Raw genomic sequence first — 72,089 nt, 5'->3', positions numbered from 1 at the left:
CTCAAAATGGCCTACTTAAAATAATTTCTGCCGCTTGACAGAGCAACTTACGTATAAAAACTGAGCCGTATTGGGTTGGACTGTATGTACGGTATCTGTGACTGGACAAACAACCCAACGGAATGGCCAGAGGTGTCGTTTCCCAATGATTTTGCTAACTAATTGAGCAAGAGATCGCTTACTACAAGCCTGTACGAGAACGAGATGACTTTTGAAAGTAAACATTTTGTCATTTTGTTTTGCTTAATTTTATAAAGTGATAAAGACTTGAGTAAAAGCCTGTTGTACTTTCTTATAAACCTTTTTTTAACATTGACAAAACCGGTAACATTAAGGTCCACTGAAGTGCCTTGAAATGTGCAGCGTTATTCTATATTTGTTTGTCTGTTATTGTGAATGTGTTTGTTATTTTTGTTTTTTTTATTCTTTAGTATAGTTTTTTGATATTCTCGTATTAACTAAATTCAGTGCACACAGACTAGCGAACCAGCCTAGTAGAACCAGACTGAGAGACCATTTTGAAGGCTCAGGAAACCTTTTTGAATTGATTAGTTGATTTTTTTATGTTTAATATGGTGACATGCCAATCAGCTAATCAACTCAAAACACCTGCAAAGGTTTCCTGAGCCTTCAAAATGCTCTCTTGAATCTGACATGTTAACAGAGAGTTGAGTGGAAGGAAAAAGTGTGGAAGAAAAAGATGCACAACCAATCGAGAGAACCGCAGCCTTATGAGGATTGTCAAGCAAAATCGATTCAAGAATCTGAGTGAACTTCACAAGGAATGGACTGAGGCTGAGGTCAAGGCATCAAGAGCCACCACACACAGACGTGTCGAGGAATTTGGCTACAGTTGTCATAATCCTCTTGTTAAGCCACTCCTGAACCACAGACAGGATAAGGTTGTTATTATCTTGGCTAAGAAGGAGAAGAACTGAACTGTTGCCCAGTGGTCCAAAGTCCTCTTTTCAGATGAGAGCAGGTTTTGTATTTCATTTGGAAACCAAGGTCCTAGAGTCTGGAGGAAGGGTGGAGAAGCTCATAGCCCAATTTGCTTGAAGTCCAGTGTTAAGTTTCCACAGTCTGTGATGATTTGGGGTATAATGTCATCTGCTGGTGTTGGTCCATTGTGTTTTTTGAAAACCAAAGTCACTGCACCCGTTTACCAAGAAATTTTGGAGCACTTCATGCTTCCTTCTGCTGACCAGCTTTTTGAAGATGCTGATTTCATTTTCCAGCAGGATTTGGCACCTGCCCACACTGCCAAAAGCACCAAACTTTGGTTAAACGACCATGGTGTTGATGTGCTTGACTGGCCAGCAAACTCACCAGACCTGAACCCCAGAGAGAGTCTATGGAGTACTGTCAAGAGGAAGAGGAGAAACAAGAGACCAAACACTGCAGATGAGCTGAAGGCCACTGTCAAAGAAACCTGGGCTTCCAGACCACCTCAGCAGTGCCACACACTGATCACCTCCATGCCACGCCGAACTGAGGCAGTAATTAAAGCAAAAGGAGCCCCTACCAAGTATTGAGTACATGTACAGTAAATGTACTTTCCAGAAGGCCAACAATTCACTAAAAATGTTTTTTACTTATTTATTTATTTACTTTTTTTTTTGGTCTTATGAAGTATTCTAATTTGTTGAGATGAATTGGTGAATTTATTTAATACACAAGTTTCACAATTTGAGTTTTTTCCACGATATTCAAATTTATTGAGAGGCACCTGTAGATCTTCAGATCAGGTTTTTTTTTTTTTTTTTTTTTTTTTTTTGCTTATTAGAGGTACAGAACGCCACGAAGCAACTTTTCGGCACTGCACCAAGCAAAAATCAAACAAAATCATAACAAAAAGTAAAGATCATGCACCTAACAAGGTCTCCATGCATTAATTCAAATGGTTTGTTTTCCCCCACGGCATAAACTATTATGATGTTTTTGTGTGTTCCCACCAATGCCAAACAAGTCTATGTCAAACATAATTTCTTATTATGCTGTGTACTCGATAACTTAAAGGTTTGGTGTTTTTATTGATCCTTAGATCTGTGTTGGACTGTAATGTTGGGAACACCAAGGCCTATGTTATCAGAGGACTTGCTAACATAAAGAAAGCGTCCAGAGGTCTGTAATTATATGTAATTAACGAATTTTAAACTTAATTACTTAATTTAAACTTTAGTCATTTTAACTGATTCTATTAATTTTTAAGATTGCTGTGTGGTAATTATAGTGATGAGCTAGCAATGTTAAAGTTTAAGTGCTAACTCTTAAAGGATTAGTTCACTTCTGAGTTAAAATGTCCTTATTTTTGAGGAAAACATTGCAGGGTTTTTTTTTTTTCTATAGTGGACTTCAGTGGGGTTCAATAGGTGGAAGGTCCAAATTGCAGCTTCAGTGTGGGTTTAATGGGTTGTGATTGATGTGAGGCTTGGAAGGGGGGTCTTATCTAGCGAAACGTTTGGTTATTAAAAAAAATAAATAAATAAAATGTATATACTTTTTAAACTCAAACGCTTGTCTTTTCTAACTCTGTGCATTCCGGTTCATGACAGTTAGGGAATGTGGAAAAACTCTTATTTCATTCTTCAACAATATTAAAGTTGATCAAATAAATGCTGGCTTCATAAGCAAGAGCCATATTTTTATAATTGTTCTTTCTAATGATGTTTTGATATTGTGGATAAGTTTTTTATTTTTATTAATGTTATTATTGTGTTTAAATTTTTTTTATTTTAGATTCATTGCACACCAACTGAAATATTTCAGGTCTTTTATTGTTTTAATACTGATGATTTAGGCATACAGCTCATGAAAACCCAAAATTCCTATCTCAAAAAATTAGCATATCATGAAAAGGTTCTCTAAACAAGCTATTAACCTAATCATCTGAATCAACTAATTAACTCTAAACACCTGCAAAAGATTCCTGAGGTTTTAAAAACTCCCAGCCTGGTTCATTACTCAAAACCGCAATCATGGGTAAGACTGCCGACCTGACTGCTGTCCAGAAGGCCATCATTGAAACACTCAAGCGAGAGGGTAAGACACAGAAAGAAATTTCTGAACGAATAGGCTGTTCCCAGAGTGCTGTATCAAGGCACCTCAGTGGGAAGTCTGTGGGAAGGAAAAAGTGTGGCAAAAAACGCTGCACAACGAGAAGAGGTGACCGGAACCTGAGGAAGATGTGGAGAAGGACCGATTCCAGACCTTGGGGGACCTGCGGAAGCAGTGGACTGAGTCTGGAGTAGTAAACATCCAGAGCCACCCGTGCACAGGCGTGTGTTCTTTTGAACCAGAAACAGCGGCAGAAGCGCCTGACCTGGGCTACAGAGAAGCAGCACTGGACTGTTGCTCAGTGGTCCAAAGTACTTTTTTTTTTCGGATGAAAGCAAATTTTTGCATGTCATTCGGAAATCAAGGTGCCAGAGTCTGGAGGAAGACTGGGGAGAAGGAAATGCCAAAATGCCTGAAGTCCAGTGTCAAGTACCCACAGTCAGTGATGGTCTGGGGGTGCCATGTCAGCTGCTGGTGTTGGTCCACGTGTGTTTTATCAAGGGCAGGGTCAATGCAGCTAGCTATCAGGAGATTTTGGAGCACTTCATGCTTCCATCTGCTGAAAAGCTTATGGAGATGAAGATTTCGTTTTTCAGCACGACCTGGCACCTGCTCACAGTGCCAAAACCACTGGTAAATGGTTTACTGACCATGGTATTACTGTGCTCAATTGGCCTGCCAACTCTCCTGACTGAACCCCATAGAGAATCTGTGGGATATTGTGAAGAGAAAGTTGAGAGATGCAAGACCCAACACTCTGGATGAGCTTAGGCCGCTATCGAAGCATCCTGGGCCTCCATAACACCTCAGCAGTGCCACAGGCTGATTGCCTCCATGCCACGCCGCATTGAAGCGTCATTTCTGCAAAAGGATTCCCGACCAAGTATTGAGTGCATAACTTAACATAATTATTTGAAGGTTGACCTTTTTTGTATTAAAAACACTTTTCTTTTATTGGCCGGATGAAATATGCTAATTTTTTGAGATTTTTGGGTTTTCATGAGCTGTATGCCAAAATCATCAGTATTAAAACAATAAAAGACCTGAAATATTTCAGTTGGTGTGCAATGAATCTAAAATATATGAAAGTTTAATTTTTATCATTACATTATGGAAAATAATGAACTTTTTCACAATATGCTAATTTTTTGAGAAGGACCTGTATCTCAACAAGACCAGGTGAAACTTCAAAATTATCTAAGCTAACAGAGTGTGTTAAAAATGTAAAAGATTGGATGACCAATAATTTTCTCCTATTAAATTCAGATAAGACAGAGATATTACTTATTGGACCAGAAAACATTACACAGAATCTCGTAGATTACAATTTACAATTAGACGGATGTACAGTCGTGGCCAAAAGTTTTGAGAATTACATAAATATTGGAAATTGGAAAACTTGCTGCTTAAGTTTTTATAATAGCAATTTGCATATACTCCAGAATGTTATGAAGAGTGATCAGATGAATTGCATAGTCCTTCTTTGCCATGAAAATTAACTTAATCCCAAAAAAACCTTTCCACTGCATTTCATTGCTGTCATTAAAGGACCTGCTGAGATCATCTTGTTAACTCAGGTGAGAATGTTGATGAGCACAAGGCTGGAGATCATTATGTCAGGCTGATTGGGTTTAGAATGGCAGACTTGACATGTTTAAAAGGAGGGTGATACTTGAAATCATTGTTCTTCCATTGTTAACCATGGTGACCTGCAAAGAAACGCGTGCAGCCATCATTGCGTTGCATAAAAATGGCTTCACAGGCAAGGATATTGTGGCTACTAAGATTGCACCTAAATCAACAATTTATAGGTTCATCAAGAACTTCAAGGAAAGAGGTTCAATTCTTGTAAAGAAGGCTTCAGGGCGTCCAAGAAAGTCCAGCAAGCGCCAGGATCGTCTCCTAAGAGGATTCAGCTGCGGGATCGGAGTGCCACCAGTGCAGAGCTTGCTCAGGAATGGCAGCAGGCAGGTGTGAGCGCATCTGCACGCACAGTGAGGCCAAGACTTTTGGAAGATGGCCTGGTGTCAAGAAGGGCAGCAAATAAGCCACTTCTCTCCAAAAAAAACATCAGGGACAGATTGATCTTCTGCAGAAAGTATAGTGAATGGACTGCTGAGGACTGGGGCAAAGTCATATTCTCCGATGAAGCCCCTTTCCGATTGTTTGGGGCATCTGGAAAAAGGCTTGTCTGGAGAAGAAAAGGTGAGCGCTACCATCAGTCCTGTGTCATGCCAACAGTAAAGCATCCTGACACCATTCATGTGTGGGGGTTGCTTCTCATCCAAGGGAGTGGGCTCACTCACAATTCTGCCCAAAAACACAGCCATGAATAAAGAATGGTACCAAAACACCCTCCAACAGCAACTTCTTCCAACAACCCAACAACAGTTTGGTGAAGAACATTTGCATTTGCCCAGCACGATGGAGCACCGTGCCATAAGGCAAAAGTGATAACTAAGTGGCTCGGGGACCAGAATGTTGAAATTTTAGGTCCATGGCCTGGAAACTCCCCAGATCTTTATCCCATTGAGAACTTGTGGTCAATCCTCAAGAGGCGGGTGGACAAACAAAAACCCACTAATTCTGACAAACTCCAAGAAGTTATTATGAAAGAATGGGTTGCTATCAGTCAGGATTTGGCCCAGAAGTTGATTGAGAGCATGCCCAGTCTGATACCCGTCGAATTGCAGAGGTCCTGGAAAAAGAAGGGCCAACTGCAAATACTGACTCTTTGCATAAATGTCATGTAATTGTCGATAAAAGCCTTTGAAACGTATGAAGTGCTTGTAATTATATTTCACTACATCACAGAAACAACTGAAACAAGGATCTAAAAGCAGTTTAGCAGCAAACTTTTTGAAAACTAATATTTATGTAATTCTCAAAACTTTTGGCCACGACTGTACTGTTACTGTTGTACTGTACTGTCTGGGTGTTATATTAGAAAGTAACTTGTCTTTTGAAAATCATATTTCCCATGTTACAAAAACAGCATTCTTCCATCTTAGAAACATTGCCAAGCTACAAAACATGTTACCTGTTCCTGATGCAGAAAAAGCTAGTTTCATGCATCTCATGACCTCTAGACTGGACCTATTGTAATCTCCTGCTGGACTACATATATTGAAGGCGCTGCTTAGCTGGTTGTCCTGCATCTTCAATAAACAAGCTACAGGTAGTCCAAAATGCAGCGGCTAGAGTCCTTACCAGGTCAAGAAAATATGATCATATTACCCCAATACTACATTCTGCACTGGCTTCCTATTAAGTTCCGTATCAGTTACAAAATATTATTACTTACTTATAAGGCCCTTAATGGCTTAGCTCCTGCGTACCTAACTAGTCTTCTACCACGCTAGAACCCAACCCCCCCCCCAAGGTCACAAAACGCTGGACTTTTGATAGTACCTAGGATAGCAAAGTCCACTAAAGGAGGTAGATAGTCTTCTACCACGCTATTGTCCTCCCAAACTCTGGAATAGCCTTCCTGATAATGTTCGGGGTTCAGACACACACGACTCCCTCTGTTTAAATCTAGATTAAAAACACACCTCTTTGGCCAAGCATTCAAATAATGCATCTCATAATTTTGGACTGCAGTTATATCTGATCAAATGCACATTATTATTCTTTAGCTTGGGTTAAACTAATTAATTTTACTTGGCTGGAACAGCAGCTACGCTAATTATATTTCCCCTCTCTCTATTTGTTTCTCTGTTTCTGCTGGATTTACATCCCGTGATAACTAGGATTTACACAAGCTTCAGCCTGGATCCAGAACACCTGAGAAGAGATGATGCCAGCCCCTCTGAGGACCTCAGATGATGCTAACCCAGAGACAACATACAGAACTACCAAATTTTTGCTATAAGTTTGATTGCATAATTGTGGTAATAGTGTTAATCGTCTGTTTGTTTACGTCTTTTATTGATTTTTCTGAACATTTCTGCCATATGCACATGAACTGACAGTCACCACTGATGAGCTACTACTAAATATTGTAGAAACTTAATTTTCTGTAAAGTTGCTTTGCAATGATTTGTATCGTAAAAAGCGCTATACAAATAAACTTGAATTGAAAATTTAATATTATGTACAGGAAGCACTAGAAGTAGAGACTTGTACAACTTGGGGTAGTGGTTTAAATTAATTTTAATTTGGCTTTTTTGTGCAAAAATTATCAAAAGGAAATAAAAGATGCATAGTGGCACATCTTTTGCATTGTTTTTGTAGTAATTCAATTGTTTTAATAGAGTGTTCAGTACAATAATTGTCTATACATCTATATCAGTAATTTAAACTTTTTGTCTAAGAGCTTTGTATAACAACTTAAAAAAAAATCAGTGCCATAAGACAGTAAAATATTTAATTATCTACTATGTAAGATGCTTGTAATGATTGTTTTAATGGTATTAATAATTTCTGCTTAAATACAGTCATAATCTACAAACCCGATTCCAAAGAAGTTGGGACACTGTACACATTGTGAGTTAAAAAAAGGAATGGAATAATTTACAAATCTCATAAACTTATATTTTATTCACAATAGAATATAGAACATATCAAATGTTGAAAGTGAGACATTTTGAAATGTCATGCCAAATATTGGCTCATTTTGGATTTCATGAGAGCTAAACATTCCAAGAAAGTTGGGACAGGTAGCAATAAGAGGCCGGAAAAGTTAAATATACATATAAGGAACAGCTGGAGGACCAATTTGCAACTTATTAGGTCAACTGGCAACATGATTGGGTATAAAAAGAGCCTCTCAGAGTGGCAGTGTCTCTCAGAAGTCAAGATGGGCAGAGGATCACCAATTCCCCCAATGCTGCGACGAAAAATAGTGGAGCAACATCAAAATCTGGAACAATCTCTGTGCGTAAGGGTCAAGGCCGGAAAACCATACTGGATGCCCGTGATCTTCGGGCCCTTAGACGGCACTGCATCACATACAGGAATGCTACTGTAATGGAAATCACAACGTGGGCTCAGGAATACTTCCAGAAAACATTGTCTGTGAACACAATCCACCGTGCCATTCACCGTTGCTGGCTAAAACTCTATAGGTCAAAAAAGAAGCCATATCTAAACATGATCCAGAAGCGCAGGTGTTTTCTGTGGGCCAAGGCTCATTTAAAATGGACTGTGGCAAAGTGGAAACTGTTCTGTGGTCAGACGAATCTAAATTTGAAGTTCTTTTTGGAAGACTGGGATGCCATGTCATCCGGACTAAAGAGGACAAGGACAACCCAAGTTGTTATCAGCGCTCAGTTCAGAAGCCTGCATCTCTGATGGTATGGGGTTGCATGAGTGCGTGTGGCATGGGCAGCTTACACATCTGGAAAGGCACCATCAATGCTGAAAGGTATTATCCAACATGACAATGCCAGACCACATACTGCATCAATTACAACATCATGGCTGCGTAGAAGAAGGATCCGGGTACTGAAATGACCAGCCTGCAGTCCAGATCTTTCATCATAGAAAACATTTGGCGCATCATAAAGAGGAAGATGCGACAAAGAAGACCTAAGACAGTTTAGCAACTAGAAGCCTGTATTAGACAAGAATGTGGGACAACATTCCTATTCCTAAACTTGAACAACTTGTCTCCTCAGTCCCCAGACATTTGCAGACTGTTATAAAAAGAAGAGGGATGCCACACAGTGGTAAACATGGCCTTGTCCCAACTTTTTTGAGATATGTTGATGCCATGTAATTTAAAATCAACCTATTTTTCCCTTAAAATGATACATTTTCTCAGTTTAAACATTTGATATGTCATCTATGTTGTATTCTGAATAGAATATTGAAATTTGAAACTTCCACATCATTGCATTCCGTTTTATTCACAATTTGTACAGTGTCCCAACTTTTTTGGAATCGGGTTTGTACTTATATGATTTGTATTATCTAGGAACTGTACAAATACTGTGGCATATGGACATTACTTTTTTATTTGTAACAAAGAAACATGCATTTTCTGTAAAGCTGTACTGAAATATGTATTGTGAAAAGCACTATACAAATAAACTAATTGTATTTGAATTCTAGATATGTATACAACTTATTTTGTGTGTGTGTGTGTGTGTGTGTGTGTGTAGGCCTATATATATATATATATATACAAAATGAGCTGGGGTCTCATTTATAAACGTTGCGTAAGCACAAAATGGGCATAGAAACAAGCGTAGGCAATTTTTCATGCACATATCGTGATTTATAAAACATAAACTTGGCATAATTATGTACGCACCGTATGGATATTCTTGACCATGTTTACAAACTCTTTTTCATGGAGTGAGAAAAGTAATGAAGTAAACAATGATTTTAAAATCTGTTTTCATGTCGATATACACATTTACATTAAATACTCCACTCGCATTAATGGAGATAAACACTGAAATTACATAATTTTACAAAAAACTAGATTCAGTGGTCGAACGGTCCATTGTCCGGTATAAGACCAATGATAATAGCTTACTGTACAACCACAGATAGAGGTGTTGATGTCATGTGAAGGCATCTCCACAAAAGGCATCTCCACAAAAAATACCACTATATTTGCAGGATATAACTAGGAGAAAACGGTAAGATTTGCACGTTTCCTTTTTAAAATACTTTGTCAGTGACGTGCCAAATCAGACAATTGTATTTACACTGCAATAAATATGGGCCTATCTGTTTCCACTAAAAATAGTGAAATGATGCTCATCAGCAAAACTGCATACATTTAATTTTATTTTAATTGCTTAAAACAATTGAAATATTATTTGGCCAGTGTAAAAAATTAGATTAACTCTATTCTAAAATGTATCTGAGAACAGCTTTAAACCATTTTGTTTTATGGATATTTTCATATATTTATTATAAAACATAACAAGGATACCAGATCTGGCCCATATGATTTTTGCTCTCTGGGTTCTTGACCAGGCTGGAGGTGTTTGTGGTCCAGGACAGGGGAAGATTGTGCGTACGTGCATCTCCACCTCGTCTCCTCCCAGAAATAACCATATATGGAGCTTTCAATGCCTAGTTTTACTATGCATAACCTCATATAGATTTTAAAATCTTGCTTATTACTTATAAAGCCCTGAATGGTTTAGCACCTCAGTATTTGAACAAGCTCTTATTACATATATGGGGAAGTCATGGCCTAATGGTTAGAGAGTCGGGCTTGCAATCCAAGGGTTGTGAGTTCGAGTCTCGGGCCGGCAGGAATTGTAGGTGGGGGGAGTGAATGTACAGCGCTCTCTCCACCCTCAATACCACGACTGAGGTGCCCTTGAGAAAGGCACCGAACCCCCAACTGTTCCCCGGGCGCCGCAGCATAAATGATACCCACTGCTCCGGGTGTGTGTTCACGGTGTGTGTGTGTTCACTGCTGTGTGTGTGAACTTTGGATGGGTTAAAAGCAGAGCACGAATTCCGAGTATGGGTTACCATACTTGGCTGTATGTCACGTCACTTTCACTTTCATAGTCCTCCATTCCCGCTGCGTTCTCAAAACTCAGGCAATTTGATAATACCTAGAATATCAAAATCAACTGCGGGCGGTAGATCCTTCTCCTATTTAGCGCCTAAACTCTGGAATAACCTACCTATTATTGTTCGGGAGGCAGACACACTCTCCTGCAGTTTAAATCTAGATTAAAGACCCATCTCTTTAACCTGGCTTACACATAACACACTAATACGCTTCTAATATCCAAATCCGTTAAAGGATTTTTAAGCTGCATTAATTAGATAAACCGGAACCGGGAACACTTCCGGTAACACCTGATGTACTTGCTACATCGTTAGAAGAATGGCATCTACGCTAATATTAGTCTGTTTCTCTCCCGAAGTCACCGTAGCCACCAGATCCAGTCTGTATCCAAGTCAGTACGTATCCAGACCAGGTGGTGGATCAGCACCTAGAAAGGACCTCTACAGCCCTGAAAGACAGCGGAGACCAGGACAACTAGAGCCCCAGACACAGATCCCCTGTAAAGACCTTGTCTCAGATGACCACTGGGACAAGACCACAGGAACCAGTTGAGTCCTCTGCACAATCTGACTTTGCTGCAGCCTGGAATTGAACTGCTGGTTTCGTCTGGTCAGAGGAGAACTGGCCCCCGACTGAGCTTGGTTTCTCCCAAGGTTTTTTTCTCCATTCTGTCACCGATGGAGTTTTGGTTCCTCTGGCTTGCTTAGTTGGGGACACTTCATTTACAGCGATATCGTTGACTTGATTGCAAATTATTGCACAGATACTATTTAAACTGATCTGAGCTGCATGATAACATCACTGAATTCAATGATGAACTGCCTTTAACTGTCATTTTGCATTGTTGACACACTGTTTTCCTAATTAATGACACAGTCTGTTTTGTTTAAAGCACTATATAAAAATGCTGACTTGACTTGACCTTGACTGCAGTCTTCATCCATCAGAACTTTACTAGCGAGAATGGTTTTTCAGTTGAGAAACCATAGTTTGCGTCTAATCTGGCCATACAGCAGTGGGATGTTGACAATCAGTTCAGTCTGTACTTCACACAATGCAATATGTGAGGGTCGCGCTCTTCAGAGACAATCACAGAATATGACAGAGCTTGTGTTTTAAAGCCAAACACACTGGAATTAATAATTCACTGAAAACACAACGTGAGTCTCTGTTCTCTCTGCAATCTCTGATGTAATCAGCCTGGTTTCCTTTATATTAGCATTGTTTTGGATGGATTGTTTGAATGCATTCCCTTCCTGGATCATTGGACTGAAAACTTTCCGGAGTTTAGCGGCTTAAAATGATCTGATCGCAAACAGAGAAGCAAAATTGGGTTAAATGGTTAGAATAGAAATTGAGCTTCAGTAATTTTGCTTTAATTGCGTTAAATTATTTTAACGCGTTAAGGATTGTAAAATTAATCGCATGCATTAACGCACTAACGTTGACAGCCTTACTTTTAATTGCTGTTTAGTATTGTAAGTTTTAGTATTTCAATTAATTAGACATTTTTTGATTAATAAAAAATAATTTTACCCATTAAAACAAAAAACAGAATCCAGAAAAATTAAAACTGATTTAAAAAAAAAAAAAAAAACAGAATTCGAAAAATAAATAAAATGGATTTTATAGGGCCCTACATCATAACAGACAAAGAAGATGTGGAGAGAAAGCTAAAGGGCTACAAGATAGCTGTCAAGAGTTAATGTCACGGTTGGTAAACCGTGGTCTCGGGTTTGCACTATGTGGGTGGAGTTTGTGTGTCGCTCGTCAGCACTGATTGTTTCATGTGGGCGTCTCGGTTGATTGTTCATCTGCACCAGCTGTTACTCATTACCCGATCCCTACTTATTGCCCTGTCTTTCGTCTTGTGTTTGTCAGAGCGTTGTATGAAGTCTCCCGTTCAGTTGCCTGGTTTCTCGTTCCTGGTTCTCTGCTTTGCTGTTGTCTGACCCTGGAACCCCGTCCACTCTTCACCACCATGGACTGCTCATCTCAGGCCTGTGTCACGCTCTCCTGCTGCCTCATCTCACCGCCACTTCCTGGATCACCGTCTGTCATCGCTGCAACCATCCGTTGTTCCACCTGGACTCATTTGTATATCTGCCTTCAATAAACATTTGTATTTCACTCTTGCACTTGCTTCCTCACCCTTTGTTACCATTACAGTTAAAGGCTCAGCTTGAAAATGAACAGCAAAAACTAAAACAGCTTGTGCTCGAAGTACACAAAAGGTTGATCAAAAGCAAGTTTTGCCTGTTTTACCAGAATTAAATGCATGTAATATTGGTAATGACACAACCTCAGATTCTTAGATGGACATTGATAATTATGAAGGAGCAACAGCCAAGCTTAGACCAGGGGTCACCAAACTGGATCTTGGAAGAGCGGTGTCCTGCAGAGTTTAGCTCCAACCCTAATAAAACACACCTGAAGCAGCTAATCTAGGTCTTGCTTGGTATACTTCAAACTTCTAGCCAGGTGTGTTGAGGCAAGTTGGAGCTAAACTCTGCAGGACACTTTCAGGACCGAGTTTGGTGAGGCCTGGCTTAGACCATTGAGAGTGAACATCAAAAAGGGGAAAAATTAGACTAAGGTTTATCTCCAGAAAACAAATCAAGGGAATGTGATAATGGATCGTGAGGTCAGGGATTCAGATGTTGTGCTGTACAAATGTTTACCCCAAATTCTAAAGAAGTGTATGAGTGGTCAAAGGAGCTGGGAAATGTCAGAAAAGTTCCAAGATCAGCTTTAGCTAGATTGGAAGCTCTGAAAGAGATTTTTTCAGTCAAAGATTGATTTAGCATAGTCTCAGTCAGTGGTTATATAATTACATGCAACCAAATAATTTGTTTGCAATCAAATTGACAGCTCAATCGGACTGAAAAGCCTTCATGTAAACACCTTAAACAATCCGATTGAGATCGATCCGAATGAAATTTCTATTTATTCCTAATTCGATTGAGAGTGCATGTAAACACTTGATCAGATTAAAAATTGAAACTGAAAGGACTGTGCATGTGCATTGATGTAAAAATAGAGTAATGATGTATAACTCACAGAAAGAGCTGTTCTTCCTGGGTAAAAAAAGAAAAGACTGATGACAGAGCTGAGGCAGAAGGATGGAAGAAACTTAAGGCTTGGTGCAGAAAAGCGCAAAAATTAGACTGGATTGAAGTTACAAGATGTAAACAAAAGACAGATGAAAGTGTTGAGGATTACATTTCCGGGCAAAGGAGAGCCTTTCTTATCAATTTGGCTGAATGGGTTAATCCCTGAAATTAGGAAAGGAGTGTGTAACAGGAAAGAGGGTCTAGGCTTAGCTACTGACACCAGTTTGACTGTTCAAGAATTGCTGATAACTGCAGGAGATGTGGCACGAGCAGGAAACTACACTGAACAAAATTATAAATGCAACACTTTTGTTTTTGCTCCCATTTTTCATGAGCTGAACACAAAGATCTAAGACTTTTTCTATGTACACAAAAGGCCTATTTCTCTCAAATATTGTTCATGAATCTGTAAGCACCTCTCCTTTGCCGAGATAATCCATCCACCTCACAGGTGTGGCATAACAAGATGCTGATTAGACAGCATGATTATTGCACAGGTGTGCCTTAGGCTGGCCACAATAAAAGGTCTCTCTAAAATGTGCAGTTTTACTGTATCAGTATCTGGTAGGACCACCATTTGCCTCACGCAGTGCAACACATCTCCTTCACATAGAGTTGATCGTGGCCTGTGGATAAGCTCCCCTCCCCTTTTAGGGAGTGATATCTGTAAGCAGGATCTAGAGAGGTTTACCAACTATGATGACTAACGGACCACAGAAATGAGACAAGGGTCAATTGATTGTTTGCTGAAGAGATTTTGGCAGTGACTTTGGGTGTTTTGAGGACCAGAGGTGCTCAACCCACAAAAATAAACCTAAGACCATTGATTGTTAATAGATGCTCTGAATGTCAGGCTGAAACAGAAGAATATGAACACTGTTAAACAGACAGAAAAACCTCAAAACCACAGATCATTGAGTTTCTCAGGGTTGAGTGATGATGCCCTGTCCTGGTAACTAAAGAGCCATCATTCAGCGCAGCATTACGGTTTAGCCTCTTCATCACTGCAAGACATTCAACAAAAGAGTCTGCAGGACTGAAACCACTGACCACAATTCATCTGTGCTGCTCATACACACTCTGTAGGACAGTTAGGATGACCAAAAAAATGACCAAACAAGGTCAGAAAAGTCAGGTTTTACTATTCTTGCAAAGACATTTAGTCCACAGCATAAGGTTTACCTGAACCACACACACACACACACACACACACACACACACATTCAAAAAAATGACCAAACACTGGTCTTTATGTGTGTCAAACTCTGTCAGCATTTTCATGTAGCCGAAGTGGTAAAATTGATGTCACTGACAGCCTGACCTACAAACACAACCACAATTTAGACAAAGACAGGATTGAACACGTAGCAATTCTGCATGTTGTCCATTGTGAGGAAATTATGAGAGAGACTCGTTTATAGCCAAGCCACACAACTCAAATCTTAAATCCAAGTCATTCATTTCAGTTCATTACCAGTTAATAATAATAAGAACACAGAGGAAGAACGAAAGTAGAGGAATATTGTGAGAGTGACTTCAGGAAGTGGGTATTGAGAATAAAACTGCTGTATCTATGATGAACAACACATACAGTATAACACACAACACACTCTTACATCACAAGACACATGCTCTCATCACTTACGAATCTCCCAGATAATCATGTAGTTTCATTCGGCCAAAAGTGGAATCGGCTTCGAAGTTGGGAAAGATGTCTCCTAACAGCATCCCCGGCATCCTGCAGCATCTGTCTGTCTCTCTGTCTCTGTGTTGCATGCTGGTAAGTATGGTTTGGTGTGTGGGAGGGTGTGAGAGAGTAAGCAAATTCTTCTCTACACGTGTGATTCAAAGAAGGTGAAAAAGCAAGTGGTTGTGGTCTTTTATATCTGAAAATCAAAAGAGGTTTGCGGAGCTGATGGGAGATTGAGAAATTCCAGTTTGATCGTTGGAGGATGTGTGTACTGTGGAAGAACAATTTACATGAATAATTTACATAAAATTTTCATGAAAAATGTCACCTGTTCTTCAAGCACAATGTTAGTGAATAACGGCATCACACTTGTTTGTGATCAGTATCAATGACATCTGACATAACCTGCTCGCTCTGAATATTCAAGCCATTATCTCTGGTTGAAAACATGCACTGACAGTCATTTTTCTGCTGTTGTTTCTTTAGAATCTGCTTGAGATGAACCTGGACTGACTTGTCATCGCTGAGCTCTGGCACTCGTGATGGTGAAGGGCTGAGCAATGGCTGGCATCGTAAGTGGTTTGGAGCTCAGAGACACAGGCAGCAGCAGATTCTTTCTTTTGAATCCATTTTCATTTTGAAAAGAGCTAATGCAATGCAACCTTGATATATTGTACTATGTTTGTGCTTTTAGCAGTGCAGGAAGTTTAAAGTCATGAAATGAAACATATGGGGAACACGTTAATCAGAATGAGCCTTTGTGTAACATACTGCCCTGAACTCTTGCTGCTTTAGCTTAATATTCATACTTGTAAGATGATGCACTTGGCAGATGTGATTTTTAAATAGTCTACTTTATCATTAAAATCCCTTTTCACATTCATCTGGCACTGGTTTAATTATTATATGATTGCCATTTTACTGTAAAAACTGTCAAAATTATGAGTCTTAGTAGTAAAACCTTTAGGTTTCATATAATTTATGATAAACCATAACAGGCATTCCTAGATATCGTCCAGCACTCCAGCTGGATACATACAATTAGCTTCTTCTGGTCGGACTCCTGGAAGGGAGGAGGGCTGAAGGCCTGCAGTACTATCAGTAATAAGTAATAGTCAACAAGAAGGCAGTCTTTATGGTCAGAAGTAGATCTGATGAATTCTCTTGAATCTGCTCGAATGGAGCTTTACAGAAAACCACAACCAAGTCCCAGGGGGGAACATGGGACCGTACTGGAGGCCTCAGCCTCAGCGCACCATGGAGGATACATGTCACTAGGGGGTGTCTACCCACTGACTGGCCACCGAAGGGGACATGGTAGGCCGTAATGGCTGCCACGTAAACTTTTAAGGTGGATTGGGTTACCCCTGCAGAGAACCTTGCTTGTAGAAACTCCAGAACTGTACCAACTGGGCAGTTAACAGGGTCAAGCTGGCAGTCTCTGCACTATGAGGTGAAGAGTTTCCACCTCAGGGCGTACAGTTTCCTTGTTGAGGGAGCTCTGGACTGGGGGATGGTCTCAACAACCTCGGTTGAGAGACCAGATGCTATGAGCTGTGCCCCCTCAGGGTTTCCATAACTCCGGGCAAGGTTGAACTATCGTGCCCTGCGCCTGAGAGAATAGATCTGTCCTGATCAGAATCTCTCATGGAGAGCCGTTGAGGAGAGAGATTAGATCTGCGAACCATACTCTGCCCGGCCAGAATGGGGCTACTAATAGAAGACAGACCCCATCCAGGTGTACTCTTGCAAGAGCTCCCGGGAGCAGAGCGATAGGGGGAAAAGCATACAGACGAAGCCTCGGCCAAGTCTGTACCATAGTGTCCAGTCCCAGAGGAGCTGGATGAACTTGAAAGAACCAGAGGGGACATTGCAATGTCTCTTGAGTCGCAAAGAGGTCCACCTGGGCTTTGCCAAAAACTCTCCATATCTGCTTCACCACCTCGGGGTGAAGCTTCCATTCCCCGGGCCTCGGCCCCTGTCTCGACAGTATGTCTGCGCCTACATTTAGATTTCCAGGAATATATACTGCTCTGAATGAGAGGAGTTTGTCCTGGGTTCACACAAGGATCTGGTGTGCCAGCTTATAGGGGCGTGAACGCAAGGGGCGTGAACGCAGACCTCCCTGGTGGTTGATGTAAGAGACCACCGATGTGTTGTCAGTGAGGCGTCTGTCACTAGCTTTACACAGCGACAAGGAGCTCCCAGCACAGGGCCCTGATTCAAGAACCAAGGTTTCTTCCACATGGAGGCATCGCTGCGTGACCTTGATATTTCGAAGTGGATTCCCCCTCGGTGAAAATCCCTTGGTCTTGAGCCACCACTGTAGGGGTCTCATGTACAGCAGGCCAAAAGGTATCACGTTGGACGCAGTTGCCATCAGACCTAACAATCTCTGACACTGTTTGAGAGTGAGTGGCTGGCCTTCTCTGACTCTCTTGACTGACGTGAGGATCGACTCGAAACGAGCAGGAGACAGACGTGCCTGCATCATGGTCGAATCCCACACTACACCTAGATAAGTGGTCCTCTGTAATGGACAAAGTACACTTTTCTTGGCGTTCAGTCTCAAACCCAGCTCCCCCATGTGGGCAAGAATGACATCTCGATGTTGAAATGCCATCTGCTCTGATTGAGCTAAAAATCAACCAATCGTTAATATAATTTAGTATGCGGATGCCCTGCAGTCGCAGAGGAACCAGAGCCGCATCTACACATTTCGTAAACATGCGGTGTGGGAGTGCAAGGCTGAACGGAAGTACTCGATATTGGTACGCTTCGCCCCTGAAAGCGGATCTCAGAAACCTTATTCGCCCCCAAAAGCGGACCTTCCTGTTGTGGAAAGATGGCGACATGGAAATATGCGTCTTTGAGATTTATCGTGACAAACCAGTCCTCGGACCTGATTTGTGATACAACATGCTTGATAATGAGCATTTTGAACTTCAGCCTCATAACTGAGCGATTTAACTTAAGTAGATCTATGATCGGATGCAACCCCCACATCCTTCTTTGGAACTTGTGAAATACCGGCTGTAAAACCCGGATTCCCTGTCTTGAGGAGGGACCACCTCGATGGCCTCCTTCCTTAATAGGGTATTCACTTCTTGTTCCATAACCAGAGCCTGCTCAGATCCGACCAGCGTCGGGATAACCCCGTTGAATTTTGGCAGTAAGAGCAGAACTGAATGCGATAGCCTTTCTACCATATGCAGGACACATTGAGATACATTTGGCAGTCGTTTCAATGCTGCTAAACAATCTACTAAGGGAATCAGTCTCTCGAGACTGACCTCTGGTGTAACTGTAGTTTCGACACATCTGATTGTTATTAAAAAAAATGCAAAGACCTCGAGGAGTTGATTCAGGTCCATTTAATTAGAGATCAAACTAAATTTTATGGGGAAATTACTACAATTACAATGAATGTGGAACCCGGATAATAAAATGTCTATTTTTATGAAATTGTCTTTTTTTATGACTTTGAATAAATGAATACATGTATTTTGTGTTCATGTCTGGCTGTTTAGTCCAGCCAGTCACTATTAATGTTACCAGTCTAGGCTTATAATATATTATTCTTGCTGCAAGCATAAAGTAAAGATCTGGATGAATTTTGTGAAGAAAAAAGCTTTATTACCACTGAATTGAGACACAATGTTGAAACAATACTGAACATCAGCTGAACTCAAGCACATCTGTCTTCTGTGCTCCTTAAAAGAGCAGCTCTGTACAACATTATGCCTCTAGTTTGAGCTCTGTCACGTTATTTCTTTATCGTCTATTTTTTATTATTGAAATCTAATTTATATACCAGCATTTTCATTTCTATAAACGTGTGAATATATCCTCTATGGTATTCTACAACAAAAACAATCAGAGTGCCTTGTTATCACTAGTTTTATTTTGATTTCCCGAGTCCGCTAGTAGCTTATAGCCCATTAGCATCGCCAGCGTGGTTATCGCTAAACCCACGTGCATTGCTAATACTCTATTCACACACATTAAAATTGCTTTACTCACTGTTACTTGCTTTAATGGCGGATGTTTGTCTACCTTTGAGTGCAGGTGACGACACGAATGCAGCTCGAGCTGGGGGCCGTGGAGAAGCAGATTCGGGTCCCGGAGCAGAGGCAGGCCCAGCTGAGAGAGCGGAGAGCCGCACTGGAAACCTCCCGGGCTGACGCTCACAAGTCTAGGGTAAGTATGCAGTGCGCTACTAACAGTCCCACCACCTCTACCCCATGTGTTTCTCTGCACAGACCTGGTGCACCCAAGACGCGATCTGCCCAGATGTCCTTCACTCCGGTGCGGGGGCACCACGGACCCTGGGTGCATCCGCTGCGGAGGACGCGAGCCAGTCCCCGGGCGACGACCTCTCCCCCTCCGGTCTTCGAGATCTCCACACGGAACCGCTTCGCTCCCCTCCGTGAGACGGAATGCGACGCTGTGATTGTCGGAGACTCCATCGTCTGACACATCCGTGCTACGTTAGCCGAAGGTAAAGTGCACACTCACTGTTTCCCTGGTGCTTGTGTTCTCGATGTTTCTGTGCAGATACCCGCGATCCTGAAGGCCGACGAGAGCCCCAGAGCGGTCGTGCTTCACGCCGGGGTTAACGACACCACGCAGCGGCAGATGGAGACACTGAAGAGGGACTTCAGGAGCCTGATCGAGCCCGCTGCGACGATCATCATGTCAGGACCACTGCCCACGTATCGACGAGGACACAAAAGGTTCAGTAGACTTTTTGCTCTAAATGAATGGTTATTGTCATGGTGTAAAGAACAGAAACTGCTCTTTGTTAATAACTGGACTCTTTTCTGGGAGCGTCCTAGGCTTTTTCGCGCTGATGGCCTGCACCCCAGCAGAGTCAGAGCAGATCTCCTGTCGGACAACATCTCCAGGACTCTACACTCCATTTGACTAGTAAGCCAATTCTCAAATAACTGCTATGATGGCTTTTGTTCTACCCGCTTAAATGTTAGAAGGACAAACCCGATTCCAAAAAAGTTGGGACACTGTACAAATTGTGAATAAAAACAGAATGCAATGATGTGGATGTTATAAATTTCTATATTTTATTCAGAATACAACATAGATGACACATCAAATGTTTAAACTGAGAAAATGTATCATTTAAGGGAAAAATAAGTTGATTTTAAATTTCATGGCATCAACACATCTCAAAAAAGTTGGGACAAGGCCATGTTTACCACTGTGTGGCATCCCCTCTTTTTATAACAGTCTGCAAACGTCTGTGGACTGAGGAGACAAGTTGCTCAAGTTTAGGAGTAAGAATGTTGTCCCATTCTTGTCTAATACAGGCTTCTAGTTGCTCAACTGCCTTAGGTCTTCTTTGTCGCATCTTCCTCTTTACGATCCGCCAAATGTTTTCTGTGGGTGAAAGATCTGGACTGCAGGCTGGCCATTTCAGTACCCGGATCCTTCTTCTACGCAGCCATGATGTTGTAATTGATGCAGTATGTGGTCTGGCATTGTCATGTTGGAAAATGCAAGGTCTTACCTGAAAGAGACGACGTCTGGATGGGAGCATATGTTGTTCTAGAACTTGGATATACCTTTCAGCATTGATGGTGCCTTTCCAGATGTGTAAGCTGCCCATGCCACACGCACTCATGCAACCCCATACCATCAGAGATGCAGGCTTCTGAACTGAGCGCTGATAACAACTTGGGTTGTCCTTGTGCTCTTTAGTCCGGATGACATGGCGTCCCAGTTTTCCAAAACGGCCTGCGCTTCTGGATCATGTTTAGATATGGCTTCTTTATTGACCTATAGAGTTTTAGCCGGCAACGGCGAATGGCACGGTGGATTGTGTTCACCCACAATATTTTCTGGAAGTATTCCTGAGCCCATGTTGTGATTTCCATTACAGTAGCATTCCTGTATGTGATGCAGTGCCGTCTAAGGGTCCGAAGATCACAGGCATCCAGTATGGTTTACCGGCCTTGACCCTTACGCACAGAGATTGTTCCAGATTCTCTGAATCTTTGGATGATATTATGCACTGTAGATGATGATAACTTCAAACTCTTTGCAATTTTTCTCTGAGAAACTCCTTTCTGATATTGCTCCAGTATTTTTCGCCGCAGCATTGGGGGAATTGGTGATCCTCTGCCCATCTTGACTTCTGAGAGACACTGCCATTCTGAGAGGCTCTTTTTATACCCAATCATGTTGCCAATTGACCTAATAAGTTGCAAATTGGTCCTCCATCTGTTCCTTATATGTACATTTAACTTTTCCGGCCTATTATTGCTACCTGTCCCAACTTTTTTTGGAATGTGTAGGTCTCATGAAATCCAAAATGAGACAATATTTGGCATGACATTTCAAAATGTCTCACTTTAAACATTTGATATGTTATCTATATTCTATTGTGAATAAAATATAAGTTTATGAGATTTGTAAATTATTCCATTCCTTTTTTACTCACAATTTGTACAGTGTCCCAACTTTTTTGGAATCGGGTTTGTACTTGCGCTGTCCAATCTATTAAGACTGTGTCTGTTCCCCAAATAGTGAGGTCAAAATATAAATTTAATGCAGGACCAAGAAAAAATCTTATCGTGATTAAACCAGAAAAACATAAAATAAATGATCAAAAACAATTTCTAAAGTTTGGGCTCATAAACATTAGATCACTCACACCCAAAGCAGTTATTGTAAATGAAATGATCACAGATAATAGTTTTGATGTACTCTGCTTGACTGAAACCTGGCTAAAACCAAAAGATTATATTGGTCTAAATGAGTCTACTCCATCAAACTACTGTTATAAGCATGAGCCCCATCAGACTGGTCGTGGGGGAGGTGTTGCAACAATATATAGTGATATTCTCAATGTTACCCAGAAAACAGGATACAGGTTTAAATCATTTGAAATACTTATGCTTAATGTTACATTGTCAGATATGCAAAAGAAATCTATCGTATCTCTTGCTCTGGCTACTGTGTATAGACCACCAGGGCCGTATACAGAATTCCTAAAAGAATTTGGAGATTTCCTCTCAGACCTGTTGGTTACCGCTGATAAAGCGCTAATTTTTGGAGATTTTAACACTCACATTGATAATACAAATGATGCATTAGGACTTGCGTTTACTGACTTATTAAACTGTTTTGGAGTAAAGCAAAATGTCACCGGTCCCACTCATCGTTTTAATAATACGCTAGATTTAATTATATCGCATTATAACCGTTTCCTTGATCTCACAATGGTATTAGTTATAACTCTGTTTTTATAGGGTGGAATCATTAACTATGTTTCAATACGACCTTAACAAGTCTGTAATATAAAAAAATCAATAAATAAATACTTCTCATTCATTTGCATATTGTTTTATCTTTTTAGACCCTTTCATTGACACACACAGAAATCGTACATGTTTTTACCCTCAAAAACCAACAGCATAGAAATATAAGTCTTATCTGTTTTTGGGTGACGTTGATGATGATGACGATGCTGACGCCGACGATAATGACGAAGACAATAATCCTGAAAGTCCATTCACCACACTCTAATCCATGAATGTCCACGAAAGCTCATGTCCCAATCCCAAAACATCCCAAAGTTTCCACGTGCAAACCTTTGTGTTGATATCGAATCACAGTAAACCCAAGTCTTCAAAATCACTAGTGTGGCACAATCCGATTTCAGGATCCACAGCAGTATTTCACATTGCCTCTACATTCACTTCATTGACATGTTTCAGACAAGGTTTCAGACAGGCATGTAAAAGAGAAAGATGTCTCCCACAGAATGTGGAGTCCTTCTACAAAAAGAATCACATTAAATAGTTATATATAACTACATAAATAACAGTCAACATTTAAGTCGATATAAAAGAAACAATGCTTACTTCAGACTGAGCATGAAACTCTAAGTTTCCCAATCAGGACCAATGATTGTTTGGAGCCATAAGCCATGCTTATTCCTCCATTACCAATCTACTACTTCTACTCTCTACACCAGTTTTATACATCAGAGTATTACTCCTTGTTGCCCCCTCATGGTGAGTAGTAGAGGTACAACGAAAAAAAAACATGTTAACAGGTTTGACTGTTACAGCATGGAATCGATCTTACTGATATAGATATCGTACCTCAAAGTGATGATGTTATTGACCATTTCCTTGTATCGTGCATTCTGCGTATTGATGATATTAACTATATGGCTTCGTGTTATCGTCCGGGCAGAACTATTGTTCCCGCCACCAAAGACAGATTCACAAATAACCTGCCTGATTTATCTCAACTGCTCTGTGTACCCATAAATACACATGAACTAGACAAAATGACTGGCAACATGGGCACTATCTTACAGTAATACCCACTCTCTCAAGAAAGAAACTCGTAGTCTTGAGCGCAAATGGAGAAAAACTAACTCGGAAGTTTTTAGAATTGCGTGGAAAAACAGTATGTCCAGCTATAGACAGGCTCTAAAAACTGCCAGGGCCGAGCATATCCACAAACTCATAGAAAACAACCAAAACAATCCAAGGTTTTTATTTAGCACAGTGGCTAGATTAACAAATAACCAGACGCTACCCGATCTAAATATTCCCTCACAGTTAAATAGTAATGACTTTATGAATTTCTTCACTGATAAAATAGATAACATCAGAAATACAATAGCAAACGTAGATTCTACAGCATCTAATACTTTAGTTTTATCCATCGCACCCAAAGATTAACTGCTGTGCTTTGCAACTATAGGACAGGAAGAGCTAAATAAACTTATCACTGCATCTAAACCAACAACATGTTTATTAGATCCTGTACCCACTAAATTCCTGAAAGAGTTGTTACCTGTAGCAGAAAAACCGCTTCTCAATATTATTAACTCATCGTTATCTTTAGGTCACGTCCCAAAACCATTCAAGCTGGCGGTTATTAAGCCTCTTATTAAGAAACCACAACTAGATCCTAGTGAACTGGCAAATTACAGACCCATTTCAAATCTTCCATTTATGTCTAAAATTTTAGAAAAAATTTGTGTCTGCTCAATTGTGCTCCTTACTGCAAATGAAAAATTTATGTATATTTTGAGTTTGGTTTGGGTTTCAGTCATAGTAATGGAACTGAAATTGTTATTATTATTAATGACTTGCTTCTTGCATCAGACCAAGGCTGCATCTCATTGCTAGTTTTACTTGATCTTAGTGCTGCGTTCGACACCATAGATCACCACATACTCATAGATTGATTACAAAACTATACAGGTATCCAAGGGCAGTCTTTAAGATGGCTTAGATGCTACCTGTCCGATCGCTACCACTTTGTTTATTTAAATGGGGATTCATCTCATTTATCACCAGTAAAATATGGAGTGCCACAAGGATCTGTCCTAGGTCCTCTGCTGTTTTCAATATACATGTTGCCCCTTGGTAATATTATTAGAAAATACAGGATTAATTTCCACTGTTATGCTGATGATACTCAACTATATATCTCAACAAGGCCAGATGAAACTTCTAAATTATCTAAACTAACAGTGTGTTAAAAATGATTGAATTGAAAAGATTGGATGACCAATAATTTTCTCCTATTAAATTCAGATAAGACAGAGATATTACTTATTGGACCAAAAAACATTACACAGAATCTCGTGAATTACAATTTGCAATTAGACGGATGTACTGTTACTTCCTCTACAGTCAAAAATCTGGGTGTTATATTAGACAGTAACTTGTCTTTTGAAAATCATATTTCCCGTGTTACAAAAACAGCATTCTTCCATCTTAGAAACATTGCCCAAGCTATGAAACATGTTACCTGTTCCTGATGCAGAAAAGCTAGTTCATGCATTCATGACCTCTAGACTGGACTATTGTAATGCACTGCTAGGTGGTTGTCCTGCATCCTCAATAAACAAGCTACAGGTAGTCCAAAATGCAGCGGCTAGAGTCCTTACCAGGTCAAGAAAATATGATCATATTACCCCAATACTACAGTTTCTGCACTGGCTACCTATTAAGTTCTGTATCAGTTACAAAATATTATTACTTACTTATAAGGCCCTTAATGGTTTAGCTCCTGCATACCTAACTAGTCTTCTACCACGCTACAACCCATCACGCTCCCTAAGGTCACAAAACGCTGGACTTTTGATAGTACCTAGAATAGCACAGTCCACTAAAGGAGGTAGAGCTTTTTTGCATTTGTCTCCCAAACTCTGGAATAGCCTTCCTGATAATGTTCGGGGGTTCAGACACACTTCCTCTGTTTAAATCTAGATTAAAAACACATCTCTTTGGCCAAGCATTGAAATAATGCATCTCATAATTTTGGACTGCAGTTATATCTGTTCAAATGCGCATTATCATTCTTTAGCTTGGGTTAAACTAATTAATTTTGCTTGGCTGGAACAGCAGCTACGCTAATTATGTCTCTATTTGTTTCTCTGTTTCTGCTGGATTTACATCCCGTGGTAACTAGGATTTACACAAGCTCCAGTCTGGATCCAGAACACCTGAGAAGAGATGATGCCAACCCCTCAGAGGACCTCAGATGATGCTAACCCAGAGACAACATACAGAACTTACACATTTTGCTATAAGTTTGATTGCATAATTGCTGTTAATAGTGTTAATCATCTGTTTGTTTACGTCTTTTATTGATTTTTCTGAACATTTCTGGCGTATGCACATAAACTGACAGTCATCACTGATAAGCTACTACTAAATATTGTAGAAACTTAATTTTCTGTAAAGTTGCTTTGCAATGATTTGTATCGTAAAAAGCGCTATACAAATAAACTTGAATTGAATTGAACATTTTGCTCTCATTTATTGACATTTCATAATGTGCAATCCAAGCACAATACAGTGGTCTTAGTTAAAGTTTTAAATAAATAGTATTAATATACTTTATTCAGCAATGAATGAACATGTGGCCAAATAATGCAAAGTACACAGTTTGTGTATTGCAAAGGTCCTTATTTCATTTTTATCAATGCTGTGGTTGATAGGTTTCCAGCACTCTTCTGATCTCTTCACGTTCTCACTGTTCTTTTCAATTCACCACCTCACACAAACTGTGACTGATACAGTTAATTTGTTAACAATGTGCATGGAGAAATAATACACATCATACGTCTGATGAATGCTACTACACACAGTTAACGTAATCTAGAAAGAGCTGTTCAAGAAAATGACTTTGCAAGAAAACATTTGAGTTTCTCTGTTGATTCCTGCTCACTTGATAACTTCGGGAGACAGTTTCGCCTGTGCGACAGCAGAGCGCTGGAGGTGATGAAGCTCCGTCCACACGGGGGACAGTGGTACGGTTTCTCTCCGGTGTGAACTCTCTCGTGTATCTTCAGGTTCCCTGACTGACTGAAACTCTTGTCGCAGTGCGAGCACTTGTAGGGTTTTTCTCCTGTATGGACTTTCTGATGTTCCTTCAGATATTTGGCTCTGGAGAAGCTGTTTCCGCACACCGAGCACACGTGAGCTTTCTCTCCGGTGTGGATCTTCTGGTGCTCCTTCAGGTAACCCAGCTGTGAAAACATCTTTCCACAGAAGGAGCACAGGAAGAGCTTCTGATGGATTTTCTGGTGTATTTTTAGGTGTTTTGCTGAGATGAAGCTCTTTCCGCACAGATCGCAGCCGAAGGGTCGTTCTCCAGAGTGTGAGTGCTGGTGGTTTCTGAGGATCGTAGCCTGTGTGAAGCTCTTCCCGCACTCGTGACACGTGAACGGTCTCTCTCCAGAGTGAATCCGCATGTGGTTCTTAAAGTGACCCTTGCGGATGAAGCTCTTGTCACACAGGAGGCAGGTGAAGGGCTTCTCTCCGGTGTGGATCCGGATGTGGTTCTCCAGGCTCTCCTTGCGTGTGAAGCTCTTGGAGCAGTGCGGGCAGCTGTAGGGCTTCTCTCCGCTGTGAGTCTGTAAGTGTCTCTTCAGATCTGCGTTCTTGAAGAAGCTGCTGCCGCACTGCAGACAGCTGAAGTTTCTCTCTCCACTGTGGATTCTGATGTGGCTGTTGAGGTTTACTTTGAGCGTGAAACACTTTCCACACTGAGAGCAGCTGAACGGAGATTTCTTGGCTCCTGCTCTCTTCTGGGAGAAGTCATCTTCAGTCTGTGATCGTTCTCCGAATATGATCTTCTGATGATCTTCATTCACTTCTTCACTTTCCACCTTCACTTCCAGCAGATCTAGAACCAATTCAGACAATGAGGTCAACGAGGTGCTGAATATCTGGATTACACCTAATCTTATTATACAAACTGAAAAAAATAGCTGGTTTTATCATCTTGTTGTGTGTTTTTGTCCGTTTTAGTTTAATAGTAATAATTAGTTATAGTTCATTTAGTACTTCAAGTTAAATGAAATGAAACTGAGAAATGTTGCGCTTCAAACTAAATCATAAGCATACAGTATAAAGGAGTCTGTCAGATGCGTGCTGTTTAATGCAATTCAGACATATTTTCCTCAGCTCATAACTTACATCTTATAATAATATTTGTACATATACATGATCTCCATTTTTTCTAATATCAAGTGAGTCTCTGTTAGATTGCACAGACTTCACTGAAGGAGCGGCGGTGTGTGCATGAACATCAGACAGACGGAGCACATTAGAATAGGAGAGCTATAATTCTGACTAAAATATATATTGCCAAATATTTTACATTCAAAAGTGGACGCACTTCAGATCTCTTCTCCATTCACACCAGCACTAAACTGCAGTATGAAGAGTGTGTTGCAGCAGTCATTTTTGTTTAAAGACTGAGCCATAGTTTATTCAACAAGCCACTGTTTAATAAAAAAGAAAAAAAATGCATTATTTTATTTATTGTTTCCCCTGCTGTCCTGAAAACATTCTGAACCGTGACTTCAAACCCGATGTACACACAGAACAATCGTTTTTGTGTGCCGTCACTCCCCACCCGAGAACCTGGGGAAATAAACTAATTTATTATTTAACGGCTCATATGATTTTTTCCCCACACACATCAGTCATTAAAGAAGAATCGATAATCATCACCAACCTCTCTGTTCCTCAGTTTCTTCTTCTTTCTCTCTTTGCGTTTCTGCATCACTCACGTCTTCACTCTCCTCTTTAATAAACTCCATCTTTACAGAAGCGTAACTCGAAATGTTCCTTTTTTACACCTGCAAACTGTTACAACTGTTGGAGCAGATACAGAGAAGAAAGTCATTATTAGTATTTAGTGAATGCTGAATTCATCCTATCATCACTCACGAATATGATGTGAGAGGATTTCCAGTTATCCTGCTGTGTGAATGTTAAGCCACTCCGGATCTGAAACACTTTCAGATGACTGAAGAGATTCTGTCTCACCTCTCTCTGTTCTTACTCTATTAAGACATTCAGTAATATTTCTTGCTATTATAAGAACTTTTTCTGCATATTGTAATTTTTTTCTTTTTCAATTCTTGTCAAGTTTTATTCATTGTTGTAGCTGATAATGATTCATAAAGTAAATGTTACATCTATTTTCTATTTAAAAAATCCAAAACATTGACTATCACTGTAAACCTGATATGATGTTTCTCTCTGGGGTTTATTGCTGTCACTGTTACAATCGTGTCTGAATTAATAACTGCGATCAGATCAGAAACGGAAGTTCTGTAGGGATTTTATTACTGAACTCAGTGTTGTTTGCACTGCATTGAAAATGCACGTGTCTATGGACTTTATTCATGCTGAAAAACCGCATGCATGTAATATGTTTCTCGGGTTCTGTCTATTGATTCGCTGCTTTCAGTGGCGACATAAACAGATAATTTATTGGAGAAAGCATGAGAATCAGTCTAGTGCTCACTGCTGTTCGTTGTCCTTATATCCGCTACTATCGAATCGTTTACAGACTGTAAACTACAGGGAAACAGTAATTCGGTTACCGTCACGCCGCCGCTCCTCCGCTCACGGGAACGCGCCCGTTCATTCAATGGCAGCTGCTCCGCTGGCGCGACACCCGGAAGTACACGATCACAGGCGCGAGCACAGGTTGTTTTCAACCAATCAGCCAAACCGCTTCTGTAAAAGGTGCAGGAAGAGATTTCTTTGCCAATGAAAAAGATGTTTTCACATTAAAGAGTGAAATGCACAAGAAACTGTCACAAGAGTGCAACAACTGGTTCCAGAACTAATGCAATTAATTTTCTCCAGAGGGAAATGGAGTTTTATTGATAACATTTAAACCCGCAGACAGACTGGTTGTTAATTGATGGTAAATGCTCTTGTTGAAGACTTCTGTTTTAAAGGTGCCATAGAATGCATTGACACAAAATTTTAATTTGTTCTCTGATATCTACATAAAAGGTATGTGGCTTAGTCAAGTCAAGTCAAGTCAAGTCAAGTCATCTTTATTTATATAGTGCTTTAAACAAAAAAGATTGCGTCAAAGCAACTGAACAACATTAATTAGGAAAACAGTGTGTCAATAATGCAAAATGACAGTTAAAGGCAGTTCATCATTGAATTCAGTGATGTCATCATGCAGCTCAGTTCAGTTTAAATAGTATCTGTGCAATAATTTGCAATCAAGTCAACGATATCGCTGTAAATGAAGTGTCCCCAACTAAGCAAGCCAGAGGTGACAGCGGCAAGGAACCAAAAACTCCATCAGTGACAGAATGGAGAAAAAACCTTGGGAGAAACCAGAAATCCACCATCTGGGCTGGATACAGACTGGATCCGGGTGACTGCAGTGACCCTCTGACTTGGATACAGACTGGATCTGGTGGCTACGGTGACCTCGGAATAAGAGAGAAACAGACTAATATGAGCGTAGATGCCATTCTTCTAATGATGTAGCAAGTACATCGGGTGTTATGTGAAGTGTTCCCGGTTCCGGTTTACCTAATTAATGCAGCCTAAAAATCCTTTAACGCATTTGGATATTAGAAGTGTATTAGTATGTTATGTGTAAGCCAGGTTAAAGAGATAGGTCTTTAATCTAGATTTAAACTGCAAGAGTGTGTCTGCCTCCTCAACAATGTTAGGAAGGTTATTCCAGAGTTTGGGCGCTAAATAGGAGAAGGATCTGCCGCCCGCAGTTGACTTTGATATTCTAGGTATTATCAAATTGCCAGAGTTTTGAGAACTGAGCGGACGTGGAGGATTATAATGTAACAAGAGCTCAAGAGCTTAGGTAAGGGCAAAAAATCTCCAGTTTACATGTCCATTTACAACCCTATGTACTATCAAGCCTCTACAACTGATCCAGAATGCAGCAGCGAGGGTTGTCTTCAATGAGTCAAAAACAGCTCATGTTACTCCTCTCCTCATCAGGTTACACTGGCTACCAGTAGCCGCTCGCATCAAATTCAAGGTACTGATGCTTGCCTACAAAACGAACACTGGCACGGCACCAACATACCTAAGCTCATTAGTTCAAACTTATACGCCCTCCAGAAGCTTGCGCTCTGCAAGTGAACGACGTCTTGTGGTGCCATCCCAAAGAGGTTCAAAATCACTCTCACAGACCTTTTCCTGGACTGCGCCCAGCTGGTGGAATGACCTCCTGATCTCAATTCGAACAGCTGAGTCTTTACTCATTTTCAAAAAACATCTAAAGGCTTATCTTTTTCACCAGCACTTGACCAACTAATACTAGCACTTACCTTTTCTTGTCTATCCTATTCTTGGGAGAAAAAACAACAACAACCTTGCTACGTGTTCTGTACTAGACTAACTGAGACTTGTCATGGTACTTGTATACCGTTGTTGTTCTCTCGTTGGTCTGATTGCTTCTATTGTTCTCATTTGTAAGTCGCTTTGCATAAAAGCGTCTGCTAAATGATTAAATGTAAATGTAAACCCTAGGATTTGTCCCTAGAATGAAAAGGTCTGTTTTTACCTTATTTTGAAGAGTCATGAATAATAATGTTAAGCTCTGCTCTGATTGGCTGTTTCACAGAGCCGCTATTAATATGCGCGGATATGCGAATGTACGATCGCTTTTTTCTTTCACGTTGGAGATGTGCGATCGCACGTGCTCTGTGTAAACTACAGTGGCAGCACTTACTACAGACTGTACAAGATCAGATGCTTGTCAGTGGTGCTCAGGATCTGTCAATCATTCTCCATCATCCTTGGTCATCTCTCCCTACTCTGTTTATGTGCTAAGTGAAATCTTATGTACTATAATGTACATATAAACAGGCTACCGCTAGCCAACAGCTAACCATGTCCCTTTAGTGGCTTACGTTATTTTATTAGAACGTACGTTTATTGTTTTTCATTCAAAGAGTTTTCATTTCATTTTCTTCTTCACTTTCCTCTTCAGCTTCACTCAGTTCTTCACATTCCTCATCCATCAAGTATGAAAAGAAAACAAATTAAATGGTTAAAAATGTTTGTCATATTTTACATGCTTTAAATGGTAACAATCACGTTTCATGTTATTTTAGGTTAAAAAAAATGATTTAAATCATATATTTATACTATAGTAATACTGTGATGCTAAAAAACTACATATAAACAAACAAACTGTCGTAACTGAAGACAACATGTTAGAAAAATAAAATAATTCAGTTATCCAGTCATTTCAACTTAACATGATTAGACTTAAAGTGATCACTTGGCCAAAAATGAAAATTATCATTAGCTGGCATTTTATGGCAATCCTGAATGACTTTCCTTTCTTCTGTTGTGTAAATGAATTTTGAGTGAAATTTTTTTGAAGAAGATTAGTCACCAATCAGTTTCAGTTCCCATTGACTTCCTCTGGATTTGTTTCCATACAATGTAAGTCAATGGGAACCAAAACTGTTTGGTTACCAACATTCTTCAGAACATCTTATGTTCATGTTCCACAGAAGAAAGTCATTTAGGAAGGACATTAGTAAATGAGGACACAATGAGCATTGCCCCTTTAAAAGAGTCTTTAGGGAACTAATGGTTAGAGAGTCAGACTCGTAACCCAAAAGTTGTGGGTTCGAGTCTCGGGCTGGCAGGGACTGTAGGTGGGGGGAATGAATGTACAGGCTCTCAATACCACGACTGAAGTGCCCTTGAGCAAGGCACCGAACCCCCAACTGCTCCCCGGGCGCCACAGCATAAATGATGCACACTGCTCCGGGTATGTGTTCACGGTGTGTGTGTGTGTGTGTGTGTGTGTGTGCACTTTGGATGGGATAAATGCACTAATTCTGAATATGGGTCACCGTACTTGGCTATATGTCACGTCATGTCACTTTATCCTGTGGCTTCCACTCCTGGACAACATCAGTATTACAAATTAATCATAATATTTACTGTTAGTGGAAATCATGAAAATAATCATGTTTGCTCCGAATTACTTCTCCATATGAACTAATATATTAGATTATACCTGCAAAATGATTTAATGGATCAAAATTCTTTTGATAACTTTTTGCCACTTTTTTTTATAGCATATGATATACTGCAACTGATAATTCACGTGTTTTTAACTCCAGATTTTAAAATCCAGATCACCTGCTTCAATCTCGAAGACATATTAGACAAACCACTGCTATTTGAGAGTTTCAGTATCACTCATACTGCAATAAATTGGAGGATTTAATTGCCACCAACTGCTGCAGCACCAGGGCCGGGAAATCTCACATTCATCTAGGCCACACAGGAAAATGGAGCCAAAATTTTACCTTTTGGGGTACAACAGCTTGGCACCGTAGTACATCGTACATATTAGTATTAGTATAAATATTACCCCAAACGGTCCAGTTTTGGCCCCTTATTTCCTATATATAGCCTATACATCCACAACAATTTCTTAAACCAGACAATCCTATTATTTGTATGACCACCACAAAAAAGGTCTAAATCCTTAGTTTGGGGTCGTGGAAAATAATTAAAGGTTCACTCTTGCACCTTCACTTCCCTTTTCCTTTTCTTAATTTTCCCCAATATCTCTGCACCCCCAACCACACCATCTTTTTTACCTGTCACTTCCTCACCAGCAGGTCTACTATTATCTTAAAATGACTTAAACCCTAGATTTAAAATATATATATATTTCATACAAATATACACTACCAGTCAAAAGTTTTTGAACAGTAAGATTTATGTTTTTTTTTTTTAAAGAAGTCTCTTCTGCTCACCAAGCCTGTATTTATTTGATACAAAGTACAGCAAGAGCAGTAATATTGTGAAATATTTTTACTATTTAAAAGAACTTCTTTCAATTGGAATATATATTAAAATGTAATTTATTCCTGTGATCAAAAAGCTGAATTATCAGCATCATTACTCCAATCTTCAGTGTCACATGATCTTCAGAAATCATTCTCATATGCTGATTTACTGCTCAAGAAACATATTTGTTTTTGTTGTTATTATGGAAGCAATAATCTTCATTTTTTAAATTTATCTTTAGAGCAGCTCTAGAGACCACAGTAGCCTGGTTTCAATTAAAGGGCCAGTTTCCATTAAATTTCTTATACTTATTCCGTTTCTTTCAATTTCTTATTAAGCATTTTAAAAACAACACACAAAAAAAAAACACATTGATCTGGAAGAAGGGGGCCAGTCTTGCATACCTCCCTTGAATATCTTCATTGTGCCCCTGTTCTAGGTTAACAGTGAAAGCTAACACCATGTTTCTTGATGATATCTCCCAGGGTGAAAAGCAATGGTCCTAGTATTGAGCCTTGTGGTACTCCATACTGAACTTGTCATTGATATCATACCTTTAAGGTGTAGAAATAAGAGACAGACCTAGTTTTTGAATGGTACAAATGTCTTGGTTTTGAAGTAATTTTATTCATTTGAAATTTTAAACCATCCATTCACAGCCAAAGACATGTTTTAATTATTTGTTTAAGAGACTTTATTAAGATGGCAAGAACTTCACTGCAGTAAATGTGTTTTAGTGAATGACACATTCTCTCCTGAGGAGCCACTTAGGAGCATGAATTTCTCTAGCGGCCTGTATTTATTATGTATGAATGACTTTAAATGTCTTTTAAGAGCAGTCATTTGTGTGAAACTCCTCCCGCATGGAGCGCAGTGATATGGCTTTACTTTCTTCACTTCGTTGTGAACGCTCTCATGTGCTTTCAGGTTTCCCGCCACACTAAAACCTTTCCCACACTGAGGACAGATGTATGGCTTCACATCAGAGTGAGTTTTTAAGTGAGTCTTCAAATTTCCGTTGTGTGCAAATGTTTTCCCACACTGCTGGCATGTAAAAGGCTTCTCTTCAGTGTGAACTTTCATGTGACCTGTAAGGCTTCCTTTTTGTCGAAAACTACTCTCACACTGATTGCATTTGAACGGCTTCTCTCCAGTGTGGATTCTTATGTGTTCTGTAAGGCTTGCTCTTTGTTTAAAGCCCTGTCCACAGTACTTGCATGTGAAAGGTCTCTCTCCAGTGTGAATTCTCATGTGATCCTTCAGGCTTCCTTTACATGTGAAACTCCTTCCACACTGACGGCAGGTGCACGACTTTCTAGCTCCAGTTCTTTGTCTTCTTTTTTGTGACACATTCTTTTTAGAAGATTTTTTATTCAGTTTTCAATTTTTTTTTTAGTTTTCTCTTTGTTGTTAAGTTTCCTCTTCCATTTCCATCAGGTCTGAAAGGAACAAATTAACTTTACTTTTGACAGTGAAATTGACAGGAAACTTGAAATAAGAAATAAAAGTGACCCCCATTTAACAACACAACACCACCAAGCTCAAGCATCTATTTTATATCATCATGTATATGCTAAAGGTTCATTTTAAAATGTTAAACTTAAATCCTATTAGATCCTAGAAGCATGAGTTATTAAGAAAATCCAGTTAAACATTAACCAATATTTCCTGTTTTTTTTCTCTACAACATGAAAATAATACAAAATACTGTATAAATTAATAATAATAATGGTTAATAGTGGCTTTGGTACAGAAATGGTACAGAAATGGTAATGCTCTGCTACACGATGTGTGTCCAAGATAAATGTTCTGTGATTACACAATATGTGGGCACCATTATAAGGAATTATGCAATTACCACTAACTTGAACTTGTTTGGATGGAAATGTTAATGTTCCAGGTTAAGACGGGTGAAGAATGTTGGTAATCAAACAGTTGCTGATAGCCATTGACTGCCATAGTTTGGAAAAAAAATTAAAAATACTATGGAGGTCAGTGGGGACCAGAAATTGTTTGATTACCAACATTCTTCAAAACATCATCTTTTATGTTCAACAGAAGAAAGAAACTCGATTTGGAACGACATGAAGGTGAGTAAATAACGGATTTATTTTCTGAGTGAACTATCCTTTTAAGAACAATGTGCATTTACTTTTAAATTGTATTAAGATGTGAGTTTAACATGTGCAGGATGATGATGCATCAGTCAATGTCTTATTATAGGAAATAAAGAGAAACATTTGCTAATTTAGATGTAAAATTATAACTCTCTTAAGACAATCATTGACACCCTTCACAAGGAGCCACAAACATTCATTGCCAAAGAAGCTGGCTGTTCACAGAGTGCTGTATCCAAGCATGTTAACAGATAGTTGAGTAGAAGGAAAAAGCGTGGCACAACCAACCAAAGAAAAAGATGCACAACCAACTTCCAAGGAAGAACCGCAGCCGTTATTTGGAGTTGGATTGTTACAGACACTCCTGAACCAAAATCAGAGGCATCTTTGGACAAGAACTTTGCCCAGTCCAAGTCCTCTTTTCAGATGAGGAGGTTTTGATTTCATTTGGGAAACCAAGGTCATGGAGGAAGGGTGGAGAAGCTCCAGCCCAAGCTGCTTGTCAAGTCAACAAGTCATTGTCAATTTCTTCCAACGTACAGTACATACATACAGAGAATCGAATTTGCGTTACTCTCAGACCCCCCGGTGCATACAGATAACACAGAGCCTAAAAATTGATCGTAAAAATATCCGTCATAATAGAACAAAATAAAATAAAAATGTTAAATAAAAGCAGCGCGCAAGGCACATGGTAGATAGAGTGCAAACCAGTGAACAAACAGTGCAGATAAAAAGATTTTTAGTGCATAAAAAAATAAGCTTATTCAGTCTGATTAAAAGTGACAAAGTGACAAAGGGCTCAGAGCAGTTATTTTATTAAACTGTCTGATGAGGAGGTAGAAGAATCCATGGTGAATGACTGTGAGCAGACCACTGCTGCACAGTGATGACATTCAGTTCAGTGGTGCCTGAGGCAGAAGAGGGACGGGGGGGTAAGTTCGGGAGCGAGTTAAGCTTCCTGACAGCTGATGGATGAAGCTGTCAGTCTGCTGGTCCTGGCCTCGCAGTCTCCTCCCTTGGCAGCAGACTGAGAGCAAGTTTTGTAGGGCTTTTCGAGTGAGACGGGTTCCATTGGAGAACACCAATGATCTTCTCAGAGCTCTCACTCTGGAGTCTTCCGGAACGCGTTGCAGGCGCAGTGATAGCCCAAGCGATGGTGCCTCTTAGAAGTACATGGGGGGGTGGGGCTCTGGCTCTCCTCAGTTTGCGGAGGAAGTAGAGACGCTGCTGAGGATTTGGGGATTAATGAAGTCCATTCCACAGCTGTGATGATTTGGGGTATAATGTCATCTGCTGGTGTTGGTCCATTGTGTTTTTTGAAAACCAAACTCACTGCACCCGTTTACCAAGAAATTTTGGAGCACTTCATGCTTCCTTCTGCTGACCAGCTTTTTGAAGATGCTGATTTCATTTTCCAGCAGGATTTGGCACCTGCCCACACTGCCAAAAGCACCAAAAGTTGGTTAAATGAGCATGGTGTTGGTGTGCTTGACTGGCCAGCAAAACTCACCAGACCTGAACCCCAGAGAGAATCTATGGAGTATTGTCAAGAGGAAAATGAGAAACAAGAGACCAAACACTGCAGATGAGCTGAAGGCCACTGTCAAAGAAACCTAGGCTTCCATACCACCTCAGCAGTGCCACAAACTGATCACCTCCATGCCACGCCGAATTGAGGCAGTTATTAAAGCAAAAGGAGCCCCTAGCAAGTATTGAGTTCATGTACAGTAAATGAACATACTTTCCAGAAGGCCAACAATTTACTAAATTTTTTTTTTTTATTGGTCTTATGAAGTATTCTAATTTGTTGAGATGTGAATTGGTGGGTTTTTGTTAAATGTGAGCCAAAATCATCACAATTAAAAGAACCAAAGACTTAAACTACTTCAGTCTGTGTGCACTGAATTTATTTAATACTGAATTATTTATTTAATAATGAATTACTGAAATAAATGAAGTTTTCCACAACATTCTAATTTATTGAGATGCACCTGTATAACAGTTATTTGTAGAAATTATAAAACACCATGACAAGGTAATGTTTAATTTATTATATATTTATTTATTACATTATATTATCATCTCACACATGGATCGGCATTTTCTATAATGTCTAAATTCTAAATCTAAATACATATCGGATATGACTTAATATATAATTAGCATTAAACAAACTATATAATTCATATTCTCAGGGATTAAAGAGTAAACCAAAAAAAATTATTGCACAACCATCAATTAGGTGGCGATATGCACTAAGCATGTAAAGGAGCATAGAACAAAAGAAGAAGAAAGAAACAGCATGGCACGCTTTCTCTTAGCGTCTGTTTCCACAGTGACTAAACGATTCGATACTCTGAGTTGAATGAACCACATACCTCGATTAAGCAAGGTTTGGGGTTAATCAACCGAAAGTTCAGGGTTTAGCTGACGGTAAGTTAACCCTGCTTTCTGGAATACACCCCTTAACATGATGAACTCAAATCAGACACCATGACAACAAACTAAAGAGGGAACAGTGAAAACACACAAGGTGCGTCCCAAATCGTATACTTATGCACTATTCTATGACGTTTTGTAGTATAAATAGTGTGAGTAGTGCGTTGTGGAATGTTGGACACTTCATGCACTCAACCTTCGCAGCTTTAATTGCGTAACGAAGGGAGAGAAGCTATCAGACTCCAATTATGAATGACAAAATAATCTTATATAATACATACACTACATGGTTGAGTACATAAGTATGAGTGCACAGTGTATAGTGCATCATTTGGGACGCAGCTAAAGAGTCCATATGATTGTGACACATATGAATATTTACATATCTTATTACCTATATTTTTATTTGAAGATATATCATAATAGCAACACTATGAATGCAAATTGAATTATTCCTTTCAGCCTATAAAAGCGAAGATGTCTGAAATCTAATTCATGGAAATCCTGAATAACCCCATTGATTACAAAAAATATTACATTTAGTATTACTGTATTACATGGCACTCAGATTCTTCAGTGCCAATTCTGGTGTCCCATCTTACCCCAAGGTTCTGTTTATTATTTTATTATTTATTTATTTGCACATATAAAACAAATACGTGATGTTATTCGCAGTAAGTTGCATGTGCGTAAATCATCCTCGAATATCTGTACAGTGGTCTTGCAATAATAACAATGTATTAACATCATCCTTTGTGTGTCCATTGTCTCCAAAATCTGTGAGAGCAAACGGAAGAGGTCATACAGTGAAGTTTTACGCGTTTTTAGATAAAGACACGCGCTACTTTACGCGCGACTACTGTTCCTGCAAACACAGCGATTCAAAGATAAGCTGATGATGGACATCACTCCACTGTTCGAAATAAGTCACTAGTTAATGAAGAGTCAAGAATCACCGACCTCTCTGCTCGGCAGTCTCTTCCTTTTTCTCTCTGTGTGTTTCTGCGTCACTCGCGTCCTCTTTCTCCTCTTTAATGAACTCCAGCGCTCGTTTCAGGCGTTGATTCGCGGCTGATAAGAGCGCGTTCTTCAGCTGAGTGACCCGGATGTCTGTGTTCACTGACTCTGTGGGAGTGGCTTCTGAAGATCTGGACCTTTGTGAAGATGATAGTATGATTGTGTTTCTACAATATATACTCACCTCTACTCAGACTGACTGATTGATTGATTGATTGGTTATTTATTTATTTAGATATTTAGTAAGTTAATCTGATATGTATTATTTATGTTTACATTTCTTACACTCTTTTCTCTACACTTTTTGGCCAATCTTGTGATGTCAACAGAATAAGCCACTGAATAGACAAATGAAATACCAATTTATTTATTTTTTTCCTTAGAAAAATTTCGCTAAATAAATTAGAATCCAGTAACGTTCAGAGAGGAGATTCGGTCTCGTGGGTCAACAGCGGCCTCTACTGGTCATGAAGAGAGAAGGCCTACAAATCAATCTCGGCCTCTCATCTCGACCCAGTACATCATGCCAGCAGATACAAATATTCATCAGTTAATGGTGTTTTATTCACAGTTTATTCGTCTTTGCGCGGTGCAATAGATGTACGGTTTATTTTCTTAGACTAATGCTGATTTACAGGTACACGGTTTGTAGAGTAATAAAGCAGTGAAAATCCCTTTGTAGATGACAAAAATATGAATATTCAGCATGTAACGGGACGTTCATCCTGAAGTCCTGACCGATTGGCTGACAAGCAAGACATTCGTTAGTGATCGCCAGTCAGCTGACCAATCAGCAGATTCTCCTGCAGCGAAGACTTGGCTTATTAATATTAATTAGATATCGTGACTGCAAGCTCTGGCAGACTCGTCATGCAACTGCAGCCTGGTTCATTAATATTCATGAGCGAAGGGTATTCTGCACAGTGCGATTGGTGCAGCGCCGGTGGAGCTCCGTCTCTGATTGCTCGCGTCCTGCGCCAATTGCTCGACAGTGTTGTATCGTAATTAGCGCGGCTGCGTTGCAGGGCGAATAATTTGTCATCGGAGAGAAAGACAGTAGCATGAAATAGCGTGATACATACAGATGTGTCCGTTCCGATCAGTCGAGAATAAATAACACGACTGTCTCGCCGGGGATCTGTTCTTCAGTAACTGGATTAGGTTTTGCGGCTGAAGGCGCTCAGGTGCAGCGGGATAACGGTGAGTCTGCGTGAATTATGTCAGTTTATATGGAGCCGATGATGGCGTATTACACGATTTACATCGCTTACAAATACATCTGCATGCTTATATCTTCCATATAAACACAGCTCTTATTTATGCATCTACAGCCTTCATATCATTCTCCGCATAAATGCACCCGCATCTCTCTTGTCATCCGTTTAAATACATTAGGCCTAACTTACATCTCTTATGATGAACGTTTAAACACACACACACACACACACACACACACACACACACATAGTAGCATAATGACGATGGAATATGTAACGCTGAGGAGCTGATGTTGTCAGTCAGTGTTTGCGGATATAAAAGCAATTGCGCAATGTTTGTGTGTCTGTAGCTGATGCGCGTCTAGATGCGCCCTCCTCCTCCTCCTCCTTCTCTTCTTCCTCCTCCTCCTCCTCCTCTCTAGTCCACGCACTGCCGCATCACCTCCATCACCTCCATCATGGGGAACAGGGGCATGGAGGATCTGATCCCGCTGGTCAACCGGCTGCAGGACGCCTTCAGCTCGATCGGTCAGAGCTGTAACCTGGACCTGCCGCAGATCGCGGTGGTGGGCGGCCAGAGCGCCGGGAAGAGCTCGGTGCTGGAGAACTTCGTGGGGAGGTGAGTGACGGACACAACATGCTCTCAGAGCATAGGACACAGTGTAACAAGAGGCTGCTACAGTTCTGATTTCTGAACTATTAATCAGAGAAAGAGAGCAGTAAATGATACAACAATAAAGCAATAGAAACCCTCATAGAATGTGTCATTTTTTTAATGGTTATAATGGGAATTGTGTTAGCTTTAATGGAAACTGTACTGGTTTTAATGGTTGGCAGCTGATGGTTTGTAATGGTATTTGTTCTGTGGTGGCTAAATATCAGTAAATAAAATAGTAATAAAAATACCAAACAAACAAAGCAGAGATGAACTGGCAAAGCTTTGTGTAACAGAGTGCAAATATGCCTTTAACAGTCTGGAGAGAATGAACTGATGAAATTTCAGGCAGATGTTGAGTTGACTGAAGGATCCTTCACCCACGGATGATGGTCTAAACATGGGTTTGGTTAGGGTGTGCATTCAATACAAATGGATTCATTCTGTTAAAAATGCATTGCACTCTCAGAAAAAAGGTACAAAGCTGTCACTCGGGCAGATAAAGATGCAAATATTTAGGTACTGATCTGTATCTTTAAGGTATTTATATGCAGAGCTGGTAGATTACTTACAAATTGTAATCCGTTATGTTACAAATTTTAGGTAATATAATCTGACTACTTTTAGATTACTTTTGACCCAACTCCTTTATCACATTGATTTAAATAGGATAAACGTGTACCATATCAATATAAAAATGGAAAGAAAAAGGAAATATATATTCCATTTGTTGTTATTGACAACCTGAAGTGCATTATGTCAAGGTTTTCCAAATGGGTTTGTGAAGGAACTGCAGGGGGTTCCTGAGTTTAATGAAAAGCTTATAATTAATTCAGTCATAAAACATGTAAAATTAAAGTAAATCATTTTAAAATAAAATAAATCAAAATAAAACCCTTCCTAAAAAAATGCATCTCATGTGACTATTAACCAACATCAGAGAACTGTGAACATGTAAATGTGTATTTATTTTTAAATCTGGGAGACTGAAGCTGATATTCAGGACAGATATTAAGTTCAGGAGTATATTCATTGGAAGACCAGTTAAAGGGGTACTCTAACCCAAAATGAATATTTTGTCATTAATCACTTACCCCCATGTCGTTCCAAACCCGTAAAAGCTTAGTTCGTCTTTGGAACACAATTTAAGATATTTTGGATGAAAACCAGGAGCCTTGAGACTGTCCCATAGACTGCCAAATAAATAACAGTGTCAAGGTCCAGGAAAGACATCGTCAGACTCCATCTGCCATCAGTGAATCAACCAATTCTGAGCTGTATGCAGATGGCGTATGGTCTTCTGTGTCAGCTGCGCTGCGCCGATGCGCTATTTGCTTTCAAACCAAAGTGTAAATACACATAAAAAACTGTATCCTTGTGGTGCGGCTGAAGAGCATACACCACCTGCATACAGCTCAGAATTGCCAAAATGGCGCTACGCTGATTTGGGGAGAGACAGAGGAGAAGAATTGTTGAATAAAGTCGTTATTTTTGTTTTCTTTGTGTACAAAAAGTATTCTCGTCTCTTCATAACGTTACGGTTGAATCACTGATGGCAGATGGACTATTCTGATGATGTCTTTCATACTTTCCTGGACCTTGACACTGTTATTTATTTGGCAGTCTATGGGACAGTCACAAGCCTCCTGATTTCCATCCAGCCTCTGTAGAAATTTTGCGTGTTCGGCATCTAGTGTGACAACAGCTTTAGAAGGAAATTACAGTCATCCAGGTGGCAGGTTATGAATGTATAAATAGTTGTTTTGCATCTTTAAAGTTATGGGAGGTATGAACACAAGGAGTTGAAAGAAAGAGGATATTACAAGCTGGTTTATGTGGGAAATCAAGAATGAGGAGTCAAATATAACACCTAACCAAATTACTGTCCATATCTGAGCAGGGATCTGAATGAGACGATATTAGAGATTTGGGCTGAACTAGCATGATTTCAGAGTTTAATTTCAGAAAATTAAAAGTCTTCATAAAGTTAGGAGTAGAAGCGGTCTGAGAAATGAACCCTGAGGTACACCTGTGGAAACTGAGGCAGAATGTGATTGTGTTAGATAATACAGACAGACTAATGCAGTCACTGATATCAGACGACAGCCGGTGGAGCGCCGAGACTGTGGTGAGCCAGGGGTATACAGTATATTTATATTGCATTTCACAATAAATATTGTCTGCGAGCAACTGAGAGAAAATATCCCTTCATGCCCTGAGTGAGCGACACCGTGACGACTGTGGCAAGGAGTAAAACTCCATGAGGCTCAGATGGAGAAAAACCTTGAGATGGAGCAGATTGTGTTAACGCACAAATGACAGACAGAATTGTAATGTATTACTATTAGTCCAGTGTTCACTGAATGAGTTAAATGATGTAATATGGAAGACAGTGTTTAATGCTTTACGTGATAGAATGCATAATGTTCATATTAGCATCAACAAATGTGATGTCATATCCAGCTAGGGTTAAGGTTAGGGTTAACCCTAACCCTAACCCTAACCCTTGATATCATGCATGACATAATAGAGTCTACTGATAGAAACTTGCATCACTGAAATTATACAAATATCAAAAAATTCACTCTAAAATACTGGAAATATTGGACTTTGATTCATTATTTTTTGACATGGCCATTAGTAGATTTTGTATTAACTGGCCATTCATATGCAGCGGTTGATTATGTGTACGTGTGTTTAATATAATGATATTATGATATAAAAATGCAGGTTGATATATCAGTTTATCACTAGAGGAGACAAAACTCAAAACTCAGAAAACAGTAAATGTTCACGATCTTTGGACAGGAATAGCAGTGGATTTAGAGACGGTTTTGACAGCTGTAATGTAGTCTGGTGTTTCAGTGTAATAGAGTAATGTAAGTGTAAAGATGTGGCTCTGTGTGTTTTCCAGGGATTTTCTGCCCCGTGGATCCGGAATCGTCACACGCAGACCACTTGTTCTGCAGCTGATCAACGCAAACGCAGGTGAGCTCCTGTCTCAGATCGATTACTCAGTGTTTCAGGTTAAGTGTAATTAACATGCAGCCGGACAAGAAAAATCAATCGCTGATGTTCTGCTAATTTCATCTTAGAGTTTATCAACTCAGTACTTCAAATGTTCTACGTTTTGCTTATTATGGTTTACAGTCTGTCTCTCTAACATCTGCGTGGTCTTGAATCTGCAGAGTGGGCCGAGTTCCTGCACTGCAAAGGGAAGAAATTCACAGATTTCGAAGAAGTGCGTCAAGAGATCGAGGCAGAGACCGACCGCGTCACCGGGGCCAATAAGGGCATTTCTCCCGTTCCCATCAACCTGAGGGTTTATTCCCCGAACGGTACTGAAACCACAGCTGAAGTTACTCACATCAGCTGCTCTGTCTGTAGTAGATGGAGAAATCCTAGCATGTGTTCGACAAAATCTCCCTGCGCATGGTGTCGCATGTTAGACGGCTTCTGAAAAAGCCTTTTGGATACAAGATTGTGAATGTGCACATAGTCCTGAACCACATTTGTGAGAAGCATTTTTGGATTTAACAGCACACAGGGTCTCAAATTTCAGAATGGACGATGCAGCATAGCTTATATGTATGGGAGAGTCTACAGGGGTGATGAGGTCATGGCACGAATCTGCGGTTCTAGCATTATTAAGTCAGTCTCTATTCTGTTTTATTTGCCTTCATGAATGTCTTCATTGCTGATTGCTGGCCTCTGGACTCTGTGCAGTGCTGAATCTGACCCTCATCGACCTGCCGGGCATCACTAAAGTGCCGGTGGGAGATCAGCCGGCCGACATCGAGCATCAGATCCGAGACATGATCATGCAGTTCATCTGCCGCGAGAGCTGCCTGATCCTGGCCGTCACTCCGGCCAACACTGACCTGGCCAACTCTGACGCACTCAAACTGGCCAAAGACGTGGACCCTCAGGGTGAGTGACCTGCTGACCTTCTGACCAGACCCGCTGTATCTTACTCTAGTCCTGCTCTTAATCCTTTAAAACAATTACAAAATGAATTTCTTATGACAGTAAGGTGAAGGCTTATTGTGTGGCTTTTGGTGCTGTGGTTTAGTGGTGAGGAAGGTTCGAGTACGGTCAGTGTCTCTGTATCTGACCCGCAGGTGTTTTGTGTAAAGTGTAATCTCACTGTTGGTAAAGTTGAATGCTGGAAGACATTTCTGTTCTCCTGAATCCTCTGATTACAGGCCAGAGGACCATCGGTGTGATCACCAAACTCGATCTGATGGATGAAGGTACAGATGCACGAGACGTTCTGGAGAACAAGCTCCTTCCTCTGCGCCGCGGTAAGAAACCATCGCTCCTGACTAACGTCCATCACATCACACTTCTTCCAGTTCAAGTTCTCATGTCAGAGATTTTTAATTAAGGATGTCAAGTAATTAATTTTTTAATCTAATCAATTGCATGATGTACTGATTAATTAATCACACTTCAATTTTGGCTGAGAAATTATCTGCCAAAAGATCCTGTACTGTCTTTATTTTGATAAATGAGAAAAGCAGTGAATAAACTGTACAAAAGAATAATAGCTTTAGAAAAAATATTTAGATTCAACATTGCATAAAGTTTTATGATAAATGGGTATTAATTTTTAAATAAATATTGAAATTTTAAATGATTTTAAAAAGTGTACTGAAACTCTAAAAACAGCAGTAGGTGTGAGCGAGTCATTGAATCATTCGTTCAAATTGCTGATTCATGTTTGACTCCCTCAATCCATTCAAAACCCTGGACTGATTCAGCAATTAATCACACGCTCATCAGCACTCTTGCTGGTGTGATATTGCTAAACGATATCATATAAAATGTTTGCCTCATTTTTGTCTCGTGTCACTGCGTTCTAAGAGACTCCATCACGCAGTCGTCCTGCATCATGTTCATCAGACGCTGCATCAGTGTGAGATGAAAGATACAGTGTTCTCCAAGTATTGGAACATTAAAGACAAAATTGCTTTCTCTGCTGTGGAGTCAAGACATTTGAAAATATGATTAAAAGATGAATATGCGACAAAACGACAGAATTTCACATTTTATTATTAGGTCTTTCGACACATACGTGTTTTACCAAATAAAAAGGACAGCACTTTTAGAGTTCATCCCAATATTTGATATGAGCATAAGTGTTGGAACAGTTGAATTTAAGGCAGATGTAAAAGATTAAAAGATAATATTTAGTTGCAGATCCCTTGCATGCAATCAGAGCAGTGAGTCTGCGACCCATAGACATCGCCAGACTCTTGGTCTTATGCTTTGAAATGCTTTTTCCCAGTCTTTAATGCAGCCAATTCCAACTGTTGCTTGTTTTGGGGAGTTTCTGTCTTTAGTCTCCTCTTCAGCTGGTGAAATTAACATTCAATCGGATTTAAATCTGGAGATTGATTTTTGGCAATCTAAAACTTTACATTTCTTTGCCCTGATAAAGTCCTTGACTGAACTGGCAGGGTGTTTGGGTCATTGTCCTGATCCAATATGAAGTGCTTTCTAATGAGTTTGGTGGCATTTTCTTGAATATTGTTAGCCAAGATGATTTTGTACCCTTCCAAATTCATTCTGCTACTGCCATCATACATTAAGTCATCATTAAAATGAAGAGGTCCTGTTCTAGAGACAGCCATGCGTGCCCATGCCATGACACCACCTCCACCAAGCTTTACAGATGAGGCTGTATGCTTAGGATCATTTACAGTTCCCTATTTCTCCACACTTTTGTTTTCCAATCACTTATAAAAAGGTTAATCTTTGTCTCATCGGTCCATCAACTCAGTTCCAAAACTCTACTGGCTCACATTTGTGAAGAATCTTGCCTTTCTATGTTTGGTGCTGATCAGAGGTTTGCATCTTGATGTGTATCTTCTGTAATTCTGTGTCAAATTCTCCTGCGGACTGTAGATTGTCAGAGCATCACCCCAGCTTTCTGGAGGTTGTTGGTGATTTTACAGACGTGTATTTTAGGGTTCATTTTTACAGCTTTTATGATTTGTCTGTCATCTACTACTGTTGTTTTTCTCAGCCGATCAGGTCGTCGTTTGGTTGCTGATGTCGCTGGTAGTTTCCAAACTCTTGATTTCTCCATGCCCTTTGTTTTTCCTATATTTCTAATTGACTTCCTCTTTTCTTTTAGCATCCAAATTGCTTGCTTTACTTTCAGAGTCGGCTTCCTCATCTTCATCCTGGTTTGTGCGTGTCATCCTCAAATGCAAGGCTTAGAATGCAGAAGCGATGGATATAACTGATAAGACACATTCCCTGCTTTTAATATCTGAAGAATTAATGCAACAGGACACAGCTGAACACTTAGAAAGAGCTGTGAGGCAACTGTTCCAGTACTTATGCTCACATCAGACAGGGAGATGAAACTCTAAAAGTGCTGATCTTCTTAGCTGGTAAACATCTTTGTGTTGAATCACCCAATAATAAAACGTGACATTCTGTAGTTTTGTCTCATATTCATATTTTAATCATATGTACAGATCAAACAGAACAATCTTGTCTTTACTGTTCCAATACTTATGGAGGGCACTGTAGGTCTGCGTTAAATGCCTTAATCATTTTAATGTGTTATAATTAATCTCACCAAATAAATGCATTAAAATGGCAGCCTTAGTTTTAATATTGCAAAATACTGAAAGCCTGAAACTGTCTGTGGACTCAATCCTCCACCAAACCAAACGCGTGCATCTTATTCACGGTCCAGTTTAGTCTGGGTTTTTCTAGATAATCACTGTTAATCAGTCGCTGAGTAAGTGCTGCGTCCATCGCATGATGATCAGATGAACGCATAGATTTAGTGAGGTGTGCTCGAGCTCACCGTCAGCTCCACAGTAAAGTAAGTCAGATGATGGCAGTCTGCCGGATCAGCACAGCTTCTGAAGTGTTCAGTGAATCTGCTCTGTGTCACACAGGGTACATCGGCGTGGTCAACCGCAGTCAGAAAGACATCGACGGGAAGAAGGACATCAAAGCCGCTCTGGCAGCAGAGAGGAAGTTCTTTCTGACTCATCCGGCCTACAGACACATAGCAGACAGCATGGGCACCCCACACCTGCAGAAGGTCCTCAATCAGGTACTGTGACACTGAAGAACCGCACTGAAGTTGATGATGCTCATGACTTCTTATGGATTTAATAAGGAGCATTCTTGTTTCCATAGCAACTGACCAACCACATCCGGGACACGCTGCCGGCCTTCCGCAGTAAACTACAGTCGCAGCTGCTGTCTCTGGACCGGGAGGCGGAGGAGTACCGGCACTACCGGCCCGACGACCCGTCACGCAAGACCAAAGCCCTGCTGCAGTCAGTCCACGCTCACACACCAAACCAGATCAGTCCTGTAGAAGCTTCCATCAACATGTGCTCGCTGTCCTTTCGGATGACATCACTATGAGCTCGTTAATGATATGCAGCAGTATTCATGTGTGTTTGCTCCGTGTCGTGGTTGAAGCCGTCGTGCTCAAACATTGCTAGTGATCACACAGCAATGACAAGACAGCGATCAGATGATATATTTAAAGGAATTTGTTTGGTTTTTGTACTTAAATCTCTATTGTGAGTAGGATTATTTCTTCTGCATCTCATCCAAAGCCTCTTTTGCTGGTTCCAAAACGTCATTTTAAAGCTGGTAACAGAGGCTTGAGCCGTTGATAACTGTAATGCGGTCAGGAGAGCTGCCTGGAACTACGTTCGCCGTGCGTTTCCCAGAAAATAATTACACACCTCAGAACATTCATCAGCCAATCAGATTCAAGCATTCAACCGCCCCGTAGTATAGATATTTTTAAATCAGTTTAACTGTTATACAGCATGACGAAAATGTGACAGAGCTTTCATTGACTAAAACTAAGACTAAACAAAAACAATGCTAAATATGATAATAACTAAAAAGTACATTTAAAAGACTAAGACTAAATTAAAAATGGCTGAAAAATATTAACACTATATAATACAAGTCAAAAATAAGAGTTAAGATCACTGAATCAAACAAAGTAGAAAAAAGGATGAGCCGATGATCATCAGGTGTGTGATCGACTAACAACACAGACACTAAACGAGAAATGCTTTATTTGTGTGTTAAATAATGGCACAGATCCCCGTAACTGACGAGTGCAGAGCTCAGTAATTCAGCTTTAAATCCTCTCCTCACATTAACGAAGCGCTGTCATTCTCAACAACTGAATCTCATGACAGATGGCCTTTCCTTTCTTTATTGTGAAGCTTTGCTTTGCTCAAAATATCACTTTGGTTGAATTCAGCTGTCTCATAAATGGGCCGTTTTTTTTCTTTCAATTAGCTTTACTTAACAGTATCGAAAATTCTGTTTTATTCATAATTTAAATTAAAGTTGGAGTCTGTCCGGCAGGAGTCTCTTCAGACAAATCACACACACACACACTCACACACACACACTCACACACACACACACACACACACACACACACACACACACACACACACACACACACACACACACACACACACACACACACACACACACACACACACACACACACTCATACACTCACAAACTCACACACACACTCACTCACAAACACAAACACACACACTCACACAAACACTCACACACACACACACACACACACACACACACACACACACTCACACACACACACACACACACACACACACACACACACACACTCACACACACACACACACACACACACACACCACACACACACACACACACACACACACACCTCACACACACACCTCACTCACACACACACACACACACACACACACACACACACACACACACTCACACACTCACAGATACAGACAAACACACACACACACACAAACACACACACACTCACACACACACACACACACACACACACACACACACACACACACACACACACACACGTACAGTATATGTGAAGAAATTCATCAGAACAGCAGGTTTACATGTTCACAAAAAAAAAAAAGTAAAGTATATGTGAAGATCAGTTTTCATCATAGCACACACACTTTCTGTCGCTGAGATCAGTTTTCATCATAAGCAAACCTTTCTGTCGCTGTTCAGATAAACTACAGTTAATCAAAAGTGAACTGTTTTTTGCCATTTAACGACGTGTCTGCAGACATGAGCAGACTGAGTGTGAGATCCTCAGTGAAGTGTGAGCAGAGCTGCAGGTGTGTGTGTGCGTCTGCAGGATGGTGCAGCAGTTCTCGGTGGACTTCGAGAAGCGCATCGAAGGTTCTGGAGATCAGGTGGACACCGTGGAGCTGTCCGGAGGAGCCAAGATCAACCGCATCTTCCACGAGCGCTTCCCCTTCGAGCTGGTCAAGGCGAGTCAGCTGGACACTGTGATGGTGCATCTGTTCTCGCCTCTTCATGCTAACTGTCCTGTTTTGTGTGACAGATGGAGTGTGATGAGAAAGAGATGCGTCGGGAAATCAGCTACGCCATCAAGAACATCCACGGCATCAGGTGAGGGTCTGTTCTCAGCCGTTTAGATGACGACTGACCGCTCTGTCTCTTTTGGTCCTGGGGGGTCAGATCTGTGGGTTTTCTGGTCAGGTGTGTGTTGATGGCTGTGTGTCTTCTGCAGGACGGGTCTGTTCACTCCAGACATGGCCTTCGAGGCGATCGTGAAGAAGCAGGTGGTGAAGATCAAGGAGCCGTGTATTAAGTGTATTGATCTGGTGGTTCAGGAGCTGATCAACACGGTCCGTCAGTGCTCTAATAAGGTGACGACTGCGTGTTGTGCAGAATTCAGCACTAGCGCCTTATTTCATAAGTCAGAGAGATTATAGAAATATTAAGGACAACTTTATTTTTAGAACTCAGCGTGAACTCGTAACAGTTTTTTGTGATCCTGCATAATTTGACATTTAATCATGAATGACAAGCCCGATGTTAAAAGTTATTAAGCACAATAAAAACTGAATGATCAAATAGACATAAAATGATGTCAGATGGCATTCTAGGTGAGTATTCACGTAAACACAGTCAATTATGACTTGAGAAAAACTTAAACATGAAAGAGAATCAGATGTGTATTGAATCCGTGCACCGGTTCTTAAAGTGACAGCAGCCTAATAAACCTGCAGCAGTATTTTTGTACTGTGAGTGGAATCAGTCGTAAATATATCGCCGTCATAATTAGAGTGGATTTCTGCACACATGCAGATTAAATAAGGATCAGTATATTTAATTCATACAGTGAAGACTGTGCAGTGTTTCATTGTATATTTGTTTCAGAATCTTAGTATTTTGTACCTGAATACTAAATATACCTAAAAAATACTTATTTTAAAACTGTATTTAAATTGTTTCTTTGTCCTGTTGTTTGTAATTTACTTCTCTGTTCTTATTGTAGTCACAAATAAATTGTTTAACCTCTTAACTGCCAACCCCCCCCCCCCCCCGCCTTTTTTGAACAGACGTGAAATTACACTATTCAGACTTAAAAGATGTCAGAATTTTCTGTCATGTATGACTGTTGTACATCTACAGAATATGATAAATATGACATCCTAATTTTAAAAAAGCATTGCAAATATTCTACAAAAAATATAAAAGTTTTCAAGTCCAAAAAAGCAGCCGGGATAAATAGCTGATAAATGTTCAAATGCTGAATGAGCCTCTTTTATCCATCATTCTTGATTGTTGCTCAGCGGCAGAGTTTTAGCAGAAGAGCCACACGTGTAGTTCAGCACATCAGGAATAGTTCACCCAAAGCACTGTCTTTAATTTGATCTGTGTGTGCCTGTGAGCCGAAGCGGTGAGCATTAACACCCATCTAGACCTTTCTAGGTCGACTCTCAGACACAAATCCATTAGATGATTAAAACAGTATCCTGCTCTGAGTGCATCAGCAGCATCATTACAGCAGTCTGTAACGGAACATGCGCTATATTTCCAGTCATTCACCGGAGGAGGGTTTGTCTAGCGCTCGATCAGTAACGCTTAGTGCGCCGTCCTGCTGTCCTAAAACTGTGGGTCAGGTTTTAATGCTGTGTTTAATGTTCTACATGCTCAGCTGGATTCGTTCCCTCACCTGCGGGAGGAGACGGAGAGGATCGTCACGTCTCATATCCGTGACCGAGAGAGCCAGGCCAAAGAGCAGGTAGGACACACCTGGATATGTGTGTGTGCAGGCGGATAACGAGATTACGGCTCTGCAGCGTCTGTGTTTGTGTCTCTGCAGGTGCTGCTGCTCATCGACGTTCAGCTCGCGTACATCAACACCAACCACGAGGATTTCATCGGCTTTGCCAAGTATGTGCAGATCTTTGCCTGAGCACAAGGGCTGTCAAGCAATTAACATTTTTAATCTAATTAATCGCCATATCATGTAATTAATTAATTTAATTAATAATAGCACATCGATTTGGATGAGAAATACCTCCAAAATATAAGCTATTATTGTGTTAAATGAGAAAAGCATTGAGTAGACAGAAATAAATATTTTGGTTTAACATTGAATAAAGAATGATAAAAGTATATAAATGTTTTTTTTTTTATTGAATACTGAAATATGAAAATACTCTCAATATAAAGCTAAAAGCTCCAGTAGGTGGCGGCGAGTTGAATCATTGAATCATTCATTCAACGATTCAATCAAATGGCTGATTCATTCAGAAACGAAGCAAGTGACTCTTTATGTATGAGTCATTGAATCATTGACTCACTTGATTCATTCAAAAACATGGCTTCATTCAGTGGCGAATCACTGCTGTGTTGATCAGAGACACACTTTGACTGGAACTATTAAACCTGAGCAAAAACAGAAAATATTGTGTCTAAACCAAACTATTCACTTCTTGTTTATTGAACTGTTGTATAAATCAATATACAGCACTTAAGCTGGTGTGATATTGCTAAACTATATTATGTGATATAAATATAAGAGGGTCATTGTTTTGTGCCTATATTTCAAATTTTAGTCTCATATCACTGCATTCTAATAGACTCACATTGCTAAACTATATTATGTGATATAAATCCCTCTGCTCTCTCTCTCTCTCTCATCTCTCTCTCTCTCCTCTCTCTCACACACACACACTCGCACTCACTCTCTCTCTCTCTCTCTCACTCTCTCTCTCTCTCTCACTCTCTCTCTCACACACACACTCTCTCTCTCTACTCTCTCTCACACATCCCACACACACTCTCTCTCTTCTCTCTCACACACTCTCACACACTCGCTCTCTCTCTCTCTCTCTCTACACACAACACTCACCACCTCTCTCTATCTCACTCTCTCTCTCTCAGCTCTCTCTCTCTCTCTCACACACACAACACACAACACACAACACAGCACACACTCTCTCTCTCTCTCTCACACACCCACGCCTCGCCTCTCTCTCTCTCACTCACACATCTCTCTCTCTCTCACACTCTCACACACACACACTCTCACTCTCGCTCTCTCTCTCTCTCACTCTCTCTCTCTCTCTCTCTCTGTCTCTCTCTCTCTCTCTGTCTCTCTCTCTCTCTACACACACACACTCTCTCTCTCTCTCTCTCTCTCACTCTCTCCTCTCTCTCTCACGCTCTCCTCTCTCTCTCTCTCACACACACACACACACACACACACACACACCCTCTCTCTCTGTCTCTGTCTCTCAGCGCTCAGCAGAGGAGTAGCCAGGCGAATAAGAAGAGTTCTGCTGGGAATCAGGTCGGTGTGTCCTGTATGTGTGTTGGTGTTTGTGAAGGCCATCTATGTTTATGGCACTCCAGACATCAATGCTGTTTATTTATTTTTTTCATTTTACATGGCTTTGACTTACTTTCTGCTCTGCTTTTACTGGCCTCACTTTATTACTCAGTAGTTCTTGTGTTTGTCAGGATGTCCATGTGTTTATGGACATGTTGAGTTGTGTTTCTGTTCTCAAACACGCGTGTCATGTTCTCTTCACTATCCTCCCGTGTGCGCGAGCGGCTCCTGCATGATGTGCTGTTGTGTTTGGCTCAGGAGCTCCAGGTAAGAGCCTCTCATATCCGCGTCCCTGTCTCTCTCCAGTCTTCCTGTCTCATCAGTGTCAGATTGTCTCTGTCTCAATAGACACTGATGACGGATAGAAACTCTTCTATTCAACATTAGCACCGAATTATTGAAAAATACTGCACACCCAAAGTGGAAATGTTGCAGTTCAAAACTCAAAGGATTGTCAACTTGTTACTGTAAACAAAAGCTTACGCTGATTGCCCCGCCTCCGGGGTCTTCTGATTGGCCCATTTTTTGACGAGCGACACTGTGTGTGAAAGTGGAAATACTTGACACGTCATCTTAAAAATGTGGCACTCATGTGCGAGACGCTGCAAAAGATGAGCGCAATGGAAAAACATTCTGTGTGAATGGCCCCTAACACCTTGGTTTTGCATTATTTTTCAATAATTCATTGGCCTGCTGCAAGTATTGCTTACATCACAGTGAGTTAAGAATGGCATTCTCAGAAGCATACAGGACAGACATTTAGTTTGGTATTAGGAGCGTGTTTGCTGTGCAGCAGATTGATCCCGAGTGATCTGTCAGGGTTATTTTATTGGCTGCAGAAGCTCGTCTGACAGGTTTCAGCCTCAGTTTGCTGTATATATGGCTCAGGTCTGCATGTTTAATTATTCATTAAACATTCTCAGTAAAACACAAGCAGTCGTTACTTGTCCTTTTTATACTTTCAGCGTAGTGTGGTGAAGTTAGTGTCATGGTGCACTGATGAGAGAAGGATTGGCTTTAATTAAGGAGATCTTGAGCATAAAATTGTGTGTGTGTGTGTGTGTGTGTGTGTGTGTGTCTCTTCAGGCCTTGTCTCCTCCAGCCTCTGGAATAATTGTAAGACGTCAGGTTGATGTGTGTAACTAAATGCACTGAGGTGATGGAGCAGTAGATGTAGTTCAGTTCACTGCATGAACCAGAGGACAGTTTTCAGATCTCTGTGACTTTAAAGGGATAGTTCAGCCAAAAATAAAAATCATCCCATAATTTACTCACCCTCAAGCCATCCTAGGCGTGTATGACTTTCTTCTTTCAGACAAATCCAAGCAGACTTATATAAAAAAAATATCCTGGCTCTTCCAATGGCAGTGAATGGGTGTTGAGATTTTTTGAGAGCGCATCCATCCATCATAAAAAGTGCCTCACACGGTTCCAGGGGGTGAATAAAGGCCTCCTGTAGTGAAGCGATGTGTTTGTGTAAGAAACACATCCATATTTAAGACTTTATAAACCGTAATCTCTAGCTTCCGCTTACTGTCGTACACGCGTTCATTCTGGCGGATGACGCAGGCGTAGTGTAAGCTCCGAGGAAGCACAGCAGAGAGCAAAACAAAACACCGGTCATGAATTAGAAGCACAAAACAAGGATCTGTAAAGAGAAATGTGGGAGGATTTCGATATAATCCAAGAGGAGACTGGTTTTCTTTTGCTAAAGTAAGGAAACTTTGCTCCTGTAAACAAACGTCGGTTCTCGCGAGAATAGCATATTATCACCGGATATCTGCCGGAACGAACATGCGTACAACAGTTAGCAGAGGATACTGGTTTTCTTTTGCTATTAAATATGGATGTTTCTTACACAAAATTGATCGCTGCAAGGCGACCTTTATTCAGCTGAGCCACTTTATGATGGTTGGGTGTGTGAGGCACTTTATGATGGATGGATGCACTTTATTGGGCTTCAAAATCTCAACACCCATTCACTGCCATTATAAAGTTGGGAAGAGCCAGGTTTTTTTTTTATATATATATATGATTAGGATGGCTTTAGGGGTGAGTAAATCATGGGGTCATTTTCAGTTTTGGGTGAACTATCCCTTTAAATCTTTCTCACACACTCAGAAAGGATTCAAACTTTTCATTTTTCACATTTTGTTTTCTTGCAGCCTTTCCTGCAACTACACTCTATAACACATGATGAAGCAAAGTGTATTAAAAGAGAACTGAAATATCACGTTGTCATAAGTATTCAGACCCTGTGCTATGACACGTGAGGTTTAGTTCCGGTGAACCCATTCCTCTGCTTCATCTTTGAGGTTTTTCTACTCTTTGATTAGAGTAAATGTGTGGCAAATTTGATTGATTGGACATGATTTGGAACGACTCACATGAGGACTGACAGCTGACAAAATCAAGCGTTAGGGTCAAAGGAAGACAGGATTGAGTTAAAGCACAGATCTGAAGAAAACTACAAAAGAGCCCATAGCATCTGTTAATCATAATGCAAGGGGTTTGGAACAAGCAGAACTCTTCCTAGAGCTGATCACCCGACCAAACTGAGCGATCGAGGGAGAAACAGAGGTGACCCATCAGCCTGAAAACACCCATCAGTCCCTATAGAGCATGAGAGAATAGCAGAACCCCCCAAACACAGATGAGCAGAGCCTGAGACGTCAAACCCAGGCAGACTTCAGCTCGCTGCTGAGTTACTCAACACTTCTGCAGTGTGAGGATTCAGTTTCTTTCTTTTTATAGATTTACAAATTCATCACAGATCTCTTATTTCTTTTGTCGTTGTGTGTTACCGAGTGGAGATGGATGAGAAAAAGTCATTTGAGGCAGTTTACATAACGAAATGTGAAACAAATGAAGGGGAGTGAATACTTTCGGAATGCTTGAAGTTTACATAACGAAATGTGAAACAAATGAAGGGGAGTGAATACTTTCTACCATATTATACATTTCTTGCAACAATAAATAAACATTCAGTAATGATAACGATAATACAGACAGTTGTAATCCTGGATGCTGATTGGCTGATACTGCTTTCGGAATGCTTAGAGAGCTTTTCATCCAACCACAGCGCCGCTTCGTCATTATTAATGTTACATATGATTGTTCTGTCAGGATTAGAAGAGTTTAATGAACATTTTATCACTAATGTTTGAATGTGTTGTGCAGCAGCTGGTTGTGAGCTCGTCTAAAGGCACTGATTTAACAGATGCACTGATCGTGTTAGTGGAGGGGTTTTACACTGAGTTTGAGTCATTAAATCATTCATTCAGTGTGCTGTGTCTCACCCTATATAGTGCACTGTGTTCATGCTGTACAGCTAGAGAAGTGACGTGATGTTTGATGACGGGGAGTAAAAATATGAAGGCAAACTTGTTTAATGAAAGTTTAAATAGCATGCTGATTTCGGATATCAGTCCTTCAGTGGATTGTGTGAAGCGCTCTCAGTCACCGTTACGTGTCTCTCTGTTGATTTCTCACATCACTCACATTCGTGTGTCTCCTGCACTGATCCCTGCTGTGCTGAGTGTGTGTTTGTGTGTGACGCGTCTCACTTGATCTGTCAGGTGATCCGAAAGGGCTGGCTGACCATCAATAACATCAGCATCATGAAGGGAGGAGCGAAGGAGTACTGGTTCGTGCTGACCGCCGAGAGCCTGTCCTGGTTCAAAGATGACGAGGTGAGCTCCTCTGGCATTATGGGATGCTTTTATCCATCAGGAGTCAGTGTGATGCTGAAATGCATCTCTGTAAGAAGAATGAGAGGGATTGATGACTTCATTTAAAAATGTTAATAACCCTTCACGTGCTCCGCAGCAGCTGTCAGAATCATTGGCTCTTTAGCTGGCAGCCTTAAACCATCAGCACATGACAACCTAAATCCTCACGTCACCCCGTCACTGAAAACTGAACAGAAACACAGACTGATATCAGACACCAGCAGCATGAGCCCTGCAGGAATGAAAGTGTGTCTGAAATAAATAAATCAGTGGTTCACGACAGATGATTCGGTGTTCAGATGTACTGACTTGTCTTTGTCATTCTTCTAATGTCATGACAGATTTCTCTAAACAAATGCAAACTCTCTCTCTCTCTTCTGCTTTTATTATTGTGACTTTAAAGGTGCCATAGAATGCATTGATACATATTTTAAATTGTTCTCTGATGTCCTCAGAGTCTGTATGTGAAGTTTTATCTCAAAATACACCACAGATAATTTTTTATAGCTTGTTGAAATTGCCACTTATAGGGTATGTTTTTTGTGTTTGTCCCCTTTAAATGAAAATGAGCTGCTGCTCCTGCCTCCTTTCTCAGAAGAGGGCGGAGCTTCAAGAGCTCATGCTCGCGGGCACATACCGGTGTTCTGGTTTAACTGGTGGTGACCGTGTTACTGATCCTCACATTGCTTCCAAATGCAATTTTTATCTATCACACATTCTTATTCACGATCATTCTGGAAGCACGTGAAGGCAGCATTAGTGAAAACAGGCAGAGACAATGCCTTAGCTTTAGCAACATTAGCCTTACAGAGAGCCAAGAAGCTCTTTCGGAAAACAAAATATGAGGCGTGATACTTTGTCTGGAGTCTGGACGTTTGTGAACGAAGCGTTGGTATCGATCCATCTTTCAGAAGCAATCTTTGCACAACTCCTCGTCTGTGAGGCAGTCCGGCGTAAAATGTTAGCACAAACGTATAGGACTTTTCTGTTTTTTTTACGGGACATTTCCTTCGAAAATGAATGTAACCACCGTGTCCTCAGCGGTCTGGAGACTCCTATGTTTGCTGGTGCATCCAAACATGACACTTTTAATGGCTCTTTGGTGCTGACATTGTGCCTGCAAGGCTCAGGGCTGTGTATATGCTAATAGGGCAGAGAGCGTCACAAATGGGCGGGACACTCCCAGAGTATAACATCATAGTAGTGAGAAATCTGGAACTGCTAGTGTGGAGAGACTGATTATGATTTATTGGGATTATAAAATAATGAGTGGGGGGGTTTTACCATTACAGGCTGGTTGTTTTCACACACTGCTGCCACACAACTGTGTACAAACACCTTATAAAAGTGATTTTTGCATTCTATGGCACCTTTAATACTGAAGTTTGCTGCATTTGTTTAATTAGGCTGTGTATATTGTTGAGTTGTTTCATGGCTCTGGTCACTGAAGTCGATTTGTTCAGGAGGTTTAGCACCTGAACAGAAAACTGGATGAAACGTTTGTTGAGCTCTAAGTCGCAGCATTCCAGTCAGAGCTCGTATGAACATTGGTGTGCGGCGAAGCTAAAAGCTCGGTGCCGGCTGCGTTTCTTGAGCATTTCAGATGAAGTGTCCTCGTCCAGGGTGTGGTGTTCATGTATGATCGTCCTCTTCACTAGCACTGAAGCCAAAGCATCTTAAATCAAAGACGAGGAGAAAAGACTGAAAAACATCCTCCGGTTCCCCGGGACGCTGCGGTGGCTTATCCTCACCCAGTCTAACCAGTGTGCAGACTACTGTACACTAGTGAGGGCGTGGACAGGTAGTCTGGACACTGGGCAGACGGAGCGCGAGACGCTTGTCTTCATGAGGATCCTGACGCTCTTTCACAGCACTCTTGTCTTCATGAGGATCCTGACGCTCTTTCACAGCACTCCAGGAGCCAGATGTGTGGTGGTCCTCTGGGCTGCAGGAGGTTCTGTCTCATTTGAAAATAGAGAAAACTGCAAAAATGTCATTACTGTAATGTGAACATACTACATATTTACACACAAAAGAAAAGATTCCATACATTCATATTTTCATTTTTTGTTGTATATTTTCATTTCTGTATTGTTTAGGTTTTTATTAAATAATGTTATTCATACTGTCAAGATGATTAGAATGAGCTTTATGAACGTGTAATTTCATATTTTCTTCTTTTGATTTTGAGGTGAAGTGTAAGCATTAACAGTCAAGCGCTTCTAAACTTGTGTTCTCCTCACATTTCTAAAGACTTCCACATGCACTCGTCTCTCTTCATTCTCCTCCTTCATTTCTTTATCTTTACATGTTTATCGAACTCTCCTTTGTCCATTTCTCTCTCAGATTAGCAGTGTATATATATCATTCCTTGAAGGTGCTGCATTAGGAGTCTTTTTTTATCATGAAAAGAACATGATGACATCTTTATTAAGGGGTTGAGGTAATTCGTTTCTAGTTCTACTGCTGATCCATGGCTTTGTCTGGCACCCACAGGAGAAAGAGAAGAAGTACATGCTGCCCCTGGACAATCTGAAGGTCAGAGATGTGGAGAAAAGCTTCATGTCCAGCAAGCACATGTTTGCCATCTTCAACACGGAGCAGCGGTAAATAAATCACTTCTCACTTTCTTTTTGTTTTCAATAGAATTGTCAGAGCTGTTTTAAATGATCTGATTCCATGTCATCAGTTCTCAGAGAGTACACCATCAGGAACAGAGGATATAAGAAACTCTTAAGACCCGTTCATTTTACGCTAAAGTATTAATAATCATTCCAGTTCTATGAGGGTAGAAATGTCCACATCAACACCGAGGAACAATGTCGTGGAATCACTTTCTTGGTTATTAGTGGTGTGAGGTCAGTCTTCATTTCCGCTCCTGGTTTCAGAGATGATTTCTGATGCGGTCAGACTGGAGCAGGTTCTTCACACACAGGTGAGAGCGTTCAGTGCTTTTCTTCTGAGTGACGGCTGGCTTTCTCTCAGGAACGTGTTCAAGGACAACCGTTTCCTGGAGCTGGCGTGTGACACTCTGGAGGAGGTGGAGAGCTGGAGAGCGTCGCTGCTGCGCGCCGGCGTTTATCCCGAGAGGGCCGCGGTGAGTGTCTGCTGCATATCTCTCTGTGTAACAGACGTACATTCACATCCCACTGACATCAGATTCCTGAACCATCATCGTTTCTGGTTCTCTCCCTGGACTCAGGTGGAGAGCGAGAGTTCAGGTCCGGCGGAGAACTTCTCCATGGACCCTCAGCTGGAGAGGAAGGTGGAGACCATCAGGAACCTGGTGGACTCCTACATGGCCATCGTCAACAAATGCATCCGTGACCTCATGCCCAAGACCATCATGCACCTGATGATCAATAACGTAAGCAGGATGCTCTGTGACTGTGAGGACAGATGAGGATTTGACTCGTGATTGCTGTGCTTTAACATTCATGCATGCGTCTGTCTGAAACACTGTGACATGTGAACATAAACGAGTGAATTCATGATGTTACTGCAGCTTGTACAGTGTCATACAAGTCACAAAATCCCATTCCGTCTACATGACTATCCACCTTTTTCTTGTTGTAAAAATGGGCCCATTTGTAAATTCTGTGGGTCTGGCTTCCGGTCTCATCTGTGTCCAGCTATTTTTGGCTGAACAAAACAGTTTGTTTTGCTGCTTGATATTGAAAGTTGGTGTGTCTTATATTATTTTAATGCATTATCTTAATTATGAACACACTGGTTTGTAGTGCAAACCTTTTTTCCGTTTACTGCATGTTGTAATTCCTGTTATTTACCGATAGCGGCTAATGAACCGGAAGTCTCACCCATAGGCTTACTTCTACGCTGAAGAAAAAGGTGGATAACTAAAAAGCATTTGCATTTCGATTGATTTTCAAATACCATGTAGATGTGGTTCATATCAGGATAAATATGTACAAATCAAAACATTTTGCTGTTCAGACTACAAATAACAAAATATATTTGAGTTAGATACGCAAAATAAAAAAAAAATTCTGAGCGAAGACTTACTGACATTATTATTAGTGCTGTCGGTCGATTAAAAAACAACAACTAATTAATCACATTTTTTTCTGAAAATAATCGCGATTGATCCCACCTGACATTAACATTTTTAAATATACTTTTATATTGCAATAATTTTACATTCAATCTTCAAATTAATGTAGAAACCACATAAAGACATTATATTTTTATTATTTGTTTAATGGTGTCTTTTTATGACTGAAGGCGAGTATCACTGATAATACTACTGATGTGAAATAGATTTTCTTTTCCTAATATTTAACTATTGACTATAGCCATTCAACATTACAGAATAATTCAGAGCTGTCCATTAAAAAATAACTTCAAAAATAACAATCTTCACATAAAACCATTATAATAAATGTCATATTTAGCTGTGCCCTTCAGCCAGTAGGAAATATACAGAAATTTAATAACATTATCTAACACTAAATAATGTTTTTGTGCGAGCGATCGCGGTATAACGGAAAAATCATGTTTACTGCCATATGGCCTGACAGCATGTCAAAATCACATGCATTAACATGCTAATTTTGACAGCACTAGTGTATATATATATATAAATACAGCGTCCCCAAAAAGTGTTTGGTCATTAAAGTCACACTTAAAAATGTCTGAATTTCATTGCATTAGATATAAAGTGTCAAACCAGATGTAATCTGAGCTGGAGCTGTTCTTCTCTGACGCACTCATTTCTTAGCAGCTGGTCTCTGGATGAATGAGGTCAGATCTCCTCAGGGTCACTCAGGTGTACTTCAGAGCATTAACTAGCACCAAACACAACATCTGGCAAAAAGAAAGTGTCTGGTTGACTATTTTATATTCATAAAACCTAACAAAGTTCACTTGTAAATGTTTTAAAGGGTGTGTTTGTGACTTGAAAATAAACGCCGTGCATGTCGTTGAATCCTGTAAAGACATGCTTACATCTTTAATTGTGGCTCAAGTCTCCAGATATTTTTGAGGCCACAGCAGAAGTACAGTAGAGGAAAGACACGAGTGAGTGTGTTGTCATGATAATCTGACTAATTAGCATCACTCCTCTTCCGAAGTGAAAGACTTCATTAACGCGGAGCTCCTGGCGCAGCTGTACTCTGCTGGGGATCAGAACGCACTGATGGACGAGTCTCAGGAGCAGGTGCAGCGGAGAGAGGAGGTTCTGCGCACACACCACGCTCTGAAAGAAGCGCTGGCCATCATCGGAGACATCTCCACCACCACCATCTCCACACCGCTGCCTCCGCCGGTGGATAACTCCTGGCTGCATGCGGGCGCGGGCGGCTCTCGCAGGTAACGGCTCTTCTCTGTCTGATCTGAGTAAAGCACAGGAAGATCCAGAGCTGCAGATCATGCGCCAGTGAGCTCTGATCTGGCATCATTTATTGGTTGCCTCATCCTTGAAAGACTCAATGGGAGCTTGTGTGAAGTGAGGAGGTTGTGCTGCTGTTCTGTTAAAGCACTTTCTTATTTGACCAACAAACACCGCATTCGCTTGTGTACTTCAGCTGCTGTGGAGCGGCACACCCTGCCTCTGGAGGTTAATGTGGTCGAGTCGCTTGACCTCAAAAAGTATACAATTCCTACCAAAATGCCAAACTCTGGGCGGTTGACTACAGACTGAAGCTGATTAAGTCAAGTCAAGTCACCTTTATTAATATAGTGCTTTTAACAATACAGATTGTGTCAAAGCAGCTTTACAGTATTAAATAGGAAAATAGTCTGTCAATAATGCAAAATGACAAAAGTAAACACTCAATTTTCTGTTAAAGGCAGTTCATCATTGAATTCAGTGACGTTATCATCCAGCTCAGTTCAGTTTAAATAGTAATCTGTGCAATCAAGTCGACGATATCACTGGAAATGAAGTGTCCCCAACTAAGCAAACCAGAGGAAGCAAAACTCCATCGGTGACAGAATGGAGAAAAAACCTTGGGAGAAACCAGGCTCAGTCGGGGGCCAGTTCTCCTCTGGCCAGACGAAACCAGCAGTTCAATTCCAGGCTGCAGCAAAGTCAGATTGTGCAGAAGAATAATCTGTTTCCTGTGGTCTTGTCCCGGTGGTCGTCTGAGACAAGGTCTTTACAGGGGATCTGTCTCTGGGGCTCTAGTCCTGGTCTCCGCTGTCTTTCAGGGCTGTAGAGGTCCTTTCTATCCACCATCTGGGTGCTTATCCATCCATCTGGGTGGGATACGTACTGGATCTGGTGGCTACGGTGACCTCGCTTATAAGAGAGAAACAGACTAATATTAGCGTAGATGCCATTCTTCTAATGATGTAGCAAGTACATCGGGTGTTATAGGAAGTGTTCCCGGTTCCGGTTTACCTAATTAATGCAGCCTAAAAATCCTTTAATGGATTTGGATATTAGAAGCGTATTATGTTGTTATGTGTAAGCCAGGTTAAAGAGATGGGTCTTTAATCTAGATTTAAACTGCAAGAGTGTGTCTGCCTCCCGAACAATGTTAGGTAGGTTATTCCAGAGTTTGGGCGCTAAATAGGAGAAGGATCTGCCGCCCGCAGTTGACTTTGATATTCTAGGTATTATCAAATTGCCAGAGTTTTGAGAACGCAGCGGATGTGGAGGATTATAATGTAACAAGAGCTCGTTCAAATACTGAGGTGCTAAACCATTCAGGGCTTTATAAGTAAAAAGCAAGATTTTAAAATCTATACGATGTTTGATAGGGAGCCAGTGCAGTGTTGACAGGACCGGGCTAATATGATCATACTTCCTGGTTCTAGTACGCTAGAACTCTAGCTACTGCATTTTGGACTAACTGGAGTTTGTTTATTAAGCGTGCAGAACAACCACCCAATAGAGCATTACAATAATCTAACCTTGAGGTCATAAACGCATAAAACATGGATTAACATTTCTGCATTTGACATTGAGAGCATAGGTCGTAATTTAGGTATTTATAATTAAGGCTCTTCCTCTCCAGCTTCTCCTCATCTCAGGAGTCCTTTTTCACCTTATGAAACTAACATTTTTAGTTACATTTATATAGAGCTTTTCACACATTCAAAGCACGTTACCTGGAGTGAGGGATAATCTCCTCGACCGATAGAGCCCTAGATCAGCCACAGCACAGCAGCTGTCAGATGATGAGGAGGATCCATGATGGAAACAGAATGCCTGCTCTTTCATGAGACAACCTGGAATTTTTATTACAGGGTTTCCGCAGGTCAAATTTAAGGCCATAAAAAGTCTTAAATGGTACACGAAAGTCTTAATAATGATTTCAGGATATCTTAAATTTCGGGATGGAAAGACGAGAATTGTGATACGGCTTAATGTGACGATTAAAGCTTAAAAAGGTTATGATTTCTTTGAATAAAAACCGGGGAAACTGCTGTATTTCTGCAGATCAGACAGCGCCACCTGCTGGCAGAGAATGAATGTGCATTTCCAATAATCCCGTCTGCTGTTTTTGTTCAGAACAATGTGAAAATCCACCCGTGTTTTTACGCAGCAAACACGCAGAGCTGTAAATATATACTGGTGGATTGACAGGAAGAGGATGCATTATAAAAATCTTAAGACCGTAAAATATATTTTTATATGTTATTTCATTAATATAATGATTGATAATAATTGTTTAACTTTTGACTCGATTTTCTTAAAAACTGTTCAAAGACCGAAATGTTGAAGTTTATCATTTTATAAAACTTTTTTGTTTTTGTGTAAACCTCTATTTGAACTGTAAATCATGCTTTTTACAGTCATTTTGCAGTTTAGCCCTACCGTGTTAATATGGTATTCATTTTATTTATGCGGGTCTTAAATTTGAGCTTAAAAATCCTTTAGATACCCTGCGTGACCCTGTGAGAGCTCGCCTGAAGGACGGTGCTTTTTAGAGTCTTGTACTGAGTACTTAAGTACTTGTACCTACTCCGTTCTGGTGGGAAACCTGGCAAGAGCTACAGAATGAATGCTTCTGGTGAAGATCTACTACCTCTGAACGCTCCTCGAGCTTTACAGTGCTCACCAGCTTCTCTCCACACACTTTCTCTGACATGCCACTGCATCCACCTTTCGATGCACTGAAGTGACCAGCGATTTGACCGTCTCATCCGAGGAACAGAACGTGCCGCAGAGAAGTAATGAAAGAAAACTCAAGTTTTAAGTCCTCTGTTCTTGCCAGTGAAGAGCTGTTCCTGTGCTCAGAGATTAGCATGCTGAAGGCAGCGGACAGGTCTGGTTAGATGAGTTAGAGCTTTATTAGTTTCAGTGATGGGCCGTGGGTCTCCGTGAAGCGGAGTCAGAATGTTCTGTGACAGAAAGCTAGTAGAGAGCAGTTCTCTCAGGAGTTCTGACAGGACAGTGCTGTGTAGTTTTCTACCACTGTAGGGCTCTCTCTCCCTCTTCGCTGTGAGCGTCTCTGTTGGTTTCTGCAGGTCTCCTCCTCCGAGCCCCACGGCTCCGCGCAGGATGTCTGCGGGACAGAGACCTGCTGGTAGAGGTGCTCCTCCGCCTCCGTCTCGGCCCGGACCGTTAGGGCCCTTGAATACCAGCGCTGACAGCCCACAGGTTCCCAGCCGGCCCAACCGAGCGCCTCCCAGCATTCCCAGGTAAGATGTTTCCTTCTGAACGCCTTTCTCTCACACCTCTGATCTCTTTACTTACTACATGCATTTCTAGTCGCATTAAAATATTCCTCGCAGGTACACAAACACATGCTCGAATGCTTGTCCAGTGCATTGCAAGTGTGCAGTTCATTTGCATATACTTGTTGTAGTAAGACTTAAATTTACGGTTTTGTTCTGCATGCATATACTATGTTCTTGTTATAGTAATTTAAATAACTGGGTAATAACTAGGCACTAACCCTGAACCCCTCAACCTAACCTTAACCCATGTATTTACCTTATATTACATTACTTTCTTTAGTACATATAAGTGCACATATTGTAGAATGGAGTCCAACTGTGGCATAAACAAAGCTCGATACTAAAGGAAGTTTCTTGCAACAATCTTGCTCAGCATTGGTTGAGCTGATGGAGAAGAAGAGGTTTTACACTAATGCTCGCTATAGCAAACCTCGAGGCAATGCTGAGAGTGCAGTACATACTTGCTTACACTAGCGTTTGCATACTTTACTCTCGTCCCTGTTTTCATACCTTTGTTAAACGCTCTACAATCGTGCACTACACTAGTACTACCAGTTTTCACAAGAGCACTAAATTGCAATTCCAGTACTAGAGCAGCATTCATATGACCATATATACAGTGGCGTACGGGACACCCCCGCAGCCCCAGTTCTAAAACAACCACACCTTAATCGAAGTGGATATTTTTACGCTTAAAGTGGCTCATGTACGGAGCTCCACATTTGACATGCAGGAAAAAAAATAGTAAAGCGTGTGCACAATATAATTTGTTCCCTCATTTTCCTAAATCGTGCACACAACTTACTAACTTGTTCCCTTCCTCCTTTTAAGTAAATTGTGCGCACGATATAATAATTCGTTCGTTGATTTGATTAACTAAATTCTGGCCAAGATTTAGTAATATCGTGCACACAATTTAGTAAAATGAGAATATTAGTGCTCACGAATGTGCGGGGCTCCGTATGCTTTAAGCAGGGCTTAAAAACGAGAGAGAGAAAAAAAATCGGTTCACTCCGAGCAGAATCGGTATTTTACTGGTTTCTGTTCATGCTTTTTTCTGTATTATTACCGTTCTGATACCGGTTTGAGTAGAAAAAATGTTAAGCGTAATTTTTTTAATTTGTCTTTGCAAATAATTATAATAACAATAATAATAAAGTAAAGCATTGAGAAAAAAAGAGCATCATGAAGAGAGTCTTGATTTCATAGCCTAAATTGCGCTTAGTCATAGCCAGCATCATCTTTTCTAGATTTTCAGAGCTGAGTTTCCCAAAAGCTTTGAAAGCCTAAGAAGTTCGTAAAAACGATTGTACGACTGATCTTAATATTACGGTCTGTTTCCCAAAAGCATCGTAACTTAAGTAGTACTTGAAAATCATCTTATATTACGAGTGCTCTGGAGTAATCGTAAAGCCCTAAGTGCATCGTAAGTGCATAAGACAGATTTATGCGGTCACCTGCAGGACAATCACCAGATTACACCTTTAAGTTTATTCAAGTGCAATGTGTATAATATAAGGATTTGATTGTACTTTATTGTACACTTTATTACTCGTTTTTTGTTGGTTTTTTTTTTTTTTTTGCTTTTTTTTGGAAATGAATATATATACATACACTCACCTAAAGGATTATTAGGAACACCTGTTCAATTTCTCATTAATGCAATTATCTAATCAACCAATCACATGGCAGTTGCTTCAATGCATTTGGGGTGTGGTCCTGGTCAAGACAATCTCCTGAACTCCAAACTGAATGTCAGAATGGGAAAGAAAGGTGATTTAAGCAATTTGAGCGTGGCATGGTTGTTGGTGCCAGACGGGCCGGTCTGAGTATTTCACAATCTGCTCAGTTACTGGGATTTTCACACACAACCATTTCTAGGGTTTACAAAGAATGGTGTGAAAAGGGGAAAAACATCCAGTATGCAGCAGTCCTGTGGGCGAAAATGCCTTGTTGATTCTAGAGGTCAGAGGAGAATGGGCCGACTTATTCAAGCTGATAGAAGAGCAACTTTGACTGAAATAACCACTCGTTACAACCGAGGTATGCAGCAAAGCATTTGTAAAGCCACAAACACACACAACCTTGAGCCGGATGGGCTACAACAGCAGAAGACCCCACCAGGTAACACTCATCTCCACTACAAATAGGAAAAAGAGGCTAAAATTTGCACTAGCTCACCAAAATTGGACATTTGAAGACTGGAAAAAATGTTGCCTGGTCTGATGAGTCTCGATTTCTGTTGAGACATTCAGATGGTAGAGTCAGAATTTGGTGTAAACAGAATGAGAACATGGATCCATCATGCCTTATTTACCACTGTGCAGGCTGGTGGTGGTGGTGTAATGGTGTGGGGATGTTTTTCTTGGCACACTTTAGGCCCCTTAGTGCCAATTGGGCATCGTTTAAATGCCACGGCCTACCTGAGCATTGTTTCTGACCATGTCCATCCCTTTAAGACCACCATGTACCCATCCTCTGATGGCTACTTCCAGCAGGATAATGCACCATGTCACAAAGCTCGAATCATTTCAAATTGGTTTCTTGAACATGACAATGAGTTCACTGTACTAAAAATGGCCCAGACAGTCACCAGATCTCAACCCAATAGAGCATCTTTGGGATGTGGTGGAACGGGAGCTTCGTGCCTTGGATGTGCATCCCACAAATCTCCATCAACTGCAAGATGCTATCCTGTCAATATGGGCCAACATTTCTAAAGAGTCCTTTCAGCACCTTGTTGAATCAATGCCACGTAGAATTAAGGCAGTTCTGAAGGCGAAAGGAGGTCAAACACAGTATTAGTATGGTGTTCCTAATAATCCTTTAGGTGAGTGTATATTAACTAATTAAAAAGGGCAGAAAAAATAGAAATACACATCTAAATTAAATGACTGAAAAATGAAACTAATAAAAAAAAATATGTAGGAAATATGCGTCAAAGACTTGGAGTGGGGGGGTGGGGGGGGGGGGTATGTCAATGACTTGCTGACATCCACGAAAACAAGCAATGTATTGGACCCGGAAATAACGTCTCTATATTATATACTGTAGTACTATGATATATGTATATATTTGTATAAAGTATATTATTATGTAAATTATAATATAATAATATTGTATTATAATAATTTTGTATTATAGTTATTATTTCCAAGTTGTCTAGAACGCCGCATTAGGTTTACATTTCAATAAACGTGCCTGTAGTAGGCTACTACAATTACGAACCATTCTATAAGGGGACATTTCAGCACTTGACAAACGGACAGCGACTCCTAAGTAGCACTTAAAGCACAGCTACGTGTGATTGTGTTAAGTGCATTTTTGGAAACAATAACGAACAATCGTAAAATGACTCGTAGAAAACGCTCTTAAGAGCTAAGATCAATCGTTATTAGGAAACCCGGCCCAGATATTTTTAAAGAAAAAAACGGTCAAAGCTTTAAGATGTGCGGTACGCCTCTGCATATATATATATATACATATATTAACATGTCAGCAAATAAGGTCTGTCTTATAATGCTACACTGCTTACAGATACTAATTCTGTCTTTTTTGTCTCTTGTCCCACCATCCTATGCCTTCCTCAACGCTTCTGCTGTCATGCACCACTGTCTTCTTCTTCTTCTTCTTCTAACACAGCCGTCGTCCTCCACCTTCCCCGACCAGACAGGTTCCCCCTTAAGAGGCCGTTTCCCTTTCTGCTGGAACCCGTTTTTCCAGAGCCATTCTCTGCGTCTGTCCCGTACTGAAGCTCTGAATCCCTGCATGTCCCAGTGATGCTTCCCCGTCACGTGTGCGGCTCGCTGTGTGTCGTCTGTCAGTGCCTGTGGTTCAGTCTGGTTCAGAGTCTCATCGAGTCTATCCTCTTCTAGTCTTCACCCTAACCCCGCCGTGGTGAATCGTTCGTGGCAGTGCTGTGCTTCCCCTTCCTTAAAGCGTGCAGCACAGCAGTGATGTTTCTAGCGATGCATGCTTGTTTATTTTAGGCTGTTGATATGCGTGTCCACATACTTGTGTCACATTATACCTTAGTGTGTGAGCGATATATCTTATTGCAAGCTGGGAAGTGTGTGTGTGTGTGTGTTTGTGGCTAAATTAAAAGATAATCGTGTAAAATAGTTTAAGGTTATGTAATATTTGTGTTTTAACATTTAAATTATTAATGTTTTTATTTCTTAATGTTGTTTGTCATTAAAAATGCTCAGAGAACTTTATTTCTCTTAGTTGTGAACATCCGTTTTGTTGTTACATCTGTAGTCCTCATTGTCGGCTAACACTCATACAAGCACCAGAATATGAAATGTATTCATCTTCTCGAATAGCGCCACCTGCTTGCCATTTTAGCCGATGATGTTTAATCCAAGTCCCTGGAACTACAGTATACACCTGTTCTGCTGTGTAGAAAATCAACTATATGTACTGTATGTGTTTCAGATAAATACAACACAATTATCCAGAACATCATCCCATTACTTTGCAATAAATCTAACAGTAGTTTTGTGTCGTCTCTCTCGTCTGTTCATTGGATTAGTGATGTTTAAGCATTGATGATGTTCATTTGCTACTGTACTCATGTTAAGTAATTACAAGACAAACTCTTCTTTTGAAAATAATATTATAGCATTCTTAAAAAGGACTTCATAAGGAATGTAAGACAAGTATGCAGGGACTGTTGGGAAACGCTGATGTATTTTAACGTTCATTATTAAACACATGAATATATGGATGTTTGTGAATCAGAGGCTGTTCAAATGGATGTAATGGTGTGTCATGCAGTATTTAATTTAATAGTCTATGACATTTAAACTGCCCTGTGAAGGGATGAAACTAAACACACAGGAGCTAGAGAGCAGGGACAGAGACTGAATGGAGCAGGATTTCTCATGAGCGCAGCATAGAAACCTGCAGCTAGAGCATCATGATGGTCCGACTCTTCAGAAACATCTCTCTCTGACTTCTGCTCATCAGACAGCGATGTTTGTGTTCTTTATGTTAGTCACTCAGACTATAGCTATGCACAAATGAAGTATTTTAGAAACTTTTACTTTGTCAGTGAGCTGATGAGATTGGCGTTTGTTTTAGATCAGATCTGAGGTTGATACAGCAGTTACACATTATAATAATACATTCATATGATGTTATTGAAACGAAATGCTGGAAAATGTGCTTTAGCTGTTTATTTACTCTTCAGAAATGTGTTCTCAGAATCTCTCTTCCAGCAGACAGTTGCATAGTTTTAAATGTGGGACGAGTCTAGATTTGAGAGTTTCGCAGCAGGAAATAACAGGAGCGTCTCACTCTTTCTGTGTTTCATTATGGCTTGATGTACTGTACCTCTATATGTATGAAATAAAATCGACTATGGAAAATAAAATCAAGTGAGAATTTGCAGTGTTTAATTCCTGTATGCTTCATGTGGATGGTGATATAAACGCTCTTTTAAAAGCCCAGTTGTCGGTTTCATGTTTTTAACAAAGAAGCTGTTCTGCTAATTTCAGTCGCTCATAACATTTTGATTTGAGAATAGACTGATCTGAAATGAAACTCCTGACACGTGTCTGTTCTTCAGAGGTTCAACTACAAAATTAACATTTTTCTAAGCATTCCTTTTAGATAGGACTAAGTCAAGAGGTTACAGATTGACAGTTTATGTAATTTGCTTAAACAAAACTCTGGTAAGGTTGATGAGAAAATTATGAATTAAAGGGGTCCTATTATGCTTTTTCAACTTTAGTTAGTCTGTAATGTTGCTGTTTGAGAATAAAAAAAGGTCTGCAAAGTTACAAAGCTCAAAGTCCACTTCAAATGGAGATATTTAAGAGAAATCACTTTTCAAAAACTACAACGAACCACTCGTTTGTACTACACTGCATATTTTCGGGGATTTATGACATCACAAATTTTGACAAATGGGACGAGACCTGGTTGAGCTGCACTAGAGAAGGCAGCGAGTGTTATCACTATATCAGAGACACGCTAGCTTTCCCAAGACAGACAAACTTAGAGTGGTTACAGTCATCCGGGTTTAAATCGCTCTCTAATTGATTTGATTTTGATGCAATATTTACAGTG

General features: G+C 40.4%; 4 protein-coding genes across 6 annotated transcripts in view; 1 reads left to right on the top strand and 3 right to left on the bottom strand.

Moving 5' to 3' along the window:
- Nucleotides 1–15,701, bottom strand: part of LOC122147210 (peroxiredoxin-6-like) — an 18,245-nt gene extending 2,544 nt beyond the window's left edge. Inside the window, exon 1 of the mRNA XM_042768824.1 lies at nucleotides 15,308–15,701. Coding sequence (XP_042624758.1) covers nucleotides 15,308–15,438 — 131 coding nt within the window. The 5' untranslated portion in view covers nucleotides 15,439–15,701. The remainder of the gene's footprint in view (nucleotides 1–15,307) is intronic.
- A 10,463-nt stretch (nucleotides 15,702–26,164) lies between these two features.
- Nucleotides 26,165–29,482, bottom strand: LOC109074867 (zinc finger protein 239-like). The gene is made up of 3 exons (XM_019090877.2): nucleotides 29,253–29,482; nucleotides 28,376–28,515; nucleotides 26,165–27,538 (listed from the first exon to the last, which is right to left on the bottom strand). The coding sequence occupies exons 2-3, from the start codon at nucleotides 28,458–28,460 to the stop codon at nucleotides 26,523–26,525; spliced, it is 1,101 nt and encodes a 366-aa protein (XP_018946422.2). The 5' UTR covers nucleotides 28,461–28,515; nucleotides 29,253–29,482; the 3' UTR covers nucleotides 26,165–26,522.
- A 4,246-nt stretch (nucleotides 29,483–33,728) lies between these two features.
- LOC109074868 (gastrula zinc finger protein XlCGF49.1-like) lies at nucleotides 33,729–34,848 on the bottom strand (the record flags this gene model as incomplete). Its single annotated transcript, XM_019090879.2, has 1 exon — nucleotides 33,729–34,848. A coding segment is annotated over one exon (660 nt), but the record flags the coding sequence as incomplete, so codon positions are not given.
- Nucleotides 34,849–40,033: 5,185 nt separating this feature from the next.
- On the top strand, nucleotides 40,034–71,405 carry LOC109074859 (dynamin-3-like). Of its 3 annotated transcripts, none has more exons than XM_042768623.1 (22): nucleotides 40,034–40,250; nucleotides 40,690–40,886; nucleotides 43,837–43,910; nucleotides 44,111–44,260; nucleotides 44,649–44,852; nucleotides 45,128–45,226; nucleotides 47,846–48,006; nucleotides 48,093–48,235; nucleotides 50,119–50,254; nucleotides 50,329–50,396; nucleotides 50,518–50,656; nucleotides 51,952–52,038; nucleotides 52,120–52,190; nucleotides 53,544–53,595; nucleotides 53,893–53,901; nucleotides 57,213–57,326; nucleotides 59,862–59,971; nucleotides 60,351–60,462; nucleotides 60,568–60,732; nucleotides 62,455–62,693; nucleotides 65,802–65,975; nucleotides 69,657–71,405. In XM_042768623.1, exons 2-22 carry the CDS (start codon nucleotides 40,726–40,728, stop codon nucleotides 69,697–69,699), a joined length of 2,511 nt encoding a protein of 836 aa, XP_042624557.1. In that variant the 5' UTR covers nucleotides 40,034–40,250; nucleotides 40,690–40,725; the 3' UTR covers nucleotides 69,700–71,405. The 3 variants fall into 3 exon arrangements, with proteins under 3 accessions (XP_042624557.1, XP_042624546.1, XP_042624568.1); XM_042768612.1 differs by having other exon boundaries at nucleotides 40,618–40,886; XM_042768634.1 differs by lacking the exon at nucleotides 53,893–53,901 and having other exon boundaries at nucleotides 40,618–40,886.
- Nucleotides 71,406–72,089: the final 684 nt, after the last annotated feature.

The sequence above is a fragment of the Cyprinus carpio genome, chromosome A2, assembly GCF_018340385.1.
Source record: "Cyprinus carpio isolate SPL01 chromosome A2, ASM1834038v1, whole genome shotgun sequence".
In the NCBI taxonomy this organism is placed as follows: domain Eukaryota; kingdom Metazoa; phylum Chordata; class Actinopteri; order Cypriniformes; family Cyprinidae; genus Cyprinus; species Cyprinus carpio.
Note: the sequence above shows the minus strand (reverse complement) of the source record. Positions and strands in the feature narration are given on the sequence as shown.

Bases quoted from the DNA above. Each gene is read 5' to 3' on its own strand.
- LOC109074859 (XM_042768623.1), top strand. From the start codon at position 40,726: ATGGGGAACAGGGGCATGGAGGATCTGATCCCGCTGGTCAACCGGCTG. The intron at 43,911-44,110 runs GTGAGCTCCTGT...TTGAATCTGCAG, and splicing joins GCTGATCAACGCAAACGCAG to AGTGGGCCGAGTTCCTGCAC. The intron at 65,976-69,656 runs GTAAGATGTTTC...CTTCTAACACAG, and splicing joins GCGCCTCCCAGCATTCCCAG to CCGTCGTCCTCCACCTTCCC.
- LOC109074867 (XM_019090877.2), bottom strand. From the start codon at position 28,460: ATGGAGTTTATTAAAGAGGAGAGTGAAGACGTGAGTGATGCAGAAACG. The intron at 27,539-28,375 runs GTTGGTGATGAT...AATTGGTTCTAG, and splicing joins AGAAACTGAGGAACAGAGAG to ATCTGCTGGAAGTGAAGGTG.